This window comes from Aedes albopictus, chromosome 3 (genome assembly GCF_035046485.1).
Source record: "Aedes albopictus strain Foshan chromosome 3, AalbF5, whole genome shotgun sequence".
NCBI classification, from domain to species: Eukaryota; Metazoa; Arthropoda; class Insecta; order Diptera; family Culicidae; genus Aedes; species Aedes albopictus.
In genome coordinates, this window is record NC_085138.1 from 442363519 (window position 1) to 442425485 (window position 61967).

A 61967-nucleotide genomic window follows, 5' to 3' on the forward strand; every position below is an offset into this window, starting at 1 on the left:
TTTTATTTTATGTCTGCAGTCGCTTTCCATAGAATGCATCCATGTAATTTATGTGTCTTAAGGGAGTGCTGTTGTAATCTCCTAAAATCTTGTATACGAAATTCTTCTAAGAATTTCTCCAGAGCTATTTCCAGTATTTCTTCCAGGGATTTCTTCAGAAAACCCTCCAGAGATCACTCGAAAATTTATTGAGGGATCTTTTTTTTGAAGAATTTAAGCTTTTAAAGGGATGATGATGGATAATGAATATAAAATTTTCGTAGAGGTTTCAAAGAGTTTTCATCACAAATTCCTTCTCCAGGAATCCCTTTGGCAAATTTTCAAGCAATTACTTGGAATAACTTCCGCAGTTTCTCCAAAAGTTTGTCATAACTTTTTTACTAGTAGTATAAAAGGTGGAGATTTTTTTGCAAATAATACTGGAGAAATTTGTGGACGTTTTTTAGAAAGAATTCCTGCAGAAATACTTTGAGGTTCACCTAGATAAGCTGTAAGCATCACTAGAAAAAAGTTGGAATATTTCTATAGAAATTCGTGTTGACACGGACACGTTCAATGCTTTCAGTGAGCTACTTGCTCTTTGAAGGAACTACGGCACTAGACAACGGACTAGCACTAGCATGCAATGCCCAATGGTGCAGCTGAAAAGTTTTTCTAGAGGAGTTCTTGAAAACAATGTGAAGGAAATGCTCGAAAAATTTCTGATGAAATCCATGATAGATTCTCTTAAAAATCTCTCGAAAAAACTTCGCGGGAGGCTTTTTGGCTTTTCTATGGAATGAAATGTATAAACGCACATAATTTGTCAGATCTTCCTTAGTTAAATTTAAAATTCTCGCTTAATTAATCTCACTTCGTATTATTTGTATATTAATTCAGTGCCGATTTAAAGCCAAATTCCATGCGTCATATAACCATCAAGAGTAAATTTTGTCAAATACGAAATCGGTCCCGTACGGTACCAGCTTGCTTTGGTTTTTGTGTTGAATCGAGGTGGCAATGGTGGTGTTTGTAAGTTTTACGCTTTCTTTTTCTATACCTTCTGATAGGAGTAGGCGTTGTTGGCCGAAAACCAACATCAATAAGCATCTTCCATATTTTTGGTTTCTGTCATCTCAGTAGGTATTTTGCATCGGTCGTTACGTTGCCGGCCGGTTTTTCTTCCCTATTAGAAGCATTAAGTTGCAGTGCTCATTAACTTCCATGTAAGTACAAAAAGTTATTCTGATAAATATAAACACCAGTTGTCAATTTGATTTAGTTGTGGTTGAGATTGAGCTAATTGTTGATATTTTACAATGTTTGATTACAGTAGACCCTTTCCATTTCCGCATATTTCCATATCGATGTGACTGTGTTCATTGTTGATATGGACTTTCTCTCCTAATGTCGATGTGCCTACATTTCCTAGATAATACATTCTGGAACAATGGTGTGGCACCTGTAACTCTAGGGATTTTTCTAATTACGATTCCCACTAGTAGGATTCATCGAAAATTGGTTCTTTATTTAGATGTCTTCTTTATCTAAGTGACCGGCGTTTTAACTTAGAAATGAGGAGAGTCAACTGTGTATTATTCGTGAGATATAACATAGTAGCATAATTGAACTGTTTGTTCTAATGTTGAAATTTCACAACATCTATTAATGTTCTATTCTCACATTAAAAAATGAAAACCATGCATTCTTTTATCAGCAACCGTCAACTAGTATTACTAATATTTAGCCAGTACTATCTGTTACTCCATACTCAAGTAGCTCCTGTGATTATACTATAAATAGTAACCTCTATCGTTTGATGGGTTTCAGTGTCATCCACGTCGCGTCGGTGTTCGGATCGGAGTTCGCGTCTCTCAAACATTTAAATACATTTCTCCATACCATCCCGCTTGTGTTCGTTCAGATTGCAATACAATAATGGCATCCAAGGTACCGCGAGTGACGCTCAACAACGGAAAATCAATTCCCATCCTCGGTCTGGGAACGTGGGGCGTAAGTATTGCTGATTATCATACAGTAAAACCGTTATAAGTTAGATGTTTCTTATTTGGACCCCTGTGATGGTTCTTTATTGCCTTATATTTTCGTGAGTCAATGGTTCTTTCAAAAACTGTTTCGACATATGATGGTTTGACTGTACTTCATCAATGAATCAAACGAGGTGCATATAGGGAATAATCTGGAATACAAGTGTTGCATAATTCAACATACATCGGGTACGGGACACGGGTATAGGTACTTGATCACAGCAAATACATCACTCTTGTGAAATATGTAAACTGAGCTGTTAAATAACACTATCTCGATGTGATTGTCGTGTTTGTATGACTATAATATGTATGTATCATTGGGTTATTGATAACACAAGGTGCAATTCTAACGTTTGTTGATTGAAATCGCATTTATGACGAGTCATGCAAACGTCATAGTCAGTGTCTAGTGTAGAGTAAACAATGCAAAACAGTTGAGATAGCTGTGTTCACATCGGTATCTAGTATCAAATTGTTTGCTAATCTTTAGAGCATTTCTATTTATTTTAGCCACATACTTTTAATGTATTGCTACAAATTTGATTGATTATTAGCAATATACTTATATTCATTGCTTGAACTGCTGCACAGAGAACCGTGTGGCAAAAGCAAACTTCCTGTATGATATGATGAAATTTGGAAAATTTGTGATCATATTTCTCACGCACAATAATGGCTGCATCATCTGCATTTCCAATGTTCTCAAAACCATGATCAGCAAACTTTTTTAAAAAGTTCTTCTACTACTAAACACGACAGTAAGGGCAATAATACTTCGCTTTGAGGACAGCACTTCATAGATGTAACAGATAGTTGCGCACCTCCAAGATAAACATTAGCCTTAGCATTAAGTAAGTCGCACAAATTCATAGGTGGTACAGCCCCAGACCGCTAAATTGACACTGGGATTTGGTACTAATTACTGAATTGTAAGAAAAGATTGACGCAATCCTCCAACAGTTAAAAGCTGTCTTGGGGGCGTCCTTGTGACAGCTGAGTTTTGCGAAAGGAAAATTAGTTGGAAACCTAAAAAAAAGTATGTTGAGACCTACATCCACGTCCTCTCAGGCCTAGGTATCACGGAAATTGGATTTTGCTAGTCCAAACGATACGTTTGGTCAACGATATCCAGCAATTTACAAGCGCTACCCGCATAATCAGTAACTGTAAACGCAACGTTTCTCATACTGTAGATGAATATAAGCAAATGTTATGTAACAACTTCTCTTACTATTCGTGACAACAGAAAGATAACCATTCCATGTACATATTTGCCAGTATGAGAAATGGTAATCAGCCAAATAACAGTATGTGGAATAGGCGGTTAAGATAGGTTACCATAAAAAATCGCTCGTTTTCTCGAACAAATTTTTCGCAAAACAGTCAAGGATATGGTCAATATACTATTCAATTTTCAGGCAGTTCACTGCATAGCAAATGGTTAGAGAATGGTTGCACAATAAATCTGGAAGAAAAATGAACATGTATGTGTTATTGTTGATTTATAGTCTTCCATGGTGTTTTTAACGTATGATATATGGTTCTAGCACACAATGTGCTATATAATGAAAAAAAAATAACAAATACGTTTTATATAGCATTTATTCATTTGTAATGTTCTATTCCATGCTGCAGTAAACATCAAGTGAGGCGGGATCATCCAGAGCAAACACTTCTTACCCGGTTTCCACGGATCTCTCGCATCCGCTTTTCGACTGCTCTACTCGAGGCTCTGCTGACGTGCGCTTCTTTTTTATTCCCTGGCCGATTGTACTGCTTGGCCCGTTCAGATCCGGTGCAGCACTCAAACCGGCATTCCTCAAGCGGGTCTCTCGGTCCAGGGTATCCGAAGCATCAATCTGGTGAAATTCCACATTCCGGACTTCGATTCCACGAAATTTTCCATCTGAAACCGGTAAAACTAAACTTGAATATAGAGGAACAAAATGTTTCGAAACTGCTTACCTTCGGTTCCATTCTCTTCGGAGCCACGAAGGAGAGGTTTTTGACCAGCTGTCGGCTTTGGGCGCTGGAATAGATTATCGGAAAAGATCCACAAAAATCACCACTTTTTTCTTTGTTTTGAAAGCTATCATTACAGCCATCGACCGTTTTTTTATTAGTTCACAAATGCCGATGCGTGCAACTGCTTGTCACGTTGTTTAACATCAGTAACATATAATGAAACGCACATGTGTAAGTGTGTTGAATAAAATAAGCACAAACAGTTTCATATAAGGTGAGGTAATATTGCCACCATTACTTGCGAACTTCCATTTCCATATTATTCAATAATACTTGCACATTAGGGTGGCCCACACTTATATGAAAAACAAAAATTTCGAAAAATGCCAAGTCTTACCTCCTAAATCAGTTGTTTTGGACTCCCAGAAGCTACGTTCAAAATTTGAGCAAAATCCATTGAGCCTAAGGGGGCGCTCAAAACGCTTGAAGTTTGTATGGGAAAACATGGCCAAATGTATGCAGAAATTTTAAGTTTTCGAATTTTGCCGCTAGGTAGCGCTGTAAGCGTTCAATAATCAAACCCTTTGGTATTATTGTAGGTGACTATATGCCAAACAACTTTGTCGAAGACCGCGAAATGATCCGACGGCTGTAAAAAAAGTTATACCCTAGGCAAAGTGAGGCAAAGTATTGAGATTTCATTATTGATATTATTCCTTTACATGTATTAGAAAAACAACAATAAAGTTTATCCTCACTTTACCTAGGATATAATTTTTTTCACAGACTCTGGATCACTTTGCGGTCTTCGACAAAGTTGTTTGGCATATAGTCACCTACAATAATACCAAAGGGTTTGATTATTGAACGCTTACAGCGCCACCTAGCGGCAAAATTCGAAAACTTGAAATTTCTGCATACATTTGGCCAAGTTTTCCCATACAAACCTTAAGCGTTTTGAGCGCCCCCTTAGGCTTAATGAATTTTGCTCAAATTTTGAACGTAGCTTCTGGGAGTCCAAAACAACTGATTTAGGAGGTAAGACTTGGTATTTTTCGATATTTTTGTTGTTCATATAAGTGTGCAGAGATGGCATGCTCCTCAGTGCGAAACGTGAGAAGAGAAAACATACACTCTACACACGACTTTCAACGAGAGCGAGGGTGAACTACGCAATTTTTTTCACACACAAACCAGCCGCTCACTCTCTGGCATCCATCGCGGCACCCTCAAAATGAGTGCTCAAACAAATGTTAGAACAAACATGTTTTTTCAGTTTCTGCGTGCACATTTTGTGCGCGCAGAAAATATGCACACAAAAATTCGTGTTGAGAGCGCACTCAGTCGTGCTTCCAGTGCAATACTGTGTGTACCACAGGAGTATGAAAGTACTTGCTTGTCTGAAGATATCACATAAATCACAGACAAATAGATGTGACACTAACGAAATTTCAATCTCATATATCTCATGATCCTGATTACTTAGAAAGTTGGTATCTTCGGCAAAGTTGTTTGGCTGGTCAAGGACTAACCGATAATAAGATTTAAGATTCAAAATTCCACCGCTAGGCGGCGCTAGTGAGCTAACAAATTTTGTTTTTCATAAATATCAGGAAAATTTGCAAAAAAATGCAACTAGCGCCGCCTAGCTGCAAAAACTTGAACCAAACGGTAATTATTCTGAAAGCCCTTGATCTACCAAACAATACTGCCGAAGGCACCATCTTTCTACAAAATAAGGATGCTGAGATATGCGAAATTTAAAATTTGTTTGCTCTCTAGCGCCGCCTAGCGGTGGAGTTTTGAATCTTAAGTCTTATTATCGATTAGTCCTTGACTACCGAAACAACTTTGCCGAAGACACCAACTCTCTAAGTAATCAGGATCAAGAGATATATGAGATTGAAATTTCTCTAGTGTCACATCTACTTGTCTGTGATTTATGTGATATCTTAGACAAGCAGATGCAACACTGACTAAATTTCCATCCCATATATCTCAGGATCCTGATTACTTAGATAGTTGGTTTCTTTGGCAAAGTTGTTCAGCTGGTCAGGGGCTTTCAGAATATGGGCCATGTGATTCGTGATTTCACCGCTAGGCGGCGCTAGATAGCGTACAAATTTTACATTTCACATATCTCAGCATTCTGATTCTTTAGAAAGATGGTGTCTTCGGCAAAATTGTTTGGTAGATCAAGGGCTTTCAGAATAATTATCGTTTGGTTCAAGTTTCCGCAGCTACGCGGCGCTAGTTGCATTTTTTGCAAATTTTCCTGATATGTATGGAAAACAAAATTTGTTAGCTCACTAGCACCACCTGTTGGTGGAATTTGGAACCAAAATATTCATCAACTGTAAGTCCTTGACTAGCTTAAGGCGTCTGCTTGCCTCTGATATCACAGGATTTGATACCCTTTAGAGGGTTTTGGACTCACTGGCATGCTTTCGGTTCACCAAATGCTCAAGCAACATTGACCCCTTTGAACACACTGCGTGTGCACTTGGCCTCCACTTTAGCATCCTATTCTACATTATATACGACTTCGTGTTGGCTGGGGAGTTAAATTGGCAATGGAAGTCCCAGTTAATGTCGATGAAAATGCGTATAGAGCACTTCAGGGTCCATTACTTACGTTGGCCGACGTTAATCGAAGGTTGTCATGATTCGTGTTATGTGTGTGTTGTAAAATTGTTCAGTTTGTTTGGATAAGTATTCATCATGTGTAACAGGCAGAAGCTGAGAACTTTTAAACATTGTACACGTATTTTTACTCAACTCCAGAATTTGTGTATTATAAAAATGTTTTCCTATCAATTTAAACTTGAATTCACAAATTGAATATGAAGTCATCGAGACAAGTAAAGTTACTAATTTCAATATTGACTGGTGCATTTTAGAGCAGTTGTTCCTATAGAAGTCTCGTTTGAGATCGCAAGTGAGGATAGTTTGAAAGATAGTACAAATAGTTTAATAGTACATTTTGATAGGGTTTAACATTCAGCTGAACACTGCACCAATCCATGGACCATAGAGGACCAATTCAATCCAAGCAAATACATGCTAAGATATGTAGTACATCAATTCCATTTCATCCTTCCCAAACGACATAATTTGCATAAGATGTATTGTAAATGTTTCCAGAACTCGTCGATTAACAATTCAGAAATAGAACAAATTTAGCATTTAATCCAAATCTACTTTTTTATCCAAGCACAGAAAAGCGTACAACTTGCTTATCCATTCAATTTCAAATTCTGGTAATGAACCAAAAGTTGGAGTACTGAGAAATTGTGTTTGTAAATTTTCCATCCTAGTGCAGCATTATCGCATGTGTAGTGGCGTAGTGTCTAAAACACTGTGTAATCGGAGCACTCGATCATTGAAATTTGTGCGGGCGCACAGTGGGAAGATTGAAAAAAAAACTACTCAAATACAAAAGACTACCTAAATCCACTCAAGTACATTTTTTTAAATCAAACGGTTTCGAGGATATCCTTGGAACCGCCATCAAACCAAAAAATATAACATGCATTATTAAAAAGTACTCAGCTCTCTAAACTAGTTGGACTTCGCATTGTTTCTAGAATTTGTCATCGCATTTTTACCAGCTAACTGCATTCTCGTAGGCTCCATACGTGGACGGATTTCCCATACGATTTGACAGCTCCTTAATATTGACTATTATTCCTTTGCGTGCAATTTTCCGCGCCGCGCCGCGTTGCGCGTCCACTCTGGCCGGTACCTAAGGGTTCGGAGATCGCTTCAGTAGGAAAGACTTTTTGTAAAAAAAAATTAACCGGTGGTCCCGGTCCACTGGGTGTTCAGTTTGTCCGTTTCCTTACGATAGTGTTTGTTCAGTCTGTGCAACTCCTGGTTGATGATAAAGACCGTCTAATAACGTGCAAAGTTTGAGGATTTTATATCTTTAGACATAAATCAAGGGGCTGTCCATAAACCACGTGGTCATTTTTTTGGGACTTTTCAAACCACCCCCCCCCCCCCCCCGTGTGGATTTGTCCATACAAAAAATTTTATTTGTCCATACAAAATGGTCATTGGCCGAAACCCCCCCTAATGACCACGTGGTTTATGGACAGCCCCCAAAACATAAATCAAGAATCATTTGATCTTCTTTTATGCACATTTTATGCTTAAGATTGAAGAAATATATTAATGACGAGTTTATTGAACAATTAGTTCACCTTTCTGGAAAACATACTGCAATATGTATTTTCAAATGTTCTGCTGATGATATACCATGCCTCCAGCGAAACAAACAAATTTGACAAATCAGTTAAAAGTCACATCCCGGCTGCTACACCCAGCTCTTTGCATGCATGGTATGCTCTAGCACAATGTTAAACAGCAGACGCCTTATCGTGGACCCCGTCAAAATTCGAACGAACTTGACTAGAGTTTCCGAAACCATCAAGCAGTTTTCTATCGTTGTTTTTATCAATCTTCAAAGCTTCCCAGGAAAACCGTTCCCGTATATGATTTTCCATAGCTCTGCAGGGTCAATAAATATTGTCATATGCCACCTTGAGTTGAAGCACGCGGATCCGGTATAAATCTGGTCCGCTGTCGATCGACTATCGACGGAGATGGCTCGATAACTTCCCACGAACTCATTTGATTTAGGCGACAGATGACGGAAGATAATCTGGCATAGCACTTTGTAGGCAGCATTCAAAATGGTGATCACTTGGAAGTTCTCACATTCCAAATAGTGGTCTTTGTGGGGTTCGCGGCCGTGTGGTTAACAGCGTCGTCTAAGCGTTTCGTAAGCGGGTGGGTTCGATTCCCGCTCCTGTCAGGGAAAACTTTTCGTCAAGCGGAAAATTCTCCATTGGGCCACTGGGTGTTATGGTGCGTTGCCTCGTGTATGTAATGTTCAGTCTGTGCGTGCAGCCTCTGGCTGAAGACGGTGTAGTGTCTTTTTATAATTTTTATTATTGAGGTCATCGCTGCACCGCACTCTAGATTGGCTTCATTTCGATCGTGTTGATTTTCTTCTGAGCTCATACAAAATCAGTACTTTATCAATTTTCTTACTTTTCAAGTCGATTTCCGTAACTTTTTCTGCATATAAACACAGCCAACATGAATACGAATCGAACCGTGCATAAGTCATCCTGATCGGTTCACCCGTTCGTGAGTTTTGTTGCTTCAAAGGGACTTCAAACTCATTTTTATATAAGGTACCCCGGGGTAAGTGAGACCTATAGCTAGTGTTTTTATTATTATTTATTTTTAAGATTAACATTCTTCATGGAAAACATAGGTATCACACCTATGTATACTTTGAATACAAAAAATGTTATTGTTTCAACCATAAAGAGACCATATACGTTATTGTTGTTCATATGTAATTTTCAATTCACTAGGTGAGATTGACGTGCTCTACTACATCGTCGTTTAACCCTCTAATACCCAATCCCGCCTTTAGACGGGGTATAGTTTAAGCATTTTGGTAATTTTTGTTCCGTGGAAAATCTTTTTTTTATATATTTTTGGCTGATATTTAGGACTGTTCTGTATATCTCTAAATGGTTTTTGGTGTATTTTAAAGCGTATTCACATTTTTTTAAATCATTGAAAAATTGATGTTTTGGCACCTTTTAGAAGTCATTGTTTATTTTGTATTGAATCACTACAATTAACATATTTTAAATTTTTCCCAAATCATTCTACCCTTGTTTAACAGTTTAAGGAAATCGAATACACTCTAAAATTATTTTCCTAAAAATTACACGGAAAATAATTTTTTTTGTGAAAAAAAATTAAAATAATAATATTTCAACAATAGTCATAAAATCTCAAAATGTTTTCATCTCAAAAAATCCGTTCCCCAAATTGGCTTCCAGGAAAAATATGAAAGTGTGGGGATGTTCAAAAATAAAAATTGGAAAAATCAAAAACTGAAATTCACGAAATCGAGAATTGAAAAGAATCATCTTCCAAAACATGTTTAAATCGATTTTAGATGACGAAAAATGATATTTAGATCAAAATCAAAAATTTGGGTATTAGAGGGTTAAAAATAGATTTGTCATTATACAAATACTTTTTCGGTTTCAGGATAGTATTTGGAGTTCTTGCAAATGATTTCAAGCGAAAAAGCTGTAGTTTATTTTTATTTCTTCTTCTTCTTCTGCTTCTTCTTCTTCTTCTTCTTCTTCTTCTTCTTCTTCTTCTTCTTCTTCTTCTTTTTCTTCTTCATCTTCTTCTTCTTCTTCTTCTTCTTCTTCTTCTTTTCTTCTTCTTGGCGTAACGTCCTCACTGGGACAAAGCCTGCTTCTCAGCTTAGTGTTCTATGAGCACTTCCACAGTTATTAACTGAGAGCTTCCTCTGCTAATGACCATTTTGCATATGTATATCGTGTGGCAGGCACGAAGATACTCTATGCCCAAGGAAGTCAAGGAAATTTCCTTTACGAAAAGATCCTGTACCGACCGGGAATCGAACCCGTCACCCCCAGCATGGTCATGCTGAATACCCGTGCGTTTACCGCCTCGGCTATATGGGCCCTTTATTTATTACCTTTAATTTACTTCTCTCACTTGCCCCAGTGCATTTCGCTATCTGGGGTAAGTGGGACTATGAGAATAAACAAACACAGTTTTATGGGTTCATCTCGCCTAGTCTCGCCTAAGATGAAATTAGCACGAAAGTCAATAAAAATTGACGCGTTAAGTAATCTACTGTTGAATCATACTTTATTACCCTTATTTAGATGATGAAATTCTTGTTAAAAATGGTAAAACCTTGGGTAAAACAAAAAAAAATCAAAAGCATGTATTTTTTATGTTTTTCTCTAAATATCTTCCATTATTTTTTCACTGAACGCTGCATAATGAATTTTTTTGAGCATTCAGAAACCGTCCATAAAAAAATAAAATAGGGTGATGACCTTTTCAAAATTCATGATTTAAAAAAAAACATTAGGCTGACACAAATTTCGATTTTCTCTCATGAATTGCTGAAAGGAAGATCTTGTCCGATGATTGCTACCTTTCGGGAGAGAGCTTTGTTCAACGGGGCGGGGCAAGAAACTGACGAGAGCGTTCCAGGAATGGCATATGCGGATTTTGATCACGCTTTGAAAAACAAGTAGCGTTACTATAGTAAGATTTTTTTCTAAAATTTGTGAACCCAGAGCAAAATGTGAATTTTGGTAATAAAGCACCCCTATTACAGACCTCCTTGAAGAAGGTCCAAACCAAGGGCCGAAACGTCGGATGCAATAGAATCACCCCGTTCATAATTTATCCGGACCGAAAAGCCAATTGTAGAGGGATAAATTTTTAACAATATTTTTTAACATAATGATTGGGAAAAAGGAATACATAATATTTTTGTTTTGCAAAAAAACATTCTGTTTGAACAAAAATGAACAAAAGTTATTACAATCACGTGATAGTGGAAGCATGTACGCTTTAGTTGTCAAAATCTGAGTAGTATTGCGTAGAACTGAGTAATTTATAATACCGTCCAAAAGATATACATACTCAAAAAAAAACAAGTTTTATGGAGTTGCTGATAAAAATTGGAGAGCATTTGTGTCTTTCGCAAAGTTTATTGTAACAGAATTAAGTGCCGTAAACCGGGGTCAAATTGATCTTCGGGTCAAAATTGATCACACGTTTTTCGGTTAGGTTTAGCATATTTTAAATAATTTCCTTTCTACTATCGTGCAGTTGGGAACCGATACTAAACGATATTTGCTTGGAAACTATTTGAAGTATGTTTTATCTAACGGAAAATCGTCTGATCAATTTCGACCCGGAGATTAAATTGACCCCGGTTTACGGTACAACTTTTCTGAAGGAAGTTAGGCTCTAGTTATAATTTTTGCAAAAATAATTTTGTGATCTCACTTTTAGGTGAGTTAATCACTAAGTTCATAATGGCAAAATATGTGCGTTGTAATATCGAGAAAATTCTCCGAGGACACCCATTATCTAAAATTAATAGCTTTAAAGTGATTCAATTTTGATCGTGAATTCAACCTTTTCAAACACTGTGCAAAGTCATTGTTTTGTTGTTGTCTGGTCCTGATATGGAACACTGGTTGGTGCTAGCCAGCAAAAGGTAGTGAAGACCATGCGCGAAATCGTGCTTTGTCATTTTTAACCCCCAACTTGGTGTTTTCTTCACTTCCGATATACTCATTCGTTATAGGTATTTAACGACAGAAGATGATCTGCAATAGCACTTTGCAAGCAGCATTCAAAGTGGTGATCACTCAGATGTTCTCACATTCCAACTCGTCGCCTTTTCGTTGATAGAACAAATTAGCTCATTCTTCCATTCCGTCGGTATTTGTTCGTTTCCCCTGATCCTGCATAAGTGTAACTAGGTCATAGCTCTAGGGGGGGCCAAGACCATGCCGATATAGATTTTGTATACTAAAAAGATACTTTTCACCTGAATTGCGTGATTTTTTTTTTCCAAAATGGATTATTCTGGAGGGGGCCAAGTCCCCCTGGCCACCCCCTATTTACGCCAATGCAATCAGACAGCATCAAATATGACAAGGAATCATAACACCCACACTTTTTGTGCCATTTAATTGCAGAAATTTATTTTCTCACCATACAAAAATTCAACTAATCACTACAAATCTAGTACTTCACCTAACGTGCCCAGTTCTGTTTTTTCTGCGTGCGCGCAGAAATTGCGCACTGGGATTATGACTTGCGGGCTCTCATTGCTCTCACGCAGCACTCTAATCACCCGCACAAAAACTCTGCGTGAGAGAAATTATGTACATTTTATTGTGCGTTTTTTCTCTTTCTCTTTCGTAAGGAAAATGAAACTGAGAAGTTCAGTGAAAGATGAGCGTAAATGGGCACAATTTCTGCGTGACATGCCATCCCTGTAAGTGTGGGCCACCTTATTGCACATACTATAATATCATCACATGGTATGGATTGCATATACCATGGTTTATAGCCGACTGCGTTGAATCTCACATTCTGCGATATAAAGTAAACTATTTGTTATACATTAACAACAACAGATACAAGATATTTACTGTTTGGAGATTAAGACAAACTGTAAATCTTTATGCGGGTAATGACCGCCACAATCATGCTCGCTTTCTGGTAGGGCTTAGATGATCTAACGTTTGGCTTGTGTCGTTTGACAGCTGATCAATAAGTTTTATGATCGATCTTATCGATCAGCTGTTAAACGACACAAGCCAAACGTCAAACAGTCTCATCCCTGCCAGAAAGTGAGCATGATTGTGGCGGCCATTAGCGCTCGCACGCTTAAAAATCCGTTCCAAAATTCGTGAACTAAATATCATGAGAAACGGAACCAATAGCTGTTTTGAATTCGTGATACTTTTCTCGTAAACGTGATTGACAAAACCAGTATTCATGATATACTGTTGTAAATATGAGAACAAAAATCTTGCCTAACCAACCACACTGTTCATTTAGTAACGCGTTCAAATTTGAGAACGCGATTCGCGAAAATAAGAATTCAAATAATCATATTTGTGACTTGATTTCCAATAGCGTGAACTCACTTCACGCGCGCTGTCATTGTTGATAACGCATGCTCGAAAACAAATACCCACCCGGTAGTTAACGCTAGCACAAGTGCCGGAAAACTTTATTTCTGTTTTATTTTATACATATATTGATAAATTGTGCGTGCTGTGTTGTGTTGTGACTAAAAACAAATTTTAGCAGTAAAGGATCTACCAGATTGACGTCAAGTGAAATAAAGGCTTTTATTTTCATGCAAAAGATATGCTGACGCAGATCCAAAGTGAGTTTTTTGCCATTTGTTTGCGTTTTCCTTCGAATCAAACTTGTTCCTGTCTTTGATGAAGGAGAACTCTACAACCTTCGTAAAATGATCTGTTCTTTTAACAATTGTAAGTAGCGTGCAAAGTGATAAAAGCTAATTCCAAACCGGAATCGTGTGCCTAATAGTCGAATAATATTTTAGTGGTCTATGTACTGAGTTCTGCGCATCTTTACAGACCGTGAACTACAATCACGGTACTGGGAACATACTACTGCTGCCGTGAACAAAATTCTTATTGCCATGAACAGAATTCCTGTCCTCGTGAACTTAATTTCCAATTCCAAAACTGAGTTTCTCAATATTAGAACACAGTTCACGTTCTCGTGATTTTGGCTTTTGAGTCAGCACCTGGCAGAGGCGTTACGTTTCTGTTCTGGAATAGAGTTCACGCATCTATGATTTTAGTTCATGGTGTATTTTCGTAAGAGAAAATCTTGCTCGTTCTGGAATTCGTGACTACATGTTGACGATTTTCAGAACGGATTTTTTTACGTGGTGAATTGCTGGATACAGGAAGCAACTCACCGAGAAGAAATCAAGGAAGAAATTGTTGTCTTCCATTTGCGTCTCACGGATATCCAGCAGCAATATCACCAAAAAATACACGGAAATCACCCGAAAATGTATACGAACTCCGGCACCCCGATGAGAATAACCCAAACTCTCAAAACAATTGCGAATCATCCAACTCAACACTACGTGATCCGCTTAATCGTCATATAAGACAGATATGTTGAACACCGAAGATCAATTATTTGCAAACACTTTCCGAGGTAAAATTTGCGGAAGGCATAGCAGCACTACCAGCCGATACTCGATTCGGCAGGCCATATTCAAAACAACGCGGTGCGAACAAAACGCGTGACAGTTTTAAAAACGCAGCCGCTCGCGCGCACAGCCTGCTACTATCTCGTTGCGCTCCTCTAAGATAAGCAGAAAACTCCCGTTCTTTAAGTATAGCCATTAGTCCATTCAACTACGAGCTGAAAGATGCGTTAATGAGTGCTCCTTTAATATTGATACATGTTCCTCAAAATTTACCTTTTCCAAACTCCTCAAGATGCTTTGGATTCTGCTTTGGCAATGCACATCAAAACGTAATTCCAAACTTCAGTATTGAGTTGAACTTTGTCAACTTGAACAGAAATCCTTGTAGTGAAAAGTAGATTCAGATCATTTTTTTCAAGGTAAAACGAAATAATAATAAAATTCCCTATTTTTTTTCCAATGGTCAGTCCCCGCCCGGCGAGGTCGCCCAAGCAGTGAAGGATGCTATTGACATTGGCTACCGCCACATCGATTGTGCTCACGTGTACCAGAATGAACACGAAGTTGGCGAGGGTGTCAATGCTAAGATCTCCGAAGGCGTCGTTAAGCGGTATGTTCGTTTTTGTTCTGTCTATCTTAATTGTTTAACACCAACAATTCTTATTCTCGCCAAACAGCGAGGACCTGTTCATCACGAGCAAGTTGTGGAACACCTTCCACCGTCCGGATTTGGTCGAAGGCGCTTGCCGTACGACGCTGAAGAACCTTGGATTGGAGTACATCGATCTCTACCTCATCCACTGGCCGATGGCTTACAAAGAGGGCGATGAACTGTTTCCAACCGACGCCGACAAGAAGACGGCCTATTCCGATGTTGACTACGTGGACACTTGGAAGGAAATGGAGAAGTTGGTCGGGCTGGGTCTCGCCAAGAGTATCGGCATTTCCAACTTCAACTCGAAACAGGTCGAGCGAGTTTTGGCCATTGCCAAGATCAAGCCAGTGACCAACCAGGTGGAGTGCCATCCGTATCTGACTCAGTCGAAACTGTCGCCATTCTGCAAAAGCCGAGACATCGTCATCACCGCGTACAGTCCCCTCGGGTCACCTAACCGTCCGTGGGCTAAGCCTGAAGACCCGCAGCTGATGGAGGACCCAAAAATTGTTTCCATTGCCAAGAAATACAACAAAACTGCAGCGCAAATTTTGATTCGCTATCAGATTCAACGAGGCCACGTGGTTATTCCCAAGTCCGTGAACAAAGCCCGCATTCAATCCAACTTTGAGGTGTTCGACTTCGAACTAACCGAAGACGATATGACACTCATCACGTCGTTCGACTGCAATGGACGCTTGGTGCCGATCACTAGGTAAGATTTACTTCAGATTTTCTAATTATTTCTAACTTCATTGTACAATAAGGATGAAACAAACGTGAACTCTTTTAACATTCAGCGCTGATACCAGTCCACATTACCCTTTCCACGAGGATTTTTAAGGTCAAGAGCAGAAGCTGTGTCTGTCATCAAGAAATCTCTGAGTAAAACGTCAGCCAGCTTTCGTCAACTAGTAATTATAATCTCTAGTATTTGGTATGCTGTTGTTTCCCATCCTACATTGCCTTATCACCCCGTGTGCTAATTAGAATGAGTAGTTTGACACTTCCGAGTTGGATTAATCTGTTTGCATGGTAATAAGAATCATTATTTTGGGCAATTAGGAAAACTCCCCTAGCTTATCTGGTTTGTTCAGGGTGACTGCACGTCTGTCAAACCACGCCTATCCCTATCGTACATCCAACAAGTCGACGTGACAGCACTACACAAAAACACGTGGCAGGCTGGTTATCATAAACAACATAAAGTTAACTTGGTTCAAGTAGATCCTTGTAGATCCTCCTCAATTAATGAGCAGCAGGCATACTTTGCTGTTTGTACCTTCTCCAGTTTTATTTGTCGTTTGGACCCAGTTCCCTAGTGAAGATTCAAGTTCTAACTATTACCTTTCCATTTTTTAGCGCTGCTGGTCACCCACATCATCCCTTCGAGAAAGAGGAGTATTAATCGAGTCAACCCAGAGGGTCGGCCGTAACTTTATGTGCATTACACTAAACTTTTTGCTCGATCAACAACACAAGTCTACCGCACGTGTCCTGGTTCCTTATTAAGAACGTCACCACTAAACTCAATCCCAGTTTGTGTTTTCATTTGTTATTTAAAATAATAAACATTTGAAATTTTAAATAATGTTTTCTTTCCTTTTTGGTATATCGCATATCTATTGGGCGATGGATTGTAGCCAGTGTTGTTAGCGATATAAGCCGGAATATCTTCTATATTTTCATGTTATTCCATATAGGTTTGAGAGAAATCGCCACCGGATTTTCAAGACAAGCAAATGTCTTGAGAGTACTGAAATTCGGCTACACCCAAACCTCCATTTAGATAGAATCCATTTAGGTAAAAACTGTTTTGGTCCCTCCATTAAGGTAACGCTACCTTAATGAAATTTGGAGTACTAAAGATTAGGGATAAAGTTGGATTACGAAAAACAAAGCAGAGTTGAGTTAAGAGGCGATTATAGCGTGTTTAAGGGTTGAACATTTTAGAGTATCCCAGAACTCCCTGGAGTTAAGGCCATCAGATCTACTAGCGTAATCAATGATCTATTGGAGCATTATGAATAAAATTTATACTTGCTGCACAACTATGTGCTGTCAAGTTATGAATTCATTTTCTGCTTGAGGACCTCTAAGAACTTCCTTGAGTATAGGTCATTTGATTGTCTCTAAGAAATTTATGATTAAGGTACATACTCACATAGCCTCAGATAGCTATGATCTATCGAGTAGTGAGTCCAATGACTCCTTAAGGGTCTCCCTTGAGTAAAGATCATCGAATCCGCGAGGGCAACTAGTTGTATCTAGTTGTGTTATGAATGATATTCATACTAACACAGCCTCTCTGGCATCTATGTCCTATCCATTATTAAGGTCTATGTTATAGGATGTTATGCTATAGGAGTATCCGAGAACTCCTTGATGTTTCAGCCATCTGATCTACAAGTGTAATCAGTGATGTATTGGAGTATTATCATTGAAATTTATGCTTACACAGTCTCATATAACTATGAGCTGTCAAGTGATGAGTTCATTGTCAGTTTGAGGATCTCCAAGACCTTCTTTGAGAATTCTTCATTACACCAACGGACCTAACCTCAAAATGACTGACAATTCTCACGTCATTTTGACAGATGTAACATGAGCATGAAAAGAACGGCAACAAGATCGATAAAGTAGAATATGTTATCCGTCTTTTTCGTGCATGTGTGTGGTCTGTCAAAATGACCTGTGAATTGTCAAACATTTTCATGGCTAGCTTTGTTGGTGTAATGAAGAATAGGTCATCGAATCTACCAACGTAGTTGATTGTCTCTAAGATCTTTATGAGTAGGGGTCATACTCACACATCCTCGGCAGCTATGATCTGTCAAGTTGTTGATTCTTTGATTAATTAAGGGTTTCCAAGAACTCCGAGTACTCACACTACAGCCTCAGGTTTTTATGATCTATCAAGTGATGGATTCAATGATTGTATAGAACTACATATCCGAGAACTCCCTGAGACATAGGTCAGTGGATCTACAAGCGTAAAGGACCCATTAGACATGACAAATATTTGGCCAAACACGCTCAAGAAATGATCAACACAACATGAATCTAAGCAACCTCGGATGAATGTCGGACTACAATGGCAAATATTTGTCATTATGACAAACAGTTTAATGACACTTAATCAGTGTTCTATTGGAGCATTATGAATGCATATATTCCATTCACTACACAGCCACATGCAACTGAAACGCGTTGAAAAGCCTTGGAACACCTTGAAACGACTTGCAATGCTTTGAAACGCCTCTAAACCCCCATGAAACCTCCGTGTAATTCACCTAACAGCCTCTGAAGCTCCCTTAAAACCCCTCAAACTACAGGCACATTATATTAGAGTGGGGCATCAAAAATGAAATATTCAACGGTATCCCATCAGATCAAAGCTTTTTTGATCCCATTTCAGGAACCAAATAAGTGTGCAAAATTTGGATACGATCGGTTATGTCTACGTTTTGCGCATCGCGTTTGAAGTTTGTATGAGGTTTTACATGGGAAAACACACTTTTTTGCATTTCTCTCACAAAAAGCTCAAATTTTTCTGAAACCATGTAACCGATAAAGTGAAAACATAGCCTAAGGTATCCTGAAAAACTTTGTCGAAGACCGCGAAGTGATCTGATACATATGAAAAAAGTAATAGCATTGGCATTGCTTGGCGAAACAGCTTGATTTTGTTGCTATTATTATTCCTTTACATGATAAAACATTAACACATGCATGTGGTTCGTTGGTTATAACTATTTTCACAAGCATCGGATCGCTTTGCGGTCTTCAACAAAGTTTTTCAGAATATCCTAGGCTATCATATAATTGTATCGATTAGAAAGTTTCAGACAAACTTTTTCAACTTATGACAAAAATGCAAAAAAAAAAGGATGTTTTCCCATACAAAATCTCATACAAATTTCAATTGCAATGCGCAAAGTGTAGACGCAACCGATCGTGCTCAAATTTTGCATAGATACTCAGGACCCGAAACGGAACCAAAAAAGCTTTGATCTGAGAAAACGATTCCGGTGACCCACACTAATATTATTTACAGTCTGGCGAATAGAACCATTAAAACTATGATAGAACTATCGGAGCCAATTCGATCGGAGTCAATTGAACTTGACATTTCAAGGGAGCTCGTACTCATGCTGGGAGATGTATATGGGATAATTATATACGTAAAGATAATAAATTTATGTTCTGAAAAAACAAAGTCTATCGAAAGTTCATCGAAAATTTGAACTTTTTCTTCTATTGATAGTAAAAACTCCAGTCGTCAGTTCTCAAAATGTTCTATTCGCCATACTCTATATAAAGTGATGGTATCTGGAAAGTATTGAAAGGCCTTGAAACGCTTTAAAATGTTTTGAAACGCCTCTTAAACCCGCATGAAATCTCTGTGAAATTCAACTGAAACCCCCGGATCCACTTGAAACCTCTATAAAACTTTCTGAAACGCCTTGAAACGCTTTGAAACGTCTTTAAAACTTCCATGAAACTTCCGTGGAATTTACCAGAGAGCCTCTGAAGCCCTCTAAACCCTTCGAAAACCTTCACAAATGCTTGACACACTATGAAATGCCTCTGAAAGTCCTCAGTAACCTCCGTGAACCTCACTAGAGACGTACCCTAAAATGCCTCAGAAACGCCCTGAAATGCTTTGAATCGTCTTGAAACACTTTGAAACGCCTCCAAATTCGCTCATGCAACCTCCGTGAAGCCGAATATGGTAAATAATCAATGATCTTTGGTGAAACGCACATGACAGCCTCTAAAGCTCTCTAAAACATCCTGTAACGCCTCTGAAACCCCCATAAAATCTAGGTGAAACTTACCTGAGAGCCACTAAATAAAGCACCCTAACAACCATCTGAAACCTCCTAAAACGCCCTCGAATGCCTTGACACGCTTTGGACACGCTCTGAAAGTCCCTAGAAACTACTGTGAAGCTAGCATGAAAACCTTCAAGCCTCCTAAAACACCTCAAACGTCCTGAAACGCATTGAAACGTCTCTGAAATCGTAAAGCTCACCTGAGAGCCTATAAAGCCTCCTTACCCCTGAAACCTCCTGAAACACCTTGCATCGCTTTGAAACGTCTTAAAACACTCATATGAAATCCTCGTGAAGTTCACCTCTGGGCTTTGGTCACATTCGAACTATTATTAACATTGGAGCTTGTTTTTCTCTCGTTAGTGTCATCAAGTTGTGCTGAAAATGAATGGGACGTTCAACAATAAAAAAAATGCACCCTATTTCGGTAGAACAATCTTTATTGATCTTCGCCCATGACTAAGTTTACTTGTAGTGTAAAGTCTATCAGTAAGTACAGTTCGTTTTTTTTTGTTTGTTCGTTTTGATCCATTCTCATTCCTAGATATCCCGTCTAGGCAACAGAAAAATATCACTGAATCCTGCAATGGATCGCATTGATACATCTACAGTATTTCATCATTAGTATTTTGTGATACGCTTTCCAGTGTACATAATATATTTTCAACAGGATCCAAAATATAGAATACAGAAGGCTATAATAAACAAAAAGAAGCATAACATAACAGTTCACAGGAACTCTAGAGTGCCCCGAAGCGTGACTAGTACACAAATGTTTGATTTGAGTTCCCTAAACAATGGCCATTCTGAGGCTTCCCCTTTCTGCGGTGATATCTGGACTGAGTTACGTCGATGAGGATCGTGTACCGGGCACACAGACAACCACATCAACAGCAGTGGACACTTCGGCGGTAGCAGCAACAGCAGCTTTGGCCTCTGCAATCACATCCGGTTCTCTTATGACAATCATTTCCGGCATGTTTTGTACTTTTTGTTGCACTTCCGTTTGGGCCTCCGCTGCTGGAAATGGGTCCTCTACAATTTTAATGAATGAATGAGGTGCAGGAAGTTCAACTACCGTCGATATACATACTTCAACCTGCTCGGGCTCTATAGACTCTTCGTTTTCTGTAGTGATTACAATGGAAGGAGTGGGTATGGGAGGGGACACTTCTGAGTCTACTGACTTGGATTCTGGGAGACAATTGATTTCTATTACGGAAACTTCTGGTTCTTGAACAGAACTGGATGTTTCTTCAGCTATTGCGTTGGAGTTTGAACTCGCGCTAGGGATACTATCGATAAAAACAGGTTCAGTTGATTGCACAACGTCAATGAGTGTTTCAATGGATGATTCTGGAACATCTACGATGACTTCAGTCTGCATCTGTTGATCATTTTGTTGTTCAACAGCTTGTTCTGGTTGTTCCCTTCGTTGATCTTCCTGTACAGTATCAGGAGGTGTTACGGATTGCTCTTGTTCATCCTGGATAAGGTCAGCTTCGTTCTCCTCATAAATCACATCGCACACAATAGGAACTGATGCTGTCATCGGTTGGATCTGTATTTGAGGTTGATGTTGTTGTTGCTGTTCCTGCTGTTGATCGTCTTCTTCTATCACTACGTGATCAGTTTGCTGACTTTGTTGCTGTTTACCACGGTTCTTCGCTCTCCTCGGAGGTTGTGGAGGTTGTTGCTGCTGCAGTTGCTGTTGTTGGTACAGTCTCTGCTGCAGTTCTCTTTCGTGCAGTTGCATCTCTCGGAATTGTTCCGTCAAAAGCCGTAGGTCGCGGTCCTGGGACTCGATCACGCTCTTCAGTTCCTCGATTTGCTGCAAATCTTCCTGCCGAGGATCACGGCGTTCGTATCGCATTCGCATTTCCTCGAAACTGAGCAGGAGTGGGCGGGGAAGAAACGTATTAGAACAAAAGTCACAGTGAATGGTGGAATAAATCAACAGAAACAAATTTTGAGTTGGCGCAGTGCATTCTAGTCTACTGTATGAATCGGCGTGAGATGATCGCACCCTAATCGCATTAGTCACGATCGAATGATCGCACAATGATCGATGAACGCTGATGCAAAACAGAAACAAACGAGACTTATGAACAGATGCCAATGTCATACTCACAGATTCGTTAAACATCGACACTTCTTATGCAAGGTTTGAATTTCCTGGGCGTTTTTGGTGTCGCGTGACTCCAGACTGGTGATCGTGAATCGGTTCTCCTCGTGAAGGTCCTTTAGTTCTCGCTGATGGCCGATCTTTAGCTCTCTTTCGTTTGCGGTTGGTTGGTGGGTGAATTTCGAGAATGGGAAGCATACATGGACATTGTACGGTATGATGGACAGAAAATTATGAAACATAAACGCAACGGGCATTTCGAAGAGAGAAGGAGTTCGGAAACAAGTTTCCAATAATTTATTCATCTGCTTGATAAAACAGGATTAGATGTGTACTAGAAGGTTTTTAAAGGTATATTTAGTACTGTAAGATGCAATAAATAAATTAAGTTACAAATGTAAATAAGGTGTAGACAACAAACAAGTTATCGATTGTTGTGTATTTTTATAGCACAACGCGTAAGTAAGGTGTAAGGTGGGAAAAGACTTAGTTGTGTTTATGAAAAAGTTAGATGAAAATTTCTCTTCATTCCAATACAGATGGACAATTAATCGAGAAATGAAATATTTGATGTATAATTCGCATCAAGTTGGACAAAAATTCAAAATGTGTATCACTATGTTGATGAATGACTGCTTCAGACTAAGTCCCATAAAACACTCCTACAGGAACAAAAATGCTTGGATTGGCAGTAAACACATACAGTGAAAGAAAAACAGTGTTGCTTAGAATATAGTTGTAAATGTAACAGTCAAAAATGCTTTAAAATGGATTACCGGGTTTCTGATAGGGGACATTCTATTCCGGTTCTAATGCATATCAAAATTTGTATCACTTCCCGAGCAGAAATTAATGTTTGAGTGAATCAAAGTTTCTGGTCTTGCCATACATGCATGTAACAGTAGAATTTTCATCGCAGAGAATGCTGCAAATGTGACTTATGTGTACAAAAGTGGGGACGAAATACGTGCATCGAAGGCATGATAATGACGCCATAAGACTTGAAACGTTAAACTAGGCCTATTACATCAACTGCGAGTATCTTAACAAACATTTCATCCTTTACTCAGTGTTATTTCTGGTTCCGAACAGCCTCTATATAAAATATTGCAAATTATTCTACGACAGCATAGAAGCCTTACTGCCCATAACTGCATAACAGTCACATTCGACAAAAGTAGGCATTGGAGAAAATTGAGCTCAAAGTTTGCAACTTGCACTAGTATGGAAAAGGATCTCAATTTCAAAAATTTGGCAAATATTCAAAGCTAATTCCTTCACAATGAAATCTTCCACAGCTCTGGGCGAATAGTTCAAAAAAAATATTAGAGCAAAATATGATTGGTTGTACGCTATGAGGTCAGTGTGTATTCCCAGTGTGACTGTTATGCGGTTACATTCGTTAATATTTGTTAATGAGACAAAACGACTTGGTATTTTTTTTAGATTTTGTGGAACAAACTTGTAAAGTTCATTTGAATAGATGAAAGTACTGATGATTTGGAGATGAGCCCCGGTATTAACTCAATATTGACAAAAACTGCAAATGTTACAAATATGCAGTTATGGCACAGAACAGATGTGTATCTTCGAACATATTTGAAGTTTCGAGGTGGAAGTCGTAAATTTTTCACTTGGAAAACTAGATTGGAATGAATTTGCTTGGAGAAATAAAAAATCATCACCACCAGGTTCGCTAGTGTCCAGCAGTCAAACGAGCGGCTCTTTTCGCGATGAAGATTCACCCCCGTGGTTATGGGCAGGTCTAGGCGTCGAATTTAGATGACCGTAGTATTATACAACCTATGGTGTGCATTATTGCGATGCAATATATTATCTTATGCGACTATATTTGACCCCTGTGACGAACTGAGTACTTTTGGATTGATAAGCATGTATGGCATGTGTCTTCTGACCAATTTTTGGTTGATTCTCAACTTTTAGGTGATGCAATACTGAGAACACATTCTCTTGTTATTTTGCCACATATATCCATCTACGTATGTATTCTGTTGATAGTAACTTTTGATCGGGTTGGGAACCTATATGGAATTCTAAATCTCAAAACAATCTTTCTTCAGTATTTAATCTCGATTGATCATTCGTAGCTGGAGGTACACAATGAGTCCCAGCGTCAGTACGAACGAAAGCACAGCCAACGGGAGGGAATGAGACTGATAGTAGATCACAAGTGCCGGAAATATCGGATACGATCCCTTGATGAATTCCACCAACAGATGAGCGAGATTTGCTAGTGGTCCCAAGGGTGTGCCATGATCGCATTCCGCGGTGCATCTGTTTGAGCCGTTGTTAATGTTGTTGTTGTTGTTATAATCGCGCTTTGATGAGAGTGATCCACCCACAATGTTTTGTATGCTTTTGATTTTGTCCAAGAGAAATGATAAAATCGAAACGAGTGGCGATTTGATTTGAATTTTTCGAATGTATCCAAAGATAGCATTTTTGGCAAGTGACACAAAGTGACAATGAACATTTTACGTATAATTAAAATTAACAGCACATATAAATGGGTCATGAAATGAAAAGAAAAAGAGCAAAAAGAAAGAAATAATGCTATTAATTCAAAAATGAAATGTGACTGCTCGGTAAGCAGACATATTACTGACGTGAAATGTTAGGAGCACATCGACGACAGAAAACGTTAACAAGATGTGGTTAAACAGATATGAATGAATGGCGTCTCCTAGGAAGTCAAGGACGTTCAAAAATTTTGCATTGTTTTCAACGAACTCGTTAATGTCGTAGTAGAAGATGATGGCCTATCCGTTGCCTTGGACGGTGGTGTCAGTACCGTTTAGAATGCCGCGGGTAACACTCTACCTTGAAAACGTTCAAATCAAATCAAGCACAACACTGCAGTCGTACTATGCTCACCTGGGTGATTAACGAGAAAATACAACGCGGAAAGACAGATGACCTTACCGGCATACAAAACAAATGTGGAGTGGAGCGATATGAGACAGTGTCGATCGGTGGTTGAGTTTCAACATGAAATGGTTAGACAAGCTTCTTTTGGTTCTATTTCTACTGCAGAAACAATGAGGAAGATGTGATGAAACAAATGATAGGACAAACACGCGTATGCATCGAAAGGTAGATATTGAAAACTTTGAAGGTGACGGTGATGATGGCATAGATCATTTGGGCACTAACCTTATTTCATTTTCAGCTTCCTGAAGACGATTTCTTTGTCGGGACTCCATCAGCTGTAGCGCCTCTTCCTTCTCGTTCACCAGATTTTTCCATTGTTGTTCTGAAAAAAGTAAGAGTAGGTTAAATTGGTGAGCTCGTTCCACTTTTTTTTTTAACTATATTTAAACTTACCCAGCTCTTTTTTATGGGTAGCCTTCAGCAACTCAGTAGTATCGGACAATTCTCGTTGGAACTCTTCCTGTACCTGCTGTATTCTCAAACTGAAATGTTGCTCCATCTCGAACTTTTCCTTCTCGTATTGTTCTTTGAGATTTTCTAAAAAAAATTAAACGATTTCAAGCTAACCATGAACATTTGAATTCAAGTTACTCACCAATAATTTGATCCCTCTTGGAAACTTCTTTGGCCAGAATTGTTTCATGCTCTCGCTCTGCTCGTTCCACAAACATCCGAGACTGCACTAGCCTGTGATCTGCCTCCGTTTGGGCAGCCTCCATCGCTTGTTTTTGCTGCTGGATTATGCTCTTCAGTGATTCAATCTAAAACAAAAAGTCTCGTCAGTTTAAGTTCAAATCTCCCATTCCTCACCATACCTCATCCTTAAGTTGCCTCTCGCGCATGTTGAACTTATGCTTGAGCGCTTCCGTTTCCTCCAGGGCTTCCCGTTTGAATTTGTTGATGGCGGCCACCCGTTCCTCGATGTACATCTGCTCCAGCTCGTTTTTGAGCCGGTTCATCTCGTGCAGCAATCGATCCTCCCACTGCATTGCAATCTCACCCCGAGCGATCTCTATTCGGTTCAGAGCCTCGCGTTCCTTCTCGCAAAGTTGGCTGAAGTAAATTAGATTTTGATGACATTTTTCATTTAAAATAATTGACCAAACAGTTCTACTCACTATTCACAACGATTCTTGATCTGCTGCACTTTAACAATTTCCGCTTCCAGCTTGTTGTTCGCCATCAGCAGGTCTGCTTTGAGCTGATCAATCTGACGCGTCATTGTCTTCAGTGCCTCCTTTTGATCGTATGTGAGCCCTCGTAGCTGGGCTACCTCAGCTTCGTAGGATTTTAGATGTTTGGTCTGAAAGTACGATAGGCTATAGTGAGTTTTTAATTCTAAAAGGTCCAGCGGTATTTTTATCATGGAAATCCTTCTTGAATTTTTACAAGGATTTCTTATTGAGACCCTACGACGGTCTCTTACAGAATTTCTCCCGGATTTCTCCGAGGATTATATCATGCAGGAGTTTTGACCTTACTTTCTTCTGAATTCATCACGTTTTTTTTTAGATTGCTAAGGAGTTCTCTAGGAAATTCTCCAAGAATTTTTCTACAGGTATACCTCGATTGAGTGGACCCTCAATTATATAAGCCTTTTAGCTCTCTAACATATTTTTTTTCAAAATTACCTCACCGAGAATGGTGGTATATTCCTGATATTTTGTTTAATAGATTCCTTATATTATCTTTGGGGGTTTTCGGCCTGGCAGTCTCCGGTGCAGTCAAAACGATATATTTTCGATGCCCGACGTTTCGATGGACTATGCCATCTTTCTCAAGAGTTCTATTTTAATGTTTGTCTTTAATATGTACTACGTCCAATTTGTTAAAATAGAACCCTTGAGAAAGATGGCATAGTCCATCGAAACGTCGGGCATCAATATATATCGTTTTGACTGCACCGGAGACTGCGAGGCCGAAAACCCCCAAGTACAAAATTACCAGTCGATAGCATCCACAACCTTATATTATCTTGGCGTTTACTCAGCTGATTGGATTCCAAAATTTGCAGGAAATTCCATAAAAACGTCATTGTAGTGCTTCGTAAGATTACTGACAAGATGTATGATGAAATTATTTCCAATGCTGTCATGGTAAAATCAGAACTAGTTAGTCAAGGTTCCCTGATTTCATCACCCCTACACTGGTACATTTCCATGGATGAAATCTTGGAGGAATCTCTGTAAACCGCTTGAACAATTCCTGAAGGAACAGCTGGAACAATTTCTGAAAGAATCCATGGAACAACTTTTGAAGAAAACCCTGCTGAATTTTCTGAAGTAATTCTAGGAACATTGAAGAAGTCTCTAAAGATATTTTCGAAAGTAGAGGATTTTCTGAAGGAATTCTTGGAGGATTTTGTAAGATTTCCTTAGGAATTCCTTGGAGCAACTTTTGAAAGAGAAATAACTTGAAGGAATATCTAAGGCAATGTGGAGAAATCTGGGGAATTTCCTTAATAATCTCTTGTAGAACTTTTAAAGCAATCCTTAGAGGAAAGTTTTTTGAAAGCTTCTGAGAAAATTTTGAAGGATTTCTGAATTTTTGATTCTTATTGCTGTTTACATTCAAAACGCAAAAAATATCAAATGCGGGAACACCAAATCCGGTAAGATTGTCTAACAAGTATTTAACCCGATGTCAGCGGGAGCCTTTAATTCTATGATGGCGGTGATATTACTTGGTTATGGTTGTTAAGTTGCCTTTGGTAGCAGTGTGTTTCCGTGTTTGAAGTGCATTTGGGCACCGTTTACATCTTGAACGATCACAGCAATAATGTATGTATTCGTGAATGATTTTCGAAAACAAAATTCCTGAAGTAATTTTGAGAAAGTACATGGGAGGTTCATGTATAAAATTTTAGTCGAATTTATGAAAAAATCATGAAAGTTTTTCTCGAAGAGTCCATCGAAAATTTTGTGAAGGTACCCCTTGGAGAATTTCTATAGGAATCCCTGCAAAAAATTACTGAATGGACCTCACATTCTTTTTAAGAAGAGTCCCTGGAGGGATTTCCAAAGAAATCCTAGGAAGGTTTTCTGACAGAAATTCAGATTTTCAAATAAAAAAATCCATGGAACATTTTCTAAAGCAAACCCCAGAGAAAGTTTTGGAATAACACCTTGGAAGATTGTTTGAGAGAATGCTTAAAGGAATTTCAGAAGGTTTTTTTTTTGTAAATTCATTTAGACTAGGAAAATCCCAAAAAATAAGTTATATCTCTGAAGAGTTTTCCAAAGAAATTCCTGGAGTAATTTCTACAGAAAATAATACACAACTCTTTGTGAAACTTTTGGAGTAATCCCTAGTAGAATATCTGGAAAAAATTAAGTTGCTGTGGGTATTTCTGGTGAAATCCTTGATTACTAGCTAAGTAAAAATTTTTGATGAAAATTTTGAAACATTTTCTTACAAACTTTTGAATAGTTTCAATAGGCTTTGCTGAGAATTTTATTCAAGGAATCTCCGGAGAAGTTTCTGAATAAACGCCTGAAAAAAATTCAGAAGAAATTTTTGAAAGAATTTCTTCCCATGGAAAAATATCAGAAGTAAATCATGCAAGAGGCATCGAAAGAATGCTTTATGCAATTTGTAGAATAGCAGAAATTTCTTAACAAATTCGTAAAAAAAAAAATCCGAAAATTAAAAAAAGGTTTTTTTGATGACATTTTTGGTAGATTTTCTAAAACAAACATTCTCTAAACGAATTCCTAGAGAAATTTCTGAATAAATATCCAGAGCAATTTCTGAAGTTATCTCTGGTAAATCTCTGAAATGATTTGTGAAAAATCATGAAGGTATTGGTGAGGAAATTCAAGCTAGATTCCGTAAAAGAATTCTTTGTCACACTTCTGGAGGAACACATGGAAGATTTTCTGAAATAATCACATGACATGATGATGATTCGATTTGAAAAGTTTTCTTCTGAGACCGTCATAATAAAGACGAAAATTCTGGGTTCACTTTCTTTTTCTTAATATCGCAGAAAAGCAACAAAAGGTGACCGTGCAGATAGCGGAACAAACCTACACAACTTGTACAGAATGAAATTATGAACTTTTTTGGTATATTATGCAAATAACGTTATTGTGTATGCTTATTGCTTTTGAATTTTTATTGGTTTATTTTTTATTTAGCGAGAATTGCTAGTATTTGCCTATAGTCTAAGGCTTTTATCGAAAACTTAGCTTTTTCGCAGGTTTTTTTTGTTGTTTTATTTCTTTCAAAGTTTCTACGGGGGATAATTTTAGGATTTTTTCGAATATTTTACCGGAACTATTTTTAGGAGGTTTACCCGTGATTTCTCCCTAAGTTTCTGCCGGGGGTTTTTGCACGGAATTCAGGAAAAATCTCTGTGAAAATTCCAAGAGAAACTATTGTATAAATTCTAACAGAAACATTGGGGTAAAATTAAAAAAAAAGAAATATTGCGTACATCTCAAAAAATCTCCCGGGAAAAACCCGTAAGAAATACTGCTCTTGTATAAATTCCGGAATGTACACTGCAAGAAATCCGAGAAAACCTCTAAAAAATCAACGAGGAAGTCCGTACTACAACCCAGGAGGCATACGAGCAAAAATTTTGGAAGGCACAACCAAAGAAATCACAAAAGAACCTCTCGGAAAAAAAAACAGGGGTTAGCTCCGAATTTTGGAAAACTCTAGAAGAAATCTTTAAAAAGTTTTCGAAGAAAATTCAGCAGATATATTGGGATAGATCTTGGAAAAAACTTTTTGAAAAATCGCCTTATAAAACGGATGTAATTCATGCCGAAACCTTAAAGAACCTGTGGGATCCCGAATGGAATTTTTGAAAAAATATACCTTTGTAAAAAATTGTGGATTTAAAGATAAATCCTTTTATATTTTCAAAATGTTATCCCGGGAAATTGTTGGAATCATCCTTTGGAAATAATTTCTGCAAAACTCTAGATAAGCATTTGAAATATACTGAAGGAGGAATTCAAGAAAAATACAATGTAAAATACTCTAAACACACTCACCTCCTCTATATGCTTGCTCGTCTCCTGCTCCAACCGCGCCATCTTGTCCATGGCCATCTTCCGTTCGCTTTCGATCTTCTCCATCTTCTCCTTGCAGTTCTTCTGCATCGACCGTATCTTCCACTCGCAGTCCTCCATGAGGGTCTCCTCCCGACCGGAGTGCACCGTCCGCAGCTGCTCGAAGTCATTCTTCCACTTGGCCTCGATCTGGGCCCGTTCCTTCAGGGCCGACTCCAGTGCCTCCTTGACCAGCTTCTGCTCCTCGGCACGCTCCTCCAGCAGCGTATCCTTCTCCTTCTGGCGGCGCTCCGCCTCCGATTGGGCGTTGATGAGCTGCATGTTCAAGTCGTGCGCCAGCTGGCGCACGTCTTTCAGCTTCTCGGTTAACTCTACGTATTCTATCTCTAAATTTTGGTACTTAAGATTTAGCTCATCCTCCCGTTCGGAGAACTTCAGTCTTAGTGCGTCCAGTTCGGAGCTCTGCGAGTGCATCCGCGCACGGATAGTCTCGCATTCCTTGCACGCTGCATCTAGCTCCGCTTTGAGACCTGTTCGATCGACGAGAACATGATAAAATCCAAGTTAGAGTTATAGTTTTCATTCGACTACCTAGCGTTTCATTCGAAGCTTGATTCCCCATTTCTATTACGCTGTCTGTTTTACGTCGTCACCCTATGTCATTGAACTTTGCCTACTACGTATCCCGGCATTGCCTTCCAATATGGATGGACGAGTACATATAAATTGTTTGAAAAGTGAAAGTGCAAACAACTTGACTTGACAAGCTCGGGACGAGTGGAACAGTGGATCCACAAATCAGCCACTTTTGGCACCGAATAAGTAAACTTTCCTTTGTTGGGAGCAAATGTGGTCTTCCTTCCTTACTAGCAGCGGTGACAAGAATTCCCTGGCCTTTCACCTCGTCCAACTATAGTGATGGATGTATTTTTGTTCCATTGTACGTCATGTCATTAGGGATTAACGGGATTAACTGAATCCGTGTTGTAACACAAATTAGATTTCATTGTCTCGTTCAGTACATGTTTTGCTTATGTTTGGTTGTTTTCCTTCAAATAGTATGAAAAAAATGACATTCAAGTTCTCCACGATTTATTCATAAATTTAGTTGTAACATGTGTCTCGTTGATGCATGATTTGATTTCTGGTTCAAATTGGGTGAGATCTTTCTGATTTTCTTTATTGTAGTTAACTAGTTATTACACCATTTTCTTTATCAAACTTGACCATGCGAATGGGTGAAATTAGTATTGTTAGTTCTCTTTTCGTTTCAGAGAGCGAGTATAGGTGCTCAATCGTGTGCTCAATCTTAGGCACTAGGGCCAGGGCAGACGATTTAAATTTCCCATCCCTGGAAATCATATATACCATCATGGAGTGTGCATTAACCTACTTTGCTACGTCACTCCCATGAAAATGCGGATTTCGGCTCTGTTTGGCAGGCAGATTCAGAATATGGTTTTGATCTTTCTTTAGAGCCAGAATAACACAATATTTGAATATCATCATCGCCGATATGCTGTAAATATTTATATTCACAAGAAAATATCAGAAGAAATTCTTATATTTCCAAAATGCTTTTCAATACTGTTATACTTTGATATGCTAGCTTTCGTACGAAATTTCAGGCTTTTCTTTATTTTAAAACAATTGACACTCAATAGCAGCGAGCAGCTCAAAACTATTCAACAGTACCATCGGAAAGCAACAAAGCTGTTGTGGTTGTTGATATAAATAATCTTCCGTTCGAGAGTGCCGGTCTATGCATTGTATAGGTTTTTCCTAGTGACGCTCATCCTGAAATACATAACAAAAACGCTGCTGTTAGCATCATTGTGCTCATTGTGGTTTACTTTTTAGACCGCTATCGAAATCACAAAACAGTTTCATGTTCAAAAATATGAATGAAAATTGTTTTCTGACCATGCCTTCCATATGCCAATTTAATGACTTTGTTTTTAGTTAAAAAATAAGCAAGTTTCGTAGGTCTTAGTCGTGTCGAAAATCAACTGAAAATCCTCTGAATCTTTCTGAAATGCCCCTGAAATCTCGGAATCCATGTAACGCATCTCAGACCTTTCGAAACACACAAAAACGCTCCTGTAACGCCCCCGAAACATTGCTCTGAAAATCCACTAAAACTTCCCTGGAAAACTGTGCAATACCACGAAAACCTCCTGAAATTTTCACGGAACCTTAGAAACGCACTTGATACACTCCGAAAACCTCGAAAACGCTCCATCCTCAGCAACCGCCTGAAAATCCTCTGAAACTTCCTGCAATGATTCCGTAAACCCACTGAAAACCCCTCGCACATGAGACCCAACGAAACCCCGAAAACGCCTCGGGAACCCAAAACTCCCTGGGATCCCCTGTAATGCAAATGAGACCTTCTGAGACCCTCTGAGACCCCCGAAAACGCTGCTGCAACGCCTCAGGAACCCCCTGAAAATCCTCTAAAACCTCCTGAAATGCTTCCGTAAATCCCCTGAAAACCCCTTGCACGAAAACACCCTCCGAAACCCCGAAAACGCCTCGATAACCTCCTGAAAATTCTCCGAATGCTCCCTCGGACCCCATGTAACGTACCAAAAACCAACCAAAACGCCCTAAAATGCTCCTGTAACGCCCCCGAAACGGAACTCTGAAAATCCTCTGAAACTTCTTAAAATGCCACGGAAAACCCTTAACACTCCCTGGGATCCCCTGTAACGTAACTCAGACCTCCTAAGAACCTTCGAAACCCCGAAAACTCGCTAAAAATCTTGTGAAACTCCCTGAAATATGCTGGAATAATGCTTCCGTAAACCCCATGAAAGCCTCTCGCACATAAGGCCCTCCAAAACCTCCGAAAATACCCTTGTAAAGCTGTAATCCTCTGAAAATCCTCTTAAATTTCATAAAACGCCTCCGAAAACCCTTTGAACCTCCCTCGGACCCTCTGAAACGCTCATGACACCCTGAGGCTGAGACCGTGTTGGCGCTAGGCTGAGAGGGAGTTTCTAGTGGAACCCTGCTGCGATCTCTGGAAAAGGTCGATCACCATAAAGAATGAACGTTTAACAAAAATTTGCTTTAACGCAACTGCTAGGGGAGGTTCTGGCGACCTCCCAAAAGAATTCTCCACAAAACATTGAAATTAAAGAGGGAATTCTGACAGAAAATAATGAAGAAATGGTAAAGGGAATCCATGATAAGTTCCTGATGGTATTTCTGAATTTATCTATCTATCTATTTATCTATATATAAATAAAAATGGAATGGTGTTTGTATGTCACGAATAGGCTCTATAACGGGCCAACGGATTCAAAATTATTTTTCACTATCGCATTAGTGCAGGGCTCCGACGTGTTCGTACGGAAAAATAATTATGAAAATCGACCGGGTAAGCAATGGAAACGGAGAAATATGAAACTTCATTTTTCGGGGCTTTTTTCCACCGACCTGCATGTCAAAAAAACGCAGTAGGCAGGCAATACAGTCAGGTTTTTTTTACGCGGGGGATACATACCGCGTAAAAAAAAACCGCGTAAAAATAAACCGCGTTAATTCAAAAATCCGCGTAAAAATAAACCGCGTTAATTCAAAAATCCGCGTTAAAATAAACCGCGTTAATTCAAAAATTTCGCCTAAAAATAAACCGCGTTAATTCAAAAATCCGCGTATATGAAAACCATGTTTTATAACTTTTAACTCAATAATTTTCTTCTCGATTTTATATTAAAAAATGAACTCAACGAATTATTTTAAGACAACATTTTAAGATTTTGGCCTGTCAAGCCAAGCTATAGTTTAAAGGTTTAAAGCTTTTACCATCATTGATGACGTCAAACCCGACATCAACCTATCATTCACCTATTTTTATTTTGACCACAAAACCCAACTTGGACCCAATACTTGTTCGATGTTGGTCCAACAGTGGCCCAACATTCGATAAAAATTGACCCGACTTTGACCCGACATTCGATATTTTTTCAGTCTGGCGGAATTTTGCAGGGTTTTCTCGTGTTTCGTGCCCAGCTACTCATTCGAGTGACAATGTATTCAATTGACAAGGATTCGCTTCTCATTTGATAGGTGCTCTGAATGAATGAAATCGTTTTTAACATGAATAGAAGGAAAAATGACAAAAAAGATTTGTTGGTTAGTGTGCAAATGAATGAGATGAAGTTTTGCAACACTGGTTTAAACCGGTTCGTTGTTAAGACTCCATCTCACAGTTGTCGCATAAGTGTCGAAGTACAGATGTAAGTACAGTAAATCATGTTCACTTAATCTTCCATAACTCGCGCGGTTGCCCACCACCGTCAACACCACGCTAATGCTGAACACGAAAAGCGAGATTATTTCAACGTGTTGTACAAAATATAACAGCGCGATCGCTATAGGGTTGATAGTTAAAGGTCACAAAGCATTCTTAGAAAATTTTGGGATATTCCAGGTAATCCTAAGTGTTCTGGAACTCAGTTTTCAAAGTCTATGGCTATGACAGTAGTTTCTCAAGCTAAAAATAGTACCTAACTATACATTATTAGACAGGAATTAAATCAATAATTATTCCAAAATAGTTTTAAAATATTTCAAATCAACCAATTGAACAGCCAGAAATGGACATAATAGACATAATTATCTGATAGATAGATACAATAATAGATATAATAATAATCTCTGGACATAATAGATTACAAATCGTAGATTTGAACAATGAAAAAAGTTCATGTAATCTCAAGAACGGTTTGGATGTCCTTAGACATCTCAACAGATCTGATACTGTCTATTAAACTTTGAGATGTTCAGTCAGTCATGAAAGATTACAAGTCGTAGCTTTGTATTATGAATGATTATGATTATGATTATGATTATGAATGAATTATCCTGAATGATCTAAAACTGTCCATTGAACTTTCAAAAGATTTACTGGGCATAATAGATTACAAATCGTTGATTTGTATAATGCAAGAAGCTACCGCTGCACCCGTAGAATATGGGATCTAAACTCCAGAACAGTTTGGATGACCTAGGATATCCCGACTGATCTGAAACTGTCTATTGAACTTTCAAAAGATTTACTGGGCATATGTAATAGATTACAAATCGTTGCTTTGTATAATGCAAGAAGTTACCGTTACAGACGTAGACTTTAGGATCTAAACTCAAGAACAGTTTGGATGTCCTTGGATATCCAGAAAATTACTCTGCATCATATTCTACCTTTTTAATGCTGTTAAGCACCAAAACTACAGAAATATGTATAAATACTCTATAATAATGCTTGGAAAACTTCCAACCTAAAATTAAAAATCCACGTAAATGTAAACCGCGTTAATTCAAAAATCCGCGTAAAAATAAACCGCGTTAATTCAAAAATTCGCGTAAAAAAACCGCGTTAATTCAAAAATCCGCGTAAAAAAACCTCGTAAATGAAAACCGCGTAAAAAAAAACCGCGTAAAAAAACCTGACTGTATGACGTTTGCCGGGACAGCTAGAGCTAGTCTATATAAATAAAAATGGAATGGTGTTTGTATGTCACGAATAGGCTCGGGAACGGGCCAACGGATCTACACCATTCTTTCACTGCTGCATTCCGCCAGGGCTCCGACGTGGTCGTACGAAAAAAAATAATGAGGAAAAGTAACCGGGAAGGCAAGAAAAACGGGAAAATAAGAAAATCCATTTTGAGGGGCATTTCTTCATGGAACCGGATGTCAAAAAACAGAGTAGGCAGGCAGTACGACGATTGCCGGGACTGCTAGTTTCCAATAAAATTTCTTGCAAACCTTTAGCGGAAAACCCGGACAAATTTCCACCTATTTTTGCTCTAATTTTTCAAGGAATCTATTGAATTCATCAAGAGCTCGCCATGATTTTTCCTTATTTCATTAGGAAAATCTCTCAACTCTAAAAAAGAATCAACAGTTTTGATTTTTTTTCGATTTGAGTAAGCCGTAAGCTGTCTAAGTAAAATCAAATTCAAGAATAGTCCATTTTACGAGTCAATTTTATGAATGAAAAGAAGATGGCGGCCTAACCCGTGAAAATCAATGTCATCATCAACAATGTTATCGCTTCGTAAAATGGCTCATTGAAAAAAAAAACTTCACAAAAACAATAATTTAATTCGCCAAAATATTTTCAAAACTTTAGACAGAAAAAAACCAATCGAATTATGCAGGAACTTCTTGATTCTGAAATATTTAGTAGAGTTTTGGAGTTCTTCTAGAATTTATTCATAGATTTTCTTCGGGATTTACGTAAGTATTCTTAAGAAAAAAAATGAACAGTTTTGGAAGCAAAATTTGAAATTTAATGAATAAATCAAAATAAGTTTATTGCACTACTTTTTTTCTTGCTACACACATTTTTCGCAAAGTGAAATTTTGTCGGGGCCCTTGAAATGAGGGTGCCGGAGACCGCCCAAACCGCCCCCCCCCCCTAAATCCGGCACTGGCGCTAGAGTTTAGAGGGTAAGTAGAGTATACTAGCGTTCAAGTGTGTTTTATGATGAATGAAATATATATTTCTTCATTTATTTGTCTGTATTAACGAGATTTTTAACCCTAGGCTAGTTCATCTCGGGACCCACGCTATACTTGCCTTCCGAAGGAAGAACTCATTTTGTGAGTGTGTCGGGGGTGGGATTCGATCCCAGGACCTCGGCGTGATAGCCTTGTGTTCTAACCACCGCACCAGGTCCGCTTCACTTTTCTTTACTAAATATTACTTGAAGCTTGGTATGGACCAAGTATGGACCTCAAACGGAATCGCTCAACAAGATTTAAGCTTCTAAGACTTGAGAGATATAATAAAAGCAAACAATTTATTTGGGATCCTAGTAAAATGCTCAAGGGATTAATGCTGAAATCCACAATTCCCGATTAATTATATTCAAAAAGTGCAGTTTTTAACCCTAAAAGGGATACCTGGGGTCCATTGGACCCCAGGCGCCTATCAGACCTCGTCTTTGATGGAACACACTCAGTGAGGTGACGAAACTGAGGCCATGAAGGCATCTCTTTTTGAGTTAATGTAATTTGGATGGACAATTGACATTTCTGTGAGAGGTCCTGCATAACTGATTTGAAAATTTGATAAAATTTTGAGGATCATGCAAGACAATTCTCGAAGGAATATCTAGAAGATTTTAAGAAGTGTATTGGTATCCATTCATGGAAGAGTTTCAAGTAGAATTTGTATGGATAGGGTTGAATGAAACATATTTTCCCAGTTTTGTTGCATAACATCAAGAAGCTTGCTATTCTGGTCTCAATAGTACTATTTCCAAACTTAACCAATAACAGAATAGTTAATAAACTAGAAAATAATGTTTCTGTTTGACATGCACAATAAACAAAATTTTCCCAAAACTGAGTGCTAAACAAGAGGTGTTGTAAACATGGTGAAAATCTAGAAAAAGTTATTTTATGGACTTTACATAGAACGAAAACTCAAAAAATAAGTTTATATGTCGTATTAATTAATTCTTTATTGATTTATGAAGGAATTGAATAGGCCTTAAGGATCCTCTAAAAACATTTCTGGTATTGTTAGTTAATCTCATAAAAAATAGTGTGGTGAAATTTCTGGACACGAATTTATATTAATTTAAAAGTTTGACATTTCTTCCCACGTCTTCAGGTGTTTTTGTTGACGCCTTTGATAAGGATTTATGCCAAGGTGGGTTTTAGTTAATTGGTAATGAAACTGGCATTTTTTCCTTCTATAAATCATGGGCTTTTCTTCAGAGCTACACTGCCGTAATTCTGCAAAGTGACGTAAGCGACATTGATAGTTTTTGCCCATTTTTTGGTTATTATGCACAAAACTCTTGCTCATTCTCTAAGTTTCTTTCCGTAGATGATAGATTACGACTAGATCTTGCATCCTAATACAGCAGGCATACCACAGTGTTATTTTTACATCAGATATTATATTTAATATACCAAAAAATATCGACATTTTGAATGGCGCTTACGTCACTTTGCAGAATTACGGCAGTACAGTATCGGACAATAAAAATGCACCAAAGCCGTTTTCCCATACAAACTGGTAAACTTTGGATTGTAATATCCCAGTTATGTGTCAACCGACTGTTTTCATTTTTCTGTGACGAACTACAAAACATTTCAATTTTCAAAAACTATTGAAAAAGTTCAATGATAACTATTGATACAAAAGTTGCAGATAGGTTGAATTTTGACAATTAAAATGCACCAAGACAAAAAATTGTGTAGCCTAAAATGCTGAAGTCAGATAGCTATGCTGTCTTCAACATATGTATTGGTCATCACACAAAAAACATATTTGCCGAAGACACCATAGTGATTAACCTCCAGCATTTTTGGCTACACGATTTTTTGTCTTGGTGCATTTTTATTGCCAAAATTCAACCTATCTGTAACTTTTGTATCAATAGTTATCACTGAACTTTTTCAATAGTTTTTGATAATTGGAATGTTTTGTAGTTCGTCACATAAAAATGAAAACAATCGGTTCAGACGTAACTGAGATATAACAATCCAAAGTTGACTAGTTTGTATGGGAAAACGGCTTTGGTGCATTTTTATTGTCCGATACTGTATATTGCTAAATGATGGTCGAAATTCAATCGCAGTGTATATAGAGTAAAGTGGGGCAAAAGTTCGAGTGGGGCAAGAGTTTCTTTTGAAGTTTTTGAGCTCAATTCAAACTATATCTTTCGGGTGTCAAGGTTGTTCGAAGCCTTTTTGAAAAAGAGTCATTCACTCCAAAAATTATGAAAATTGATCAATATTTCGAAAAGTTATGACAAAATGTTGGTTTTTGATCAAAAAATTGTAATATGCGATAATCCTTTCAACGCATGGAATGGAATTGTAATGAAATCGAATTCGATATTTTATTTTGGGGCGTAACTAGGTATATTTTGAAGATGCTTTAGCATGTATAACTTTTTGCAAAAAATATTTGGAAATCATATTTTACACATACTGGGGCAAAAGTTCGAATTGTGGGGCAAAAGTTCGAGTCATGTGGCAACTTTAGGTAAAAACCTAAAATTCTACAAAATGTCCATATTATCTCTAAAAATGATGGAATTAGTGAGAAAATTCGATCAAAGATGAAAAAAAATGTTGTTTTATCTGAATTTGGCGGAAAACTACTGATTTTTGGTGAAGTAAATTTAACCCTGATTTGGGTAAAATCCAGATCGAACTTTGAAGTGTATTCAACATCAAATATTAATTGGTTTTAGGTATTTCAATTACCAAAGTGTCGAAATAGTGTGCTACGGTTAGCAAAATACCACAAACACTAGATTCAAACTTTTGCCCCAATAGTGGTTTCTGCTTTTAGTGGTGTCGCGTGTACGTACACGTTGCATTACACGAACACTACCTGAGTTACTGGTGGAAAATAGTAAACAAAAATCAGCTGTTCCCGGCAAAATCAAATGAGCATATTTTCAACCAGTAGATTTGCATTAGTGTTCGTGACGCTGCGCTGCGGAACCACTATGGTGGGGCAAGAGTTCGAATTAGACACACACATACATAAAGTGTTGTAACTCAAAATTGAAAAGACATTTGGCGTAACTTTGTTCTGCATAATTTTAGCTCATGGATGGTAGAATCACCACACGGTATTTATTTATATTTATCTGCTTGGATTTCCTGAAAAAAATTGAATTTTCAACTAGGGTCGAACTTTTGCCCCACCTTACTCTACAACGTGTAACCGCTAGAGTAATGCGGGGCAAAAGTTCGCACTTAACAGATTTCACAAAATAACTTTTAAACGAAAAGAAAATAATATCGTTTTTCTTCATTAAACGGGTCCCTATCATGTTGTGACGGGCTTGGTGGTCTAGTGGCTACCGCTTCTGATTCGTATGCAGAAGGTCATGGGTTCAATCCCTGGCCCGTCCCTTTTCATCCTACTTTGTATCTTGCTATCCACAAAAAAAAAAGTCGTTTCCCTCCCTTCCAATTTCCACTCACAGCACAGTGTATGTAACGCCTACAAGTTATGCAACCAAAGCGTGCTGTGCCGCTTGACCTTATTCACCTCATTCACCACACAATCTATCACCTTACGAACACTATAAATAACCCCCTATCAATGGATCGCATCACCGACCCAACGGTGACTCCCAGATCTCCCATCCTTTCCGTCTAACAAATACCCCAGTCCGTGCGAGTTGTGGGGACGCAGAGTGCTCTCGGTCTTTAGTAGCAACAACCAGCACACTCTAACATTCCTTTCCCTTCCCAACTGACTATAAGGACGTGGCCGGCGCCGGTATTGATCCAAAATGTATGAGCTGCTAGAATTGCACTTTGAGAATAAGTGGAGTGTCCCAGCCCTTATTCATTTGGATCTCAGTGCAATTGGTACCAGCTCAGATCAATAACGGAGTAGCAACCATTGACATGTATAGTCAGATTTGATCGTTGATCGTGATCGATTAAACGGGTCCCTATCATGTTGCCATCAAAACGTAGTACTAGATTTTTTCGCATTCTTTTCGTAGTTTTGGTAAAACAACTTTTAAAACAAGTACTCCAATGCGAACTTTTGCCCCATAGTGGGGGCAAAAGTTCGCATTATGCGGGGCAAAAGTTCGCACCTTGAACAGCGTAGTTTATTGGTGTGATGTTCATTTATTTCATGGTATTTCAGGTTCGTCCTTTTACTCTAGCCATGAAATCAGTTCCTTTCTGTTCTTAGCATTACGGCCCAACTGGAATACGATCTGGTGTTCAGCTGTACAGTGTATTTTATGAAGACTTCCACAACTATTAATTAGAAGCTGGCCTTTCCAGCTTTACTGAAGTTGTCAAAATACATTGTGGGGTAATGATAGAGACACGTGTTGCACAAAATACATGAAAAAAAAAATCAAATATGCTGCAAAACTATTGAACGGGACCGTAATCGAATCTTATCCCCGTCAGTTTGGTGATGAATTATAGCTGCGAATTTACAAACTAAGCTATGAAAGGCCCCGGTAAAGTAGATGAACATAACATGACCTTCAGAAACATACGAAAAGACACGACGAGGATAACGAAGAAAATGTTTTAAAATATTTTTTAGCCATTTTTCATTTCTTGATTTAAATGGGTGAACATAATGTTTGCCTTACAATCGATCTTCTTAAAAAGTAAGTTCAAACCCTCTGCCGGAACGATTTCAGGGTGCATACTACACATATTATACGTATATAGTAGTTTCTATACGAAACCATCATTGCTTCAAAGATTCTGTAAATGTACTACATTCAGAAATCTAGTGCGAACTTTTGCCTCACAGCTACTGCGAACTTTTGCCCCATCGTCAAGGTTTTAACAATGTCCCTTTCTACAAGAAGCACTAGTAATTTATTGTTAATTCGAGTGCACCTCTCGAACTACTATGGAATAACGATTCTCCGACTTCAAGAGGTTATGAGATTCTTCTTCTTCCTGTTGCTACAAATTCTTATTCCAAAAAGTCCAAAAATTCAATCAAAACACATTTTTTTGCATATCTCTGCCACACCATAACGAAATCGTTCCATTTTTTGTTGACGAGTAACTGGCCTGATTATGTGTCGAACCCATACAAATTTGTTTGGGTTGCTAACTCGTGTTCAGAAAAAACCCCACTGCGAACTTTTACCCCGCATTACTCTATGGTGACCATTTTTCATGAAATATCAAAAAGCGCTTTGATGGAAAACTTGAAAACCAGATCTGTTTCCTTATGCGACTATCTCGCGCGTATCTCTGACTGCTGCCAAAAGTAATCGCCAAAGTATATTTTATTTTGGTTCGTTTATTACTGAAACGGGGAAAGGAAACAATAGCATTATTACTTAAGTTCATTATTGCATTTTCAGCCTAACGAGGTTCAACCAAATTAAAAAATTTCTTGATTTGCGTTATTTACTTTCCATTTATAATAATGTTCAGCAAAAAATGTTTCCACGTAATTGAAGAGTGTACTGATGGTTAAAATGATGTTTTAGGGCAACAACGCGTTGTGTGTTGCTTTTGATATCTACTGAATTTAGTTAGTTTAAATAAGTCGCAAGCAGAATATTCCATCGAATTCATAATAACAAATATCTTCTCCTAAAACTGCATAGTGAAAAACTAACATCCAATGGACCAGTCTAATTTCTTGGGATACCTATTATTGTAAGTGCATCACCACCGCACCGGTGCAATGGACAGTCTATTTCGATGTGGTGTGCTCAAAATAGCAAGCAAGAGTCGTAATAAAAAAATCGCCCTACCGCACTACCGGTCGTGACAAAACACGCAGTAGGCGGCATTACAATTAAAAATACGGCGACGCGACGCCGCCACGGGCGGCATGCAAACTCGTCGTCGGTCGCGTCGCAGTGAGGTGAGAGTAATGAACACATTCAGGGCGTAGTTTTGCGTGGCGCAAAATGTGAAATAAAGTTAAATTAATCACTCTTGGACGTATGCTTGGACTGTTTATTGTCTATAGACCATAGTGGATCTTTCCAAACGACGCATATGGTTTTCCCAGCGCAATTTCACTTTATTTTTGTTTCGATCCATTGTGCAAAATCTGTTCGCCATTATATCTGCGATGAATTCACTGTTTATCTTCCGATGGATCCGAACAGACAAGGGAAGCGGTAAAATTTCCTCGCAGAGAAATTTTACCCCGGCGACATTTTGCGTCATTTGGGGCAGCTGCGCGCGTGTTCTTTATTGGTGCGTGTGCGGTTGACGGAAAACAGATTTTTCGCGACTGCAAAATTTGACGAGGCATGTTTCAGGTGAAACGCCTACACAACCCACAATAATACCATCGTCAGGTGATCTGAGTCTGAGTTCTGAGTCATTTACACATGGCTTCGAATGAAAGATTTCAGGTAAAATGGCAGGTTCGGTACTCACGGTCTACGTTGCATTCCTTCAAGCAAACTTCTCTCTCCACTTCATCCAGCCGTAGTTTCAGTTCGTACACCTTAGTCTGGGCCTCGCTGGCTCGCTTCTCGGCATCCTCAAGCTTGGCGCTATAGCGTGATTCCTGATTCACTAGCTCTTTCCTGAAATTTGGGGAAACATAGGAATTATCAAAATGTGTCTTCTTCTGACTAGGCAAACGAATACAAATTACAATAGATATGAATAGCACGAATTAAACAAATAGAGAATGACTAACGAGCCTTTGCTTTTCAGAAGAATTGACTTCCTTCAAATGTTATGGAGAAATCTGGAGAGGGACACCATAGGTCATCCGAGGTACCTATGGATCCTTGAGTAATCCAAAAAACAAATAAGGACTGTTCATTTTATAAAGAGGACAACTTCGCAAGGCTATAAAAAGAAAACGCGTAGTTCAAATTTGAGCAGCCTTGGTTAGTTGTTCAGTACATTATATTAGCAGATAATAACCATAAATAAATTGGGTTAAAATTATTGAACTTCATGGAAATGTGGCAAAGTGTTTCGAGAAATCAATTTTTCAATTCCCAAAAACTAAAGATAAACACAAAATTACTGTAAAACACCGGTGTATCGTTTTTAATTGCATAAAAGTGTTTGCCATGCTGCAGCAGTTTGAGTGATACATATTCTGGCAAAATATAAACCTAATCGGAATAATGGTTGTTGAGATATTAAAGTTACAAGTTGGACTCGATTTTCAGAATAAAATTTATTTGTTAAACAAAAATATATAAAAATATTAAATTTTGAATGTTTTCAATGGATCTAGTCGAAAGTACTAATAATGCAATTTCAAATACAGAAAACCGCTTCTTGATACCAAGCCCACAGGTTACTGTGCTTCATGGCAGTTACCGGAGATAAAACCGCTTCGTTCTTTGAAGGTTCTTCTAAATAACGATGTACTCTATTGCAAATTCAATTTAACAATGATGTCGAAAATAAAAATTAACATGTGGTTATTTTCAAATAAGGCATATAATCACATAGGGTCAGACCTTGCTGAAAATAAATAATAATAAGCTTCTCTAGAATCAAAAACTTGCATTTATGTAGCAAAAAGTATGCAATTTTTTTATTATGGCCATCATTAAGTATTAAATTTATGATGAAGAATGTACTTTAAAGCATATTTTTCTTCGGTATCATTTAGAATGCGATTCTCTTCTATACTGGACAAATTTTGAACTGATTCCGTAGAGTTATTGCATCACTGGACTTAAATAGGTATTTTTTATCAATTTCATTGATAACAAGGCAACTCCCTATATCAAGCTGTATAATGCTTGGTGCATTATTACTGACCAACTATTACACTCTACCTTTAGAAGAATAGTATTAGATCCCAACACATTGAAAAGTTCATGAAAATTTTAAAGTTATGTATGTGGAAAGTTGTGTAGAATTTTGAGAAATGGGGTTTTATTGAGTTTTAACGAAAACCGCTCCAGTTCCATAACTAAGGACAATTTGTATAATGATATATTTTTCCTTCACTGTAGAATAGCTATGGAAATTTATGCAAAAAACCGATAATGATTTTATTGAAAAATAAAAAAGATATCACACAAATAAGGTGTCCTCTTTATAAAATTAACAGTCCTTAGGTACGCTAATTATCCTGCTTTTTCACTAGCACTAATCCATATAAATATAGGTTGTTTCTTTATGTTTTGAATGAGACAAGAAACATCAACAGACTTCGGAATAATAGAATATGTTGTTATTTTAGTGGTTAAGACAAATTCTAGCCTAACAGCCTAACACCGTTATCGGTACCAACATTTATAAAATCATTTCTGAAATAAACCTGATCATGACTATTGCTGAATCAAGAGATGCTTACAAGGATGGAAATCTAGTGATCATGATCAGGTTTCGAATGTGTCGCGGTCGAACGGAATCGCGCGATCATAGCAACAACGATAACATTTTGTCGTCAAGCATCATAACAAACTTCGGTCCGAGAAGAATGATTCGCTTGGCATGTGTGGGCGCGATGCGATCGTTACCATGAAGTCGGAATGATAAATTAGTGATTTCATTCACGTTTCGAGCATTCTTGGTGATTTAACTTCCAGATATGCTTATGAACGTATCATTTCGAATCATGAATGCGGCTTACGGGTGCATAAGTGGCAAACAATGCGATGAATAAAATTTATCATGACTTGTAACATGATCCGATAACGGGTCATCACGCGATAAAGCATGCATCAGATGCTTTAATTGTTCTGTGATACGAACACGGTGTGAGGCGTCGGCATCATGCTACTGCAAGAACAAGGCTATCTTGGATTATTCGTATCCTGTATCATTTATCGCTTGAAGTGATTTTCTGCCATCCTTGGATGCTTACAAAAAAATCATTCTAGAAGCCTGATGGTTGAAACCGTGAGTGCTCTTAATTTCTCATTGTAATTTCACAACTTCCGGTTTATCTTGCTTGTAAGGTTTTCAATGTCTTTCCAAGGAGATTGAGAAACACATGGAGACGCATGGTTGTTTGATGAGATAGGAAGCACATGGATGCGCTTGGCAATTCAAACCAACGTTTGAAATCGATGAAAAGCAAATGCATTATTTTTGAAATGGTTTCAACTTCATACCCAGCAAATTTGGTTAGGCAGCTTTAATACTTTGAATTACCCTAAACGATTATCTCTAAGGATCGATTTCTTCATCCCAGCTTAGGTCTAAAACACTTCAGCTTAACTAGTAAACCTGGTCTACCCATACAGTTAAACCAACTGTATGGGTAGACCAGGTTTACGAGTTATGTTGAGGTAAACAAATCGGCCCTTAGAAATGTAAGTATAACATTATTATCAACTTCAGTTTCAAAGAGGAGTGCTCAAAAAGAACGATTCGTTTTCGGTCGCGGATGTCAGCTTGGTTCCATTTTCATTTTCTGATTTCAATTTGAAAGTTTGAAAGTAAAATGTTGTCACGTGTCAAGGTATGCGTAATATATTTTTCTTACTGCGGCAACCATTATTATTTACAATTATTTATGTATATTTTAACAAACAAATATTGCAAAGTTTGTCACTGTTGGTATTACCGTAAAATCATAGGCTACAGTATCTGTTTTGTTAGGTTTAATGAAACATATTGGAGTAGTCCATCATAAGGTAAGTTGACGTGCATTTATATAAATTGTATATAATCTATTCTATACAGTGAAATTCATCACGGTAGATGTCAGCTGTTTCTGTTAAGCTACCGCTTATTAAAAACAAACAATTTCATTAGGTAGCATGTACGCATACCCGGGTAGAGGCAAATAATAAACCAAGGACAGCATAATAACAATAATAAATAAAAACTCATTTTATTATTCTTATGTTATGTATGAATAACACTAAATAACTCGCACTAAAGAACATAAGCATGTATCACTGCAACATTTGTTATTTCTGAGTTATTATTGAATAACAAAAAAATGACTGAATAATAACAAAATGTGCAATCATAGTTAAATAAGCTATTCTGAGCATCCTAAGTAAAATAACATAACAATGACATATTCAGCAACTATTTTGTTATTGATGAGTTATTTTATTTTCAATAGAATATTGATGAAGAGCAAATTTTGTAATTGGTTTATTGGGAATAAGAGGTAAAGGAGCAAAAAACTTATAATTCACTTTGTTCCAGAAAAAAGTAAATAATAACTAACTTTGATATTATAAGATCAAACCATGGACAAACATTTCAGAACTTACACTACAGTTTTTTTTCCATTCATGAAAAAACAAAATTTACAATTATCATGATCTCTTTTGAAATAACTTATTTTGTCTTACTTTGTTTTCAATAACTCGATAATAACATCTTCAGTTATTTCCCATTTTGAAATATTGGTTTTGTTCTTATAAAGATAACACTGATTATTATTGAGTTATTTTTCGGTACAAAGGCAGTTATTATTTTTGTTCTTTTAGCACTTATTCCCAACAAACCAATAACAAATTTTGCCATTTAGCTATTCATTTTTAAAGGCAAAATTTGATATTCGATAGTTATTTCTTCTAGGTACATACCCGGCTCTCCAATGTCTTATCATATTAAACATTATATACGACCTTATGTTAGCTGGGATGGTTTGATACTGTGGAGTTTGGTATTTCACTAGGAAGGAATCACCCCTCACGTGCAGCACACACAACTTACCCAGGCTGACGTCGGTTCGCAAGTGGCAAGAGTGAACGCGGTTGGGTGACGCCTGGAGCTGTTGCTATGCAAGCAGGGATGCTAACGTAGTCTGCTTGACAGTTCGCATCACATTCAAATGCACTATATCGCCTGCTGTGATCAATCTCCTTTCCACAGCTTTATGCAGTACATCTTATATCTCACAGATACCAATAGTGTCAACTAACTCTTGATAAGCATTTTCGAAATTTCGCTTTAAAACAAAGCTACAATAGCATCACTAACCAAAGTGAGTCCAGATCATTTAACAATTTGATTCGTTTCCACTAAGAAATCCTTCCTGCGACAACTTTGCAAATGCGGAGGGGATCTCGGTCGTCTTAAGTAACAACATATATCGCTCTTACATTCCTTTCCTTACTCGATGAACGTAAGGAAGTGTCAGGCATTGTGATTGTTTTTTTTTGAAACTTGAGATTTTCTGGGATGCATTGTGAGGATGGCAAAAAATGCGATCTATGGGTGATTTAGATTATTCAAGCTTATTACGGAGTTGCAACTAAGAAGTGTACGATCATTATGATCTACGTTCTTCCTCATTCCCATGCTATTTTAGCAAAAACAAAGTGAAGCAATATTGCAACTTACTGAAAAATCGCCAACGATCTCTTTCTAGGTCAGAAGCCCTGAACGCCATTTATTATATGGTAATTTTTCACATAATTGGCCACAACTCAGGAACGAAAATAAAAACATTCCAAAAATTCTAGCGATCAAAGTTTATGAAATTACCTTCTCAAAAAAATTTTTGTTGAAGTTTTTCGCGAGTTCGGGCATAGTTTTTCCGGCTATTCTTTATGAATTTTGTCAACGGTGAAAAATTGTGTGGAAAACTTTTTCCACTTCATATTTTTTTTTGACTCCTGAGAAAATTTGCTCTCATTTTCATGAAAAAACTTTGTTTCTACAATGCTTCGTTCAAGAGTTATGATTTTTCAAAAAAAGGCTTATATGACACATATAGAAATTTTTCAACAAAATTGACCATAACTCAAAAACGAAAAAAAGTGCATTCCATAAATTTCAGCGATTAAAGCTTATTAAATAACCTACTCAAAAATATTTTTTAGAAAATTTTCCTCGATTTCGGGCATTGTTTTCCGGCTTTTCTTTACGAATTTTCTCAACTGTGGAAAATTTTGTGGAATTTTTTTTCCAGTTCATATTTTTTTTTATTTCTGAGAAAATGTGCTTTCATTTTCTAAAAAATCTATGCTGCTTCGTTCTTGAGTTATGATTCAGGGCTGTTACAAAAGTGCCGATGTAGAAAGCGCAAAATCCGCGCCAAGCCATTTGAAATCCGCGCCGAGGTCAACAAATCCGCGCCATTCAAAACATATGGTTTTGATGACTCAAATTCATAAAAAGCCAGAATTTTTTAGAGAAAATCAACTATTCATGACTTTTGTTGCAGTCCTGGTGAAAAGCATTTATTTTGAAAAATTGATTTTTAACTATTACTAATCCATGACTTTGGATGACAACATCTAAATCAAGGCCAACAATTGAAAAGGCCGCAACAACATTGCGTAAACAAACACGTTTCTGTCGACTTGAGGCCTTCTGGGATACACCCACGCATCTCACTACTACTAACAGAAAGCTTGATGTTTGCGGTTTCCGTTAGTGGTGGTGAGGTGTGTGGGTGGAGGTCAGAAGGCCCTAAGTCGACAGAAGCAAGTTTGATTACAAAATGCTGATGTGACCTTTTCAATTGTTGGTCTTGAAATCTAATAAGAGCATGGTGCAAACAGGCTAGTTTTTTTAAAATGGGATTGAAAAGCTTTAGATCAATAGTTCTTTGATTGATTATCAATCAGGGTGTCTACTTTTTTACGAAAAAAGGAGCATTCTTGGCGAAACTTTTGAAATAATTTATAACCAACATTATGGGAGAAATCCTGAAAACCCAAAGATCATTTGCAAAAGAATCGCAAGAAAATTTCCAGATTTTTTTTTGAACATCCATGGAATGTAAATGTACATACACAAATGGAGTAATACTAGTAAAATTTATTGATTAAATCACTACTAAATTAAGTGTAGAATTAGCATAATGCTAAAATACACATTAATAAAAAAAAAACACTAAATTTCATCAATTCTGTCATTCTGAAACTCATCCATAATGTATCAAGAAAATTTTGCGTGTTTAAAAAAAATCTTATGGTTCATATTTTATCTATGGTTTTTAAAAGCTTTTTCCATGGAATTGTCCAAAAATACAATCGTAAAAATCCCCGGACGTCTTATCTGATCTTTCTGTTTTGATTTCTTACGCAACACACAGTCTACCAATGATTTTCTTTACGACATTCTGTTAAATTTGACTACAAAATTCAACCAAATGTTTTTTCAAAACTTCCGGCAGATGTCTTTTGCAAATTACAAAAAAAAAGCTTCCACAATCACCAAGAAACTCAAGCTTTTATTTCAGAAATCTTGCTATGATTCAGTGTTTTTTTCTAACCTCAGGCATGACTTCAAGTTCCGTCCAAAATTCAAATTCTATCCACAATTTTAGCCAAAATTGATTAAAATATTACTTCAAGAGTTTGACTAAGAAATTCAGAAGAGGATCTTCTTAGTTTTAACGAGCATTTAGTGCAGTGGAGCTTATCTGGCACTCCAAGCTAGGGACTATTAACATTGTTTTTACGCAAGTACAAAATCCCATAACTCTAATTTGAAAATGTTATTTTTTTTTCTGATTGCGTTGAGTTCCTTGTCTGAATGTTTGATGTAAGTGCATTTGAAAACCATTTCCGCAAAATCCGCGCCGAATTTAGCATAAACGCGCGAAATCCGCGCGAAACGCAAAAACCGCGAAAAACGCAAAATCCGCGCCACTTGTAACAGCCCTGGATTTTCAAAAGTAAAAAGTGTCAGGGGCAGACAAAGAATTTCCACCTGAGTTTTCCGGGAACCCTGAGTTTTTCTCAATTTTTTTAAAATGCCAAAAATTTACACTGTAGGTTTATGGATCATTATAGAGATAGTTTTAGCCATTTCGTGGAGATGTTTATGAAATTCTGGAATTTTGAATGTTACGAAAAGAAGGGGCTATTTGGCAATCTTTCATGGATCCAAATTACAGCTTAATGGTTTTCTGTGACCGAATTTTGGCGCACAATTTCTTCGAAGAGAAGAAATTTTCTACCATTGCTCACCAGCAAGCAGGGATGGGAAATGTCATAAAAAATGTAATCTCGTTATTTTCTAATTTCACTGCACTTAGTCGGAGATGTAAATCGGCGACATCATTATCTATAACTAATCCGCGTTATGGACTGATGATGCGTACGAACAGAAATTTTCACCAAAAGTGGTGTAAATAGAAAAATGTCATGACATTTTTCTTCGTGAAATTCCGCGACATTTTTCATCCCTGCCAGCAAGAAAGTTTTCTTTTCTTCGAAGAGAAAGTGTGCCGTAATTCGCCTATTGGTATCCTTCTATGGGATATTGAAAGATTATGAATGGATCATTTGGCAAATTTTTCATGGATCGTTTTATAAGTTTAACGACGCGAACATTGCCATTGGGCTGCTCTTAAAAGCGTTCTTTTAGAATGCGTAGGGTACTTAACAAAAGTTGTGTTGAGTGCGAAGTCTTCGTTGGCCGGAAAATAAGAGCTGACCGATCGTGAAAAAGTTAATTGTGCATTTATCCACTGGGTGGCGCTAGTGAGTCTTATGTCGTTTTCGGGTTTAATCCTGGAATAGAGCTGACCCTGACTCGCCATAAACGAACGAAATCGGATCCAGATCCGACCCAAATCGAGTCAATATGTAAACATTGTGAAAATCGATGCAACTATAAGTTTCACAATTTCATCGAATACTTCATTCTAGCGCATAATCGAATGTTTGAGTTGAGTTGCGCTTAATGATTTGTGCAAATCACACCAATGTGGAACAATATAACTTCCTATTAGTTGGTATTTAGTGATCGAGATTTGAATTGTTAATAAATAAAAAGAAAATCGCGTTAAGTACTGTTCCTTTGAATTCCACTAAGAATTTGCATCCTTTGACAGATACGTATTTCGACTTCAACTGTAAGGTCGTCTTCAGTGTCTTGTACTTGACTCGACTCTTGTTTTAACGAATTATCTTTGAAAAATGTGTAATAGTTTAAAATTCTTTCTTTGGCAAAGCTGTGGCCCCTGTTCCACTCTACAATTCGTTCTTTGACATCAAACTTCTATCCCTTATCGTTTTCTTTCAATTTTGATTTAAATGTGCGGCACAGTGCGCAAAAAAGTGCTTACCATAACGATGACAAATTTATGATCTGAAATGTGACGTTTGAATCAAAATTGAAAGAAAACGATAAGGGATAGAAGTTTGATGTCAAAGAACGAATTGTAGAGTGGAACAGGGGCCACAGCTTTGCCAAAGAAAGAATTTTAAACTATTACACATTTTTCAAAGGTAATTGACAAAAACAAATGAAAACACACTACTTTTGAGCTATTTGCTCTAGAAAACTTCGTTATTTAACTAAACCAATAGGTTTGAAAGTTGCCATTTGATAGAAAATTCAATAATCCTTCGAATAAGCGTAAGAGAACTGCGATCAGTTTGACCATTTTAAAGTTATAGCCAGTTCAGGCAATTAGAGTAAAAAACATGGGGAGTTCAATAACTACGTAACGGTTAAGATTTGACCATATGCGTAGAACAATTTTTTTCATAATTTATGGTCCTCTATCACTCTTTAAAAAGTTTGCACCCAGGAACCTGACACCCTGTATACCAACTGATTGCTTATATAAATTATTTTATGCTTGTAGTAAAAAAAGTATGAAATCGGATATTTTGCCATATAATCTAAAGGTATAGCTCAAAATTGCTCCAGAAGTGCTGGAGTAAATCTGAGTCTGGGTTCGAATTTGGCGGCCCATTTCTGACAGATTTATCCGAATCTTGTTCATTTTTTTCAAGTTTGCAGAAACTGAGAAGATTTTCTGGAAGTCATCAAAACATTATTGAAATATTGCAAATCTTGATAGACTCATTCAGGCCCGGATTTAAGGGGGGGCAAATTGGGCAAGTGCCCCGGGCCCCCCGATGAAGGGGGCCCCCCAAGAATCCGAAATACAATTTATATTTTTCAACGAAACCATATGAAATTCAAGTGAATGAGCGTTCATATTTTATACAAAGCCCCTATAGCCACAGCTGTTAAGGTGTGGATATTCAGCATGACCATAATAAGGGTGACGCGTTCAATTCCCGGTCGTTCCAAGAACTTTTCGTAAAAGAAAATCCTTGACTTCCTTAGGAAAAAATTGTCTTCGTGTCTGCCACACAGTATGCACATACGAAATGGTCATTGACAAAGGAAACTCTTTGTTAATAACAGTTCCACAGTTACTGTGGAAGTGCTCATAAAACACAAAGGTAAGAAGCAGTGTCCCAGTGAGGACGTCATACTTAAAAAAGAACTTATAATAGGATACCTAAAGGTATCTAAACTATGTTTGGCCATTTATCTGGATTTTCTCTTAAGAATAATTCGAAATCAAAAGTTTCATAATTTTTGGTGCAGTATTTGAAAATATGCGATTTTTTCTAAAAACCCTTATCGAGTGGAAACACTTTTCCGTGACTTCAAATTGCTACAAAAAGTGTCTCTAAGCAGAGAGCAAGAAAGATTAAGCTTTTGAGTAATTGTACATCAATATAAATTTAAATAGTTTCACAAATTTATCTAATATTTCACAATGATTATACATTTATACATACGTTTGTTGATTATGATTATATTTTGAAAACAAATGTCTTATACTTATTTGTATCAGTTCGCTGCTATCATGAAAAAGAGAAGATGATGAATTCTGGAGATTTTTGGGAGTTAAGGCTAGTTTTGAAAACTGAGTGTCCTGGAAACTGTAACTTTCCATATCTTTATGTTTGGTTTTACTGAAGATATTCAGATTTATTGCTACAGTTTCTCCCAAGAGACTAATCTTTATATAATCTGAATTTTGGAATACTCGTCGATCCCGTGCAATCTCAAATAAAGTTGCTGCATGTTTTAGTAGATGTTTAACTGAACGCTAAGTTATTAAACTTGTTTAAATGTTTTCAATTCGGATGAAAGTTTAAAATATATGTACTATCTGAACGAGATGTCATTTACGCTAGCATTTTGACATTTGAGTCAAATATCAAATTAAATGTTCGAATAATTTTCTATTTGTCGGAGTTTAGGAGAAGTTCAGAAATCAGAAGCTTTCAATATTAGGTCTAAAATAACACATAAGATTAAGAAAAAAAAAAACGTAATTGTATGGTTCATTTTTTTCGAAATTTTGATTCTGGGGGCCCACTTTTTAGGGTTTGCCCCGGGCCCCCCGAGGCCTAAATCCGGCACTGGACTCATTATCGTTTTGTTGAATTTGGAAACTTGCGGGATTTGTGGCATTACACCTACATACAAATAAGCATGTGCATGGAATGGAATGGCAGCTTAAGCTCATTTCCAATAGTTTATATTCCCATCCACTATCAACAAAAGCACGACACGGTGACGGTGCTTTTCTGGTTCGAATTCCAACTGCTAACATGAATGAACCATTCACAAAACACCATGCGTCTCCATTTTTCGCCATCCGGCCAACGCACAACCTCACGCTGGCTGTTGCACAAGTGGAGTGAATGAGTGCTGTTTCCGTTTCAAAGAATAGGTTAGGACAGGCTTGAATATTTCATTATGCGGGATTGACGCCATGATGAATGGCTCTTCCTTCAAGTAGGTACGTGGGCGAATGAAATGTTTACAATAGTGTGGGAAGAAGAAATGGGTCAACGGACAAACATCATTGGTTAGTGTTATACACTCCTACAAGCTAAAGTTAGAGACAAAGAACGGGATAATTACATTTCACTGTTGATCTTATCAACTGTGCTGAAGGGCTGCTGCTTGGATGCCTTGTCGATGTTCGTCGGTTGCACCACATCTGGAAGGCTGATGATTTCGTCCACGATCAGGGTGGTGCCATTTTCGATTAACTCTTTATCACCATTGGTCACAGTAGGCTGTGACTTTTCTTTTTCTTCCTCGCTATGCCCATTTTGCTGTGCACTTGGATCACTGCGATCGTAACGGAATTCGATTAGTTTCGGTTTGACTATGATCATTGGAACAACACTGGTAAAAATGCCACTCTTATCACTATTAAATGCACTTTGCTCGACGTTATTATCGACACTGCTGACTACTTCGTTTGCACTTTGGTTAAACACAAATGAACCGGGTGGTAAGGATTCGGCATGCATTTGTTCATCATTATTTTTCACGACATGCTCATAACGTGGTGGTTCTAAATTTAACGCATTCGGGATTGACTCGGTACTTGCACTGCTAACACTGTCGTTGCGTAAATCGTACTCCTGGGTGGGGTTCCCATCTATTATGAGTTGATCACTGAACACTACACGTTTTTTCGGGCTAACTCGCGGTTCACTTTGAGGTGCGGAAATGATAGCTTTGGGAAGTGCAGGCTTTTCCTGCTCTGCTGGTTTGATCGCGGAGAACGGCGATACGGCCGGGTCACGGTTATCCACGGGGGCGGCGTTAGGTACGGAGGATAAGGATTCCGTCGCTTCGTAGAAGACATCTCGATCGTCGCTAATATCGTCCCGAGAAGCATCTTGCTTCACTTGCACTGATAGCAACGGCTGCGTCCGAGTCTCTGATACCGGACAAGGTGATTGACGATTGGGCGTGAGCGATCGTCTGTTGCTGCTTGCTGGTTCGCCGGGTTTACTTGGCGTTTGGCCCATTTCCTTGAGCGATGTTACGTCTTTGCTAGTTACAGTTCCACTACCGTTGGTTGTCTCGCGCAAACCATCTTTAATCTCGTGAATACTAGTCGATTGATGAAGTTCCGTCGCAGGACACTGAGAAGATACTGAGTCGTTATTGATGCTCTTTAATATTTCATTTAGGCCGGCTTCGCTAGTGATCGCAGTGAGATGGCTGTTCGTTGTCTGTGTTAACGGAAATGGTGATGTCACGGATGTAGTGACCGTAAGGTCCTCCGATGTTACACTCACATCTTTGTCGGGATGATCACCGCTCGACGGTTTGTTGGTATCCGAGCGCACCACGATGCTATTTTTATCCTCGTGAACTTCAACGTTGCTTCCATTGACGTCACCGGCAGTGAGACACGGTCGTTGCTCAGTCTCAGTATCTTTACTAACGATTTTCACTTTTTGCTCCTGGTTGGAATTATGTTCACTATGATTAACTTCGCCATTAATTTGTTCTACTTGAGGCACGATTTCAGTTTGCTGCGTCGTCACGTTAGACACGTCGATCGTGTCGCTCACTTTTTCTGTACTTTCTTTATGTGTCGACTTTTCGCTTATTGCACACGTTTGTTTGTGCAGCAGGTGGTTATCTTTGTTCGATTGTAGATGCTGACTCGTTTGTTTGTGACCTTGCTGATGCTGCAAATTTTTGCCATTTTGCTGCTGCTGCTGTTGTTGCTGGTAGCGTCGCTTGTTTTTACCTTTCGCCATGGTACTTTCGAGCAGGTTCGCGTTTTGATTATAACTAGCTGATTGGTCTGATTTCGGTTCGTTTGTCTCCCCCCGTAGTTGAAGTGGCAGCAATGTGTGATCCTCTCGTTCCTCGCGCTCATTGATCGCGTTCCCGTCGTCCGATTCGTCGGCGTCTGCGAACTCGATCACGCTGCCCGTGCCGTCCTCAAAATCGAACGAACGACCGTTCTCGCGGATTATATCATTCGGACTGAAGCGAGTAGCCGCTGGCGGTGGATGCTGCTTATTTTTAACACTTGTGCCCTCTCCACCACTTCCGCCGTTGTCGGTAGTGGGTCTTACCTTAGCATCAACACGATCTCGAACACCATCGTTTTGATCGAGTGGTCGCATGGGTGTTGCTGCGTCGTGGGTATTCGCAATGCACGCGCTCGGCACTGCAACCTTCGTTGCACTTGCATCGTGTTTTTGTTTTGATTTTTGAGTCTTTGAGCGTTTGAAAAAACTAAACATTTTAATTACTTGCTTTAGCACTAGCAAATATTTGACGTATTCGAATTTCCGGTCTTCCACGCCTTCCTTCCTAGATGTTTGTCATATCGACGACCCACACCGATCAACCTCCGCCGGCGGACTGTTGCTAGCTTATTCTCGAGGGCAGATTTGTCACTTCAAGTTAGTCTTCTAGTCGCGATCCGAAAACATTCATAAACCGGTGCAGATGAGAAGCATTTTTTTTATGTTGCAATGTTTCTTGTGACGGCTGGGGTTGACTAGAAAACAAACAAAGTCATCGTTTCCGACACGTTTCAAACTGTGGCAACCTACATGATGGAAGAATGAAGTGCGACGTTTGGGTTTTGACACACTAATGCGTAACGTGACGCAATTGAACGGTAAGGCAAACGAGGTAGCAATGGATTGTCCGATTTGTGAATGACCATGCGTCTCCATCGTGCGGTGGCAAATGGTATGTGAAAACCATACAAGATGATAGGTAGGATGCGAGTAATTGCTCTGTCTATGGTGAGAGGGATCTATAAATAACACCGCCACACCATGGCGATTTGTCAATAAGTTACTTAACAATGAACCACGCATAGCGCCGCCACCAGCGCCAAGTCTATGATGCAAAGCAGGCAGACAATTTCTACTTCGAATGTTTTGAACAGTTGATGGCACAAATGTCCCAAATGAAGCATATTGTGCCTCTGGAGCCAATTAGATAATGGATCGGGATGGACTAACCAATGTTTTGTCTACTTGGGTGGATTACCTAAATTTAATCAGTTTATTCTTATTTAAACTTTTTAAACTCTCTTTGTTTGAGCGAATTGACTTATTTGTACCTTTTTGGGGTAAGTCCATGCAGGGTACTAGTTTGGTTTAAGAGAGGCCTATGTAAGATTTGGGAGTTTCAGTAGAATTTAAGAAGAGTTCAGGAAGGGCCAGGAATACAGCTTTGGGTTCTGGAAGATTCAGGAAGTTTCAAGGCATTTTTGGGCGTTCGATGGCAGTTTCAGAAAGTTCTAAGGCAGTTCAGGGGTTCCAAAAAGATTTCAGTACATTTCAAAGGTGTTTCAGTGGAATTCATGCATTTTCAGGGTCCTTCTTTATTCAAAAGAAGCTTCTGGTGGCACAAGAAGGGTTTCCTAGGATTTACATGGGTTTCAAGGCATTTCAAGAGGTTTCAGATAAGGTTAAAGGCGTTTCATGGAGCTTCGAGGGATTTAGAAAGGAAGTTCCACGTGGGTTTCAGTCGGCTATATTTCAATGAGTTTATTAGAAGCTAACAGGTATTTCAGAGAGCTCAGAGGGGTTTCATGAGGTTTCAGGAGGTTTCCGGAGCTTTTAGTAATTTAAGGCGTTTGAAATGCCCTATCAGAAGAATTTTACAGAAGTTTTAGAATGGTTTCAGTGGATTGCTGGGGGTTTTGAAAGGTTCAAAGTTGTTTCCTGTGTTTTAGCGAAGTTTTAACTGATTTTTACTGCCCCTCTTCGCATGTCAGTTCCATGTTGTTTTTCAATGCGCATACCTTTTGTACTAGAACTCCAATTATTTTCAAAGAAATGTATTCAATTCATGCATATCCTTTTCGTGGCATAATGAACTATGAAATGAGGCGGGAGAGATATCAAAATTGTTTTAAATGACCTCGTGTGTGGCAAAAATATGATTCGCATTAGAACAACATGGGATTGACATGCGAAGAGGGGCAGTTTAGGAGTTTTGGAGGATTATTCATAAAACAGCAATAGTTTACTCATTACATCTAAATATCACAAGACCCATATTTCAAAAAGTTCTTAAAGACCCATCGCAAGTTAGTGAACTCATAAGTTGATAAAAATAAATATATGTACAACCCTTTTTGAGTACACTAAAACCCCAATTTACGCTCACTTCTTTTGCGCCAAACTCAATTTGCGCCCCCCCCCCCCCCCCCCCATTTTCGCACTAATTCCCAAATAACGCACCCCCCATTTACGCTCCTTAGGCGTAAATTGGGGTTTTAGGTATTCGGGAACAAGTAACATGAGATACAGTGGTTCTCAAGCTGGGGTCACGGGCCATGCTGTTTTCGCATGAACCTAAAGGTGAATATTTATAGGATTTTGCATCTCAAGGGGTATTTATTACAATGCTCTGGTGCTGTAAACATCAGGGGTTTTAAAATTGGAGTTACGGGCCATGCGAATTCCTCAAGAATCTTAAAGGCGATGAGAAAGTGAAATCGGCTTTTCAAATTATGCATCTCAAGCAGCATTATACAATAGGGTTCCGGGTCATTTTGCCGTACGCCGTTCGGTCGAACTCCATTTGGCCGAAAGGGTCGTTTGGCCGAATGCCGTTTGGCGAAAAAATGAATGATGAAATAAAGTGACCATGGCATTGTTTCCCGTTTCAGTATACATATCTCAAAAGAACAGCCCATGATTTAAAGAAGGAAAAAGCTTTGATTAAATATCGGTAGTTTCAACGTCAACTAATCAATGAAAATCAAAATTAGAAAGAATAGCCTATTATTGAAAGAAGGAGATACTTCTGATGGTCATATTGGCAGTTAGAATGTCAAAAACTTCTTTTGAATTCTTTTGATCATGATTCGGCCAAACGGCATTCTGAAAAACGACCCTATCGTTTAGATGGCATTCGGCCAAACGATATTCGGCCAAACGAACTTAAACTTAAACTTTGCTCTTCTTCCTAGCACTTTCGGTTCTTGAGATATTCACGTGGCCCGTGACCATAGATTGGAAACCACTGATTTTTCAAATATCTATATTAGGGATACTAATCCTTAAGATGATCAATCCGTAAAACATTTTCTTTTCTTCCTAGCACTTTCGGATCTTGAGATATTCACGTGGCCCGTGATCATAGATTGGAAACCACTGATTTTTCAACATATTTATATTAGAGATACTGATCCGTAAGATGATCAATCCGTAAAACATTTGCTCTTCTTCCTAGCATTATCGGTTCTTGAGAAATTCACGTGGCCCGTGACCATAGATTGGAAACCACTGATTTTTCAACATATCTATATCAGAGATACTGATCCTTGAGATGATCAATCCGAAAAACATTTGCTCTTCTTCCTAGTACTTTCGGTTCTTGAGATATTCACGTGGCCCGTGACCATAGGTTGGAAACCATTGATTGTTGCAATACAACTACATTGTGATAAGTACATACTCCCTGAGGTGCAGAATTAGAAAAACCTTTTCACTTTATCCTCACAACTTTGATTCTTGAGAAATTCGCTTGACCCATGACCGTAGGTTGGGAGCCACTGAGCTTAGCAAAACTGCTAAATTATGAATTGTAATTTAATAACTTATAACCTTTTCATAGGTTGGGAACTTTGTGATTTCGATCTTCACAAACTGAAAACTGAAAAAAAAACACTCCTTCGATTAACGCACTTATTCCCAAATAGCGCTCCCCCAAGTTACGCTCCCCCAATTTACGCTCCCCCCGTTTTGAGCGTAAATTGGGGTTTTAGTGTATTAGTCACATTCGAGATATCACTGGCTACGCTTTCAATATTCAGGGGGTATTTTGGATACCCTAAACAGTTATTGAACTCATCATTTGACCGAATATAGTTGCATTAACGTTGTTCATAGTTGTGCTCAAATAAACACTAGCTGCTTGTAATCTGATCACATATTCTCAAGAGAGTTCTTGGAAAACTTTAAACAGTTTCATAAGATTCCGTTAGTGCGAAGAAGATACTCAGGTAAGGGATTTGTCTCCTCTTGTGTTCGCCTGTAGGATGGTCTTTTATCTCGATTCCCACGTGTTTTAGTTCTGGGCTAGTAACAACGACGCGTCATTCACTTGTCAATTTGATGTGAATGTTTTTATTGGTCAGCAAGGGAAGCACGTTCGATTAGATTTGCTGAATGCAGAAATACATATATGTAAATTAGTGAGCTCGTTTCATGTTATTGTGAAAGTTAAGAAGAATGCCATTTTCCCATATCAAAAAATGTTAAGGGGATTTTTTGTTATTACCGTACGGGTTTGAGCCGGAAGGTCTCAGATTTTCATGAAACTTTTTCCACTGGCAGGGCTCATGGATATATGAACAAAAAAAAATTGAGAAAAATTCAGGGTCGCCTATTTTTCCGGGAAACTCAAGTAGATTTTTTTTGTTTTCCCCTGACACTCCTTGCTTTGAAAAATCATAACTCAAGAACGAAGCATCATAGAAACAAAGTTTTTTTTTAAATTAAAGCAAATATTCTCAGAAATGCAAAAGAAATATATGAACTGGGAAAAGTTTTCAACAAAATTTTTCACAGTTTTTTTTTTCGAAAAGAAAAGCCGGATAAACAATGCCCGAACTCGTGCAAAATTTTCGAAAAAAAATTTTTGAAAAGGTTGTTTCATAAGCTTTAAACGCTGAAATTTTTGGAATGCACTTTTTTTCGTTTTTGAGTTATGGCCAATTTTGTTGAAAAATGTCCAAATGTGAAATAAAAGCCTTTCTGCCTTTTGTGTGGCTTCGTGGTCGTGCGGCTAAGGTCACCAAGCCTTTAGTCGCATCGTGCTGTGGAGTGCGGGTTCGATTCCCGCCGCAGCTGTCAGGAAAAGTTTTCGACTGTACCACTGGGCGTTGCAGGCTAGTCCGAAACAAAGTTTTTTTTAAATATAAGCAAATTTTCTCAGGAATCCAAAAAAAATATGAAGTGAAAAAAGTTTTCCACAAAATTTGCCACCGTTGAGAAAATTCATAAAGAAAAGCCGGAAAAACTATGCCCGAACTCGTGGAAAATTTTCAAAAAAATATTTTTGAGGAGGTAATTTTATAAGCTTTGATCGCTGAAATTTTTGGAATGCATTTAATTTTCGTTCCTGAGTTATGGCAAATATTGTGAAAAATGATCATATAATATAGGTTTACATGGTCATTTTCACAAAATTGGTCATAACTCAGTAACGAAAAAAAATTACATTCCAAAAATTTCAGCGATCAAAGCTTATTGAATTACCTTCTCAAAAATATTTTTTTTGAAAATTTTCCGCGAGTTCGGGCATAGTTTTTCGGCTTTTCTTTATAAATTTCCTCAACGGTGGGAAATTTTGTGGAATTTTTTTTCACTTCATATTTTTTTGAATTTCTAAGAAAATTTACTTTTGTTTTCATTGAAAATTTGTGTTTCTACGATGCTTCGTTCTTGAATTATGATTTTTCAAAGAAAAGGCTTTTATGGCACATTTGGACATTTTTCAACAAAATTGGCCATTACTCAAAGACAAAAAAGTACATTCCAAAAATGAAAGCAATTAAAGCTTATTAAATAACCTTCCCACAAATATTTTTTCGAAAATTTTCCACGAGTTCGGGCATAGTTTTTCCGGCTTTTCTTTACGAATTTACCCAACTGTAAAAAAATTTGTGGAATACTTTTTCCAGTTCATATTTTTTTTGGAATCCTAAGAAAATTTGCTTTAATTTTCTAAAACAACTTTGTTTCTACGATGCTTTGTACTTAAGTTATGATTTTTCAAATTAAGTAGTTTCAAAGGAAAGCAAAAAATTTCCACCTGAATTTTCCGGGAAAATAGGA

General features: G+C 38.0%; 2 protein-coding genes across 6 annotated transcripts; one reads left to right on the forward strand and one right to left on the reverse strand.

The window, feature by feature from the left end:
* The first annotated feature begins 1100 nt into the window (after positions 1-1100).
* Positions 1101-16841, forward strand: LOC109407632 (aldo-keto reductase family 1 member B1). Of its 2 annotated transcripts, none has more exons than XM_062856622.1 (5): positions 1101-1205; positions 1810-1992; positions 15063-15205; positions 15273-15965; positions 16613-16841. In XM_062856622.1, exons 2-5 carry the CDS (start codon positions 1918-1920, stop codon positions 16656-16658), a joined length of 957 nt encoding a protein of 318 aa, XP_062712606.1. In that variant the 5' UTR covers positions 1101-1205; positions 1810-1917; the 3' UTR covers positions 16659-16841. The 2 variants fall into 2 exon arrangements, with proteins under 2 accessions (XP_062712606.1, XP_062712607.1); XM_062856623.1 differs by lacking the exon at positions 1101-1205 and adding an exon at positions 16051-16142.
* A 3669-nt stretch (positions 16842-20510) lies between these two features.
* On the reverse strand, positions 20511-56899 carry LOC115268074 (protein lava lamp). 4 transcript variants are annotated; one of them, XM_029876021.2, is made up of 11 exons: positions 54253-56869; positions 43090-43241; positions 30172-30719; positions 26284-26468; positions 25981-26218; positions 25761-25926; positions 25559-25702; positions 25388-25487; positions 22220-22363; positions 21182-21977; positions 20511-21123 (listed from the first exon to the last, which is right to left on the reverse strand). In XM_029876021.2, exons 1-11 carry the CDS (start codon positions 56394-56396, stop codon positions 21055-21057), a joined length of 4686 nt encoding a protein of 1561 aa, XP_029731881.2. In that variant the 5' UTR covers positions 56397-56869; the 3' UTR covers positions 20511-21054. The 4 variants fall into 4 exon arrangements, with proteins under 4 accessions (XP_029731881.2, XP_029731879.2, XP_029731880.2 ...); XM_029876019.2 differs by having other exon boundaries at positions 20511-21977; XM_029876020.2 differs by lacking the exon at positions 22220-22363 and having other exon boundaries at positions 20511-21977; positions 54253-56874.
* Between the last annotated feature and the right edge of the window lie 5068 nt (positions 56900-61967).

Coding starts and splice junctions, on each gene's coding strand:
- LOC115268074 (XM_029876019.2), bottom strand. CDS start 56,396: ATGTTTAGTTTTTTCAAACGCTCAAAGACTCAAAAATCAAAACAAAAA. Junction 25,927..25,980: donor AGAGGCAACTTAAGGATGAG/GTATGGTGAGGA, acceptor TTTTTGTTTTAG/ATTGAATCACTGAAGAGCAT. Junction 25,703..25,760: donor CAAGAGGGATCAAATTATTG/GTGAGTAACTTG, acceptor AATTTTTTTTAG/AAAATCTCAAAGAACAATAC.
- LOC109407632 (XM_062856622.1), top strand. CDS start 1,918: ATGGCATCCAAGGTACCGCGAGTGACGCTCAACAACGGAAAATCAATT. Junction 15,206..15,272: donor TCCGAAGGCGTCGTTAAGCG/GTATGTTCGTTT, acceptor CTCGCCAAACAG/CGAGGACCTGTTCATCACGA. Junction 15,966..16,612: donor CGCTTGGTGCCGATCACTAG/GTAAGATTTACT, acceptor TCCATTTTTTAG/CGCTGCTGGTCACCCACATC.